Raw genomic sequence first — 72,089 nt, 5'->3', positions numbered from 1 at the left:
TGCAGGGCTCCAATGCTTTAAACCATCCTGTATGGTTTTTTCATGGCATAAGGAGGAAGTTGGATGTAAAGTGGAGAAGCCAGAACGTCAACCAGTGCCCATGTGGAATCCCGGTGCTTAGCCAACTGAGCCATTGCGCTAGGTCCACAGAATAACATCTGTAAAGAATCCCCAGTGGTTATTCCCAATAGATTATCAATGATAGTTATAGATGCCATCCTAAAAATGGGCTCCCTGGTTTCACTTCCAGATGAAGAAAAGACCAGGTGTCTATGTTTAATCATTGGTGACAAGATGTAGGTAATTACAATAATAAACCAATGGAGTAGAGAAGTAAGTATTTTAAACTAAAGGGATCTCTGGTGGTGACCAATTGAGTATGAAAATCTCTAGAAATAAATTACATAGGCAGCTATTAAAATACTGCTTGACACACAGAACTGAACCAAGACTAGGGCTAGTGACAACAACTTCATGTGAGTCATTAGAGTGTAGATGAAACCTTATATCTACAGTTACTAAACTTAAGCTGGTCCTCAGATCCTTGCACATGCCACACACAGATTAGTAAAAGTCTTACTTTAAGAAGGGAAATGTGGCTAGATATCAGGTTGACCATGCACTGAGGAAACAGAGATATTTGGACATCTGAGGGTTGAAAGATGCTACTCTAAAAAGATGCTCAACTACCAGGGATAGAAAATGCCATTGTGATCATATGATCAGAGAGGAGCTTGTGTTATTCAAGTGAAGGTGGAGTCTAAGCACTAGCCCAGCTCACAGTAGATTCTTAGGGATTTAAAGGGGGGGGGGGTCCACTTTGCAGTTATTTCCCTCAGAAAAGGGTGTCAGCACATCGGTTATGTAATTCCTGAAGCTGTAGGAATTAACATTTACCTGTTTCTCCCATTGAAACCAATATTGCATCTCTGAACATTACAGAGATTAGCACCACTATCAAAGACATGAAGGATGCAAACATGATTATTTCCCTCATATCCGATTTGTACCTCCCTACTTAGCTGGTGCAACCACAAGATGCATGTTCAGAGCTACATATTCATTGTCATAAACCTGATTAGGTTGTGACACCAATTGCAGTTGCCCTTCTGAATATGTTGTCATCACTGAAGCAAATCTCCACAGCACTTGGCACCTTTCAACCCTTCATTGACCCAGCAAACATTTTATTTTCTATAGTAGGTAATCGAGAAAATTAAAAGTAATTCACCTTCACTCTTCCATGTCACTCTTCTATCTCACTCTTCACTCAGACCTATGTCAACTTTCTGACTTTCAATCTTAATATAGCTAGAAAGCACTTGATTGCGTTAATATTCCACAGAGTATCAGACAGATTCATTACATTAGGCAATATGCTAAGTGGCTCTGGTGATTTGGAAGTAGCTAAAGTAGACAATTTTGAAAGACACATGCATGCCAAAGGGAGGGAAAAAAATCCATGAAAATTAAAAAAAAACCTCCAAGTGGATGAAGTTTCCAGGAGAGTAGAGGTCAGTGGCAGGGTTGTATAACCCTTTTGAAGTGAGAAAAAGATTGAATGCACTTGACCCCCCCCAAAAAAAACATGGCACATATTTTTGGGTTCTAGAAAGAATATATACCATATTTTGTGTACTGTACCAATGCATTAATAAGTCAATGTGTAGTGCTACAAATTGTAAGCGAGAAAGTTTGTATTTGGTGACAAGTTATGATTTGAGGGACCCTATCATTTGGGCCATATGGCTAAACACATTAGATTATATTTGAAGTGTACTTGTTACATAAAAAGCTTAACAAAAGAACAGACTCTTAGATTTGACAATAAGAACAACTATCCAATAATCATCCTTCATCTAAAATGCAGGTGTCAAATCAGAACTGTGTTGAGATTCTGACATATACAACCAGAGGCTGTCTATCACTAGAAAGAGCTTGTTTGATGAGCTAGTCTATGAAGTTGAAGATGTCAGCAGCAATCCATGCTTAAGTTGAAGTGGAACACAAAAGTCATGTTCAAGTGCATTATACACATGAGTGATCCTGCTTACTTGAAGCAAGTCCTTCAAGTTGACACAATAAAAAAAAGCACAGGCATTATTTAGGGATGACCCTAAAAGGTATTCTGTCACTAGGCAAGAGTAGAATACTAACCTCAGTCCCACTTAATGTGTTTCTTTTTAAAGATTTACTCCTTTTTTATAGGAGAGGTAGATTTATAGAGAGAAGCAGAGACAGAAAAATCTTCCTGGGCCCGGCGGCATGGCCTAGTGGCTCAAGTCCTCGCCTTGAAAGCCCTGGGATCCCATATGGGCACCAGTTCTAATCCCGGCAGCTCCACTTCCCATCCAGCTCCCTGCTTGTGGCCTGGGAAGGCAGTTGAGGACGGCCAAATGCATTGGGACTCTGCACCCGGCGTGGGAGACCTGGAAGAGGTTCCAGGTTCCTGGCTTCGGATCGGCGCGTACCGGCCCGTTGCGGCTCACTTGGGGAGTGAATCAGTAAATGGAAGATCTTCCTCTGTGTCTCTCCTCCTCTGTGTATATCTGACTGTAATAAAATGAATAAATCTTTAAAAAAAAAAAAGAAAAGAAAAATCTTCCCTCTGCTCATTCACTTCCCAAGTGGCTGCAATAGCCAAAACAGAAAATCTAAAGCCACACGCATCTTCCAGGTATCCCACCAGATTGGCCCAACTCTGACTGTTGCCACCAATTATGGAGTGAACCAGTGATGGAAAATCTTTATTTTTCCTTCTCTATAAATCTGTCTTTCCAATAAAAATAAATAAATTTAAAAATGCTGAGATGTGAAGGAATGTTAACTGTTACAAAGAACACCGCCAAGCCTCTAGAGGGTGTGCTATCCACACTTTGATTTCAGCCAGTAAAAATGGTTTGAGAACTTGTGTCCTCTAAAACTGGGAGAAAACAAATGTAACTTGTTCAATACTAAAATAGTGTGGCAATGTTAAGTCAGCCCTTGAAAATGACAACGTATGCTTTGGTGAATCCTTCTCAAGGCACTGGTGGTCAAAGAAGCAATAAGGTGGGATTTGGAGGTTAATTCATCCTCTGCCTAGTTCAGAATCGTGGGGCCAGCACAATGGCTCAATAGCTACTCCTCCAATCCCAAATGCCAACATCCCATATGGATGCCAGTAGGTTGTGCCACATCCCATCCAGCTCCCTGTTTATGGCTTAGGAAAAACGGCCCAAATGTTTGGGACCCTGCACCTGTGTGGGAGACCCAGAAGAAGCCCCTCATGCCTGGCTTCAGATCAGCTCAGCTCCAGCCATTGTGCACTTTGGGGAATGAACTAGCAGATGAAAGATTTTGCCCTCTATGTCTTCCTATCTATAAATCAATGAAAATAAATAAATCTTACAAAAAAAGAAAGGAAAAAGAAAAACATTTTTTGTTTTGTTTGTTTTTTGGTTTTTTTGTTTGCTTGTTTTTTGGTTTTTTTGTTTTTGTTTTTGTTTTGTTTTTGTTTTTGTTTTTGTTTTGTCAAGCACCAGAATCCCACATGGGCACAGGTTCATGTCCTGTCTGCTCCACTTCCCATCCAGCTCCCTGCTTATGGCCCAGGATAGCAGTGCAAGATGGTTCAAGGAGGTCCTTGGCTCCTGGCTCAAGATCAGCTCAGCTCTGTCCATTGCAGCCATTTGAAGAGTAAGCCAGTAGATGGAAGCTCTTTCTTTCTGTCTTTCCATCTCTATGTAAATATGCCTTTTCAATTTTTAAAAAAGATTCACAGTTAAAAATCTGGCAGTTTCCATAAGTCTGGTGTCTGGCAGTGACTGGAATAATGGAACACGTGCTGAAGAACAACTGTATTTGTCCGCCATGAGAAAGGCAGAGGCATAGGGAGCACATTCAGCTTACATAAACAAACCTCATGAAAAGTACAGTCCAAATGCCAGCCCTCAATGACCTAAAAGCCTCCCAACAGGCAAACCTCTCAGATATCATAGTTAGATCAAATGTTCACCCTTAAACAACCATTGACATAAGACTTTGGGTTTAAATGTCTGCATGTGTTCAGGGAGTCAAGTCCTGATTAATCCATAACAGTAGTTCATAGTTAAAGGTTAAAAAATTTAACTTGAAGATTTGAGAAAAAAATAAGTTAAAGGTCATACATGGTGATTTGGCAAGACATTCAAAAGCTTAAGGGAAGAATTCCCACAAAGAAAGCAGAGTGGGTCACAAATGGCTAAAATTGTATTGGTCACTACAAAACTAACAAACAAAAGAAAAAAAAAGAAAAAGAAAAATCAACCTAGGGTTAATGAGCAGTTCAAATGTAAATGTGAAAGTTAAAGGCCTACTTGATAGCTTACAAAGTAGAAGAGAAGACACTGGTGAGCAATAAATGGAAGATCTGAAAGTTACGCACACAAAACTCTACAGATTAATATATTCTAAGTTATGGAAGGTCTGTTGCCTTTAGTCAGGACAACAGATGATGCAACAACTATGCATCCCGATGATGGATATGGTATGGAAGATCTACCTTGAAATTCAGCAGATATTTCCCTAGGAAACACTTCACATTGTCCCTCCTGGCTAGCAACCTGATAACAGTGATTATATCTCAGTGTTACCTGTATAAAGATATGTTAACACTAAGCCTGATACAACATAGAGCCATATCAAAGGAGCTATAGTAGTCATCTGTCATACACCAGCAAGATTCAGTAGAACTTTTCTGGCATTGGATTTAGAGAGGGTACAATCAATAAAGCTAGAACATAGACTTAATAAACAAGGACATATTGACCTAGGACACTCTCTTTGTATAAGACTTAATACTTGGCAGAAACATTGCTGAATACCAGAGTGGCTCATGAGGAAAGTAATATTCTATACCGAGTATTCCACTAAAGTGGAAATGTCTGAGTTGCCTGACAGGTGATCAAGAAAAGTATAAAGTGGGTGAGAAGCAGACATGATGCAATGAATGTATACTAATGGTTGGATTAGAATATCAACCAGAGGATTACGTTCTGTTCAAGATATTGAGACATCAATGGACACACATTTTGTTAAATCTGCCACAAACACACTAGTGACATGGTGCTAGCAGTATGAAGAACTTACATGGCGGTTCTTTACAGACCAGGGCTGATTGTGGAAGAGTGATCATAGATCTGGGTTCATTAGTATACAGTGATAAGGAAATTCTGAAATACGAAATGAGTGTCCACATGCCTAATCAACAGAATCTTACCTTAACAACTGGCTAAGTCAGAAGAGTAATCCAGAGGCACACTGTTAGTAGATCTTACCACCAGGGAACAAATAAGCATGCAGAAGATAACTGTGTATCTTCACATCTACCATTAAATAAAAATATAGCAATGGAAGAGCAGGAGCTGACAGCGGTGGCTTCAATAGAAAAATAACAATCCCAACCAGTTCCCAACCCTAAGTGAATTTTCAGATCCAGGACATATTATCTCAAGACATGGACTTTATCAATTAGCCCTGCTAATTAATTAAAGGTAACGAGGCAAAGAATGATAAAGATCTTACCCAATATCATACATACATTGCATAAAGAACAAACTAAGGTGGGCCTACTGTGATGAGGCTAAATCCTCACCTTGCATGCACCAGGATTCCATATGGATGCCAGCTCATGTCCCAACTGCACCACTTCCCAATTATCTCCATGCTTGCTGCTTGGGATTGCAGTAGAGGGTGGAACAAGTCAATGGGTACCTGCACCCATGTGGGAGAATCAGAATAAGCCCCTCGCTCCCTGTTTTGGATTGACTCAGCTCTGGCCATTATAGCTACTTGGGAAGTGAACCCGTGGATGGAAAGTTTTTTGCTCTGTCTCTTCTTCTCTTTTCATACCTGCTTTTCCAAGGAAAATAAAATTTAAAAAAGAACTAAGGAAAATACATTTTTAATATTTATGACCTCTTAGCTATATAAACATGCTCCTCAAGATAAAAGGGAGTCTCAGTAAAGTCACTGCAATGTGAATATATCTTACATCAAAAATGCCTTTAACATAGCTAATCTAATGAATATCATTAGTTATCCTAGTGTATCTATACATGTTCAAACACAGACACCTAGAGCAGACAAAAAGCCTACTTTATAATAAAGTGTCAAATAGCTCATGCATTTATTGTATGCACAAAACAAAAATAGTACGCTGGCAACACCAACACAGTACCCTGTTGAGTAGCAGTTGTCTTTCTGTGTGATCAAATTGCTGATTGACAGCTGTGGCTTCCCATCACAGCCGAATACTTCAAAAGAGTATCATACAACAACACATTGCTATCTGAGGAATAGGTCAAAAGTGGAAGATGTAGTTGCCACTGAATGGTATAATTTTCTTTTTTTTTAAGATTTATTTATTTTTATTACAAAGTCAGATATACAGAGAGGAGAGACAGAAAGATCTTCTATCCGATGATTCACTCCCCAAGCGAGCCACAACGGCTGATGCTGCGCCTATCCAAGGCCAGGAGCCAGGAACCTCTTCCGGGCCTCCTACACGGATGCAGGATCCCAAAGCATTGGGCCGTCCTCAACCACCCTTCCAGGCCACAAGCAGGGAGCTGGATGGGAAGTGGAGCAGCTGGGATTAGAACCAGGGCCCATATGGGATCCCGGCACGTTCAAGGCGAGGACTTTAGCTGCTAGGCCACCATACTGGGTCCAAGAATGGTATAATTTTCACATCATAGGAAACTAGAAAACAAAACATAACAAAACTCTTGGAGAAATCTCATAAATTGGATCCATCTGTTCATAATTGTTATTTACTACTCAATTAATAAACCTATGAAAATTAACTTATGGTTAGTATTTTTATAGCCAAACTAAAGCTTGGACTTCCCCTCTTTGTGTTGTACCTATTATTATTAGATTTCAAGATTTCCACAATAGTTACTTTTTTATTTCTCTTTGCCATCATCATAATTATAACCACCCTCATGTTGATACTGACATGTTAGAAAAACCATGATCTGTAGTTCCTATGCCATATCTCACAATTGTCATTATTTTTGTTTGTTTCCCATCAAAGCAGGTCTAGCACAATGATGTTAGGTATCTTAACAGAGCTAATTGGTAGCTGTGCCATCTCTGACAAAACTAGAAATCTTAATTAACAGAGGACTTTAAGGTCTTAGAAACTTTGGAGAATGTGACTATAACTTATCAGACCTTGTAACTACATGAAGGGTTTTGGGGCAGGCAGTTGAATGAAGAAGAATGGCTACATATTTCTGACACTTGAGATTCTAAGAACTAAGAGATCAGAAAATAAACTTGCTTTAAAGAACATGAGAGACAGAACTTAGCCCAGGAATCTTTGTTACTTCCAATGCAGACTTCTCAGCATTCTACAAGACTAGAGCAATTTTACCCTTCAGGTCAGTCTCACACCCATTATAATTCAAGAGTGAAACAGACACCTGCCAGAAAACATATTTCTAACCATTAGTGCCTAAAATTATTTCAGTGTGTCCAGAAAAAGCCTTTATTCCCCCAATGAAAGAAACAAAATAAAATACTAGTGCCATTGAGAGTATGTAAAAGAATAAGTGGAAATTGTATACAGATTAATAGAATTCTAGGCATAGACCTGAGAGATCAATTATAACAACAACTTCGTTTACTGATGAGCCCACTGGAACACAGAGAAATTCTATTATCTGAAGCCTAAGTATATTACAGAATAATTTAGCAAATCCCAAAACACTGGAGCCAGAAGTAAGCTTGAAGTTTTGAAAATGTTGTTCTAGGAATTAATGAATGCAAATTCTGTGTTAGTTAATTTAATTGAACATAAAACCCTGTGAATGTCCCTGAAAAGCAAAATTTAGGTAACTATAAAATGATGAATACTCAGTGAGTTATCAGAGAACCTTGCTCCTAGTTGAGACTGATATTGTGACATAGTTAGAGACCTCTGGACATGGTTTAGAGAATGTAGGCACTCTTCCTCTTTCATTCACTCCTCTGTATAGCCCTGAATAGATAGTGGAATTCTTACAAGCTTCTTCAGTCCCTAAGAATCAGAAAGAACTGATTACATGATTTCTAAATCCCAAACTTCCTTAACATCTCATGCAAATCACATATTATGCAAATCTTTGAAGGATCCCTATGAGAATCTCCCACTAAGTATCTCTTATAATTCACATATAAAGGAGCAAAACAAAAAGACCTTGAATCATTTCTACATGTTTTAGTAAAATTACTTTAGATCTCAAATATTATTCTCTAAAATTATGCATAAAGTGCACCTGTAATGTCAATTTAACATATGCTAACATATTCTAATAAAAATAATGAAAGAATTCCACAAAACACTTGGTACACAAGTACAAAAAGAAAGACAATAATAATATAGTAATCATTTACTCTTACCAACGACAAGCCTTGAAATTATAGGATTAGCCTATTTAAATTTATGAAATCTTTAGTTTATGACTAAAGATTAAAAGTCAAAATTTTTAAAAATTCCCTTCCCACTTACAAATGGCATGAAAAGCTTCTAATAAACACTGATTTCAAGCTAGATTCTGTTTACTAACTTTTCATATACCTGGTTAATTAAACCATCTTTTTAAGATAAATCACATCTTCTACCAGTTTCATAGAATTGTATCAGAACTTTGAAGAAATTTTAATTTATTAAACTTTAGTTACTCCCTTAAAATCTTCATGACAAAATACTTCAAAACTGGATTTTAGGCAGTTGATAAAGCCAAGTATTCCCCATTTCCTGACAAGTAGACTCTGTGAAGCAGCAGGTGCAGGACTGCCTCAACCAAAACCTCGTATTGAGAAACAATAAAGCATAGAGTTCCCTTTCTGGTCCATGGTCTAGTTTACTTAGACTTGAAATAAACCATTTTTTCACACTACTATTGGGAAGAAAAAAATCTAATTTCCTACTATTTCTTTGAAGGCTGAATATAATTCATTAAAATACTCCACCACCTGAAAAAAATTTGAAAAGGTGCTAAAAGATTTTTTAATGGTAAATTATCTTGATTAAAGACACATGATGATCCAGATTCTCCCCTTCTCATTAACTTATCCAAAAATATTTGAGATTCAAGCACATTCGTTTCCATCAAACATCTGACTTCCCAAGAGGCTGCTGCAGTCCCAGCCATTTATCGAGAAATAGTTCAGATTCTTCAGCTTTTCTCATTTACGGTTTCAGGGCAAGATCCTAGAATTGATTTTTGCGTATCACTCTGATTGACTCCAGTGGGAGTCCTGCACACAATTCACTTGTACAAAATGATTCCTAGCCTGGTGCTCTAGGCCTGTCCCACAGAGCTGTTTTACAGTTTCCAATTGCCAATGTTTTATTTCTGAAATCATCTACTCTGATCTTCAGAGTTTTCTTTCCAACAACTCTGATAGCTTATAACATAGATTTCAGAATTTAGCCAAAATATTTTTACTTATAATTTAATATTTCTTTAAAACATTTTATTTATCTTTACTGTTTTGAAAGGTGCAGACAGTAGAGGAAGGGACAAGAGAGAAAGCTCATCTATTCTTTCATTCATTCCACAAATGCCAGCATACATATTGCCAGGGACCCAACTATCTGAGCCATCACTTGGTTCCTCTTATGGTGCATCTTCATAGAAAGGTTGAGGCAGCTGCAGAACTAGAAACTGGAGCCAGGAACTCTAATCCAGAATGCTCACACCCCAAGTGTTGTCTTAACTACTGTGTCAAATACTCACACCTTTAAAATAAAATTCTTACAATCATATACCATCTGGATGTATAAAGAGGTGGTTCCCAGGAATCCAACAAGATTTTCTTAAACAAATTATCCCATTTTCAAATAAGGTACCAGAGCCAGAGATATCAAAATGACCTATGGATTATGCCATCAATTCCTGTTTTCAGCTTATTAACTCTAACATAAGCAGAGTAAATATTATTTAACTGTGTATTCATTCACGCAAATTCCAATAGTACATTCAAAAAATACCTATGTAAGGTATTCAAAAGTGATCCCAAAGATCAAATCAGAGCAATAGTTCCAAAGGGTAGAGAGTGTAGGAACAAAAAAGTAACCATTTTGCTTCTCAGCCTTTTGGCTAAGATCAAGTGTAGGAAATAACCATAACACAGAGACCAAAATGTGACTATCGATAAAAGGAAGCAACCAAAAGCAAGAAGAAATACAGAATATGCTAAAACAAGGCAGAGTTGAGTCAGCATTCACAAATGAAACACGAAAAATTGTGAAACCTATATAACAGTCAAAGGTGGGATCCAACTAGAAAGAAAATAACTACAAGGAACATGTGCAATGGCTTACATGAATGTTGATAGTAGCATTATTCATACAGGACAAAAACTGAAAAAAACATGTCCATCAACCAGTAAAGGTACAAAGTAAATGTGATAAATTTATGTAATGAACTATAATTCAACAATACAACACATCACTGAGAAAGTCAACAAAGATAATCCCAAAATGATCATGTACAATTAAACTGACTGTGCCAAGTTTAAAAAATTATATACAAAAGACTACATATTGTATGATCTCTGTGTATGAAAGTTCTCACAAAAGTAAAATTACAGATCTTACTAGTGGTCACCTTCATGGCATTTCCAAAAGGGAAGGGGTTGTGTACAAAAGTTTTTGAGTTCTCAGAATTATTCTAAATTCATGCTGGAGTGAAAATAAAATATTTTTACATTTACAGTGAGCCAATTTTATGTTATGTAAATTACACCTCAACAACACTGTTCCCCATCTCCTTTAGATCAAATATGACTTGTCCTCACCAGAACTCATGGAGAAATTTGATTCCTAAAGTAGCATTGTTGGCAGCTGGGGCCATTTGACAGTGATTAGGTAGCAGGTGTACCTTCTTCATGAATGGATTAATGTCCTTCTCAAGAGACTGAGGCCAGCATGGTGGCTCAAAAGGCTAATCCTCCACCTGCTAGTGCCAACATCCCATATAGGCACTGGTTTGTGTCCCAGTAGCTCCACTTCCAATCCAGCTCTCTGCTTATTGCCTGGGTGGAGAATGTCCCAGGTCTTTGGAATCCTGCACCCACATGTGAGATCCAGAGGAGGCTCCCAGCTCCTGACTTCAGATTAGTTCAGCTCTGGCTGTTGTAGCCATTTGGGGAGTGAACTAATGAATGAAAGATTTCTCTCTCTCTTTTTCTAGATCTGCTTTTCAAATTTTTTTTTTTTTAAATACTGGGTGAGATCTTTTGAGTTGGATTCAATCTTCACAGAGGTAAGTCTCATAAGTCTAGATTACTTTCTACTAGAGTAGGCTGTAAAAAAAAATTGACTAAAATGTTCCTTCCGTCTCACTTGCATAAGTCCCTGATGTCTATATCTCTTTTCTGTTCTTCCATCATTATATAATGCAACAAAAGACTCTCACAAAGTTGATCCCATGCACCCCCTCATTTTCTACTTTCTAACATGCAGTCCCATAGCAAACATAAGCTTCAGTATATAAATTTTCTATCTTCAATCACTTGGATAGTAACAATGAACTTAGCCATCTCTGTAACCCCCAGGAAAATGTAACCATTTCTGTATCAGTGCTCTTGGTCTCTCAGGTAACTGCCCCTGTGAATAGCTTTCATGTGGGACCTGATGTGGTAGCCTAGTGGCTAAAGTCCTCGCCTTGCACCCACCAGAATCCCATATGGGCGCAGGTTCATTTTCCGACAGCCCTGCTTCCCATCCAGCTCCCTATATGTGGCCTGAGAAAGCAGGAGAGGAAAACCCAAAGTCTTGGAACCCTGCACCCTCGGGGAGACCTGGAAGAAGCTCCTGGCTCCTGGCTTTGGATTTTCGCAGCAGAAGAACATTGTGGCCTCATGAGGATTGACTCAATGGACAGAAGATCTTCCTCTCCGTCTCTCCTCTTCTCTGTATAACTCACTATCCAATGAAAATAAAATAAATCTTAAAAAAAAGAGTAGCTTTCATGTGAGAAACCCCAGGAATGAAGGTGAAACTACATACATGTGCGCCTGGCACAATGGCCTAGCAGCTAAAGTCCTCACCTTGAACACGCTGGGATCCCATTTGGGCACTGGTTCTAGACCCGGCATCTCCACTTCCCATCCAGTTACCTGCTTGTAGCCTGGGAAAGCAGTCGAGGACAGCCCAAAGCCTTGGGACCCTGAACCTGCGTGGGAGACCTGGAGGAAGTTCCTGGCTCCTGGCTTTGGATCGGCTCAGCAACGGCCATTGCAGTCATTTGGAGAGTGAATCATTGGACAGAAGATCTCCCTCTCTTCCTCTCTTCCTCTCTGTATATCTGACTTTGCAATAAAAATAAATAAATCTTTTTTAAAAAGCTACATACATGTGTTCCAACCAAGACTCCTGTCACACTAAGCTGATAGCCAGCATCAACTGCCAGACACGGGGGTGAGAAAGCCTCCAGATGATTTCAGCTTCAGCTGAAGATTCAAACATCTTGGAAGTAAGGCATCGCTGATATATCCTGACTCCCAGAAATCACAAATGTGAATATCTGAGTACTCATGCTTTAAATCTCAAAGTTTTACAGTCATTGCCACATAGATAGATAACTAGTGCTGACATTAATGAAATTGCCACACAGATGAATTTGAAATGATGACTATTATAAGCTGTAAAATGAAGGGTAACTGAACACTATATCACTAGGATACAAATTCATGTCCCACAATAAATCCATAAAAACTCAGGGAGGCTTATATATTTCCAGTAGAACACAGCTATAAGCAGTTAATGAGTAAATTTAAAATAACTTATAGTTAGAAGAACCTCTCAGACTGGAGACTGTATCCTGTCAAAACCAGGTATGTGATCACAGGTAGTTTGCCTCTTTGAGTTTCATGTTTCTTTTTGGTAAAATGGTTGTTTGGGAAGAATTAAATGATGTGACACATATAAAACACTTAGTATAGGACCTGATTCAATCACTAATCTAATTAGTATGTGTTACTGTCACAAAATACTTGAGTTGCCACAAATAATTTCTACCAAGGTTGCCACTTGACTACAGATACTAGAGACAAGAAAACAATCTTTTGAGGTCTATCTTGTGAACCAATTTTTGGAGAAGTTCAGTCATCCTCTCTTTACATTTTGTAATTTCTGGTCCCTCCTAGCTATTTCTACAAACTTACTTATGGAAATTAGCCATATAATTGAGTGTTGTTGTTCCTACCTAACAGAGAATAAGACTTCCATTTATTTATTTTATATAATTCATGGGACAATAGTGCATAAAATTTCAGATGATACCCCACTTCTAGGGAGGCAGTTTTGCCAAGTCATCTTATGTATGATTATTTGTCAGAAGTCATATTTTTTTACATGATATTTGCTATTTTAAGGAACAATGAGCCAAAAATACCCTAAGATACAGGTATCAATGAAGAAAGTTGACTCATTTAAGCTATCGTATGTCTACGGTCTGAAAAACTCATCAGTAAGCCAGTGGGGTAATAAGTAGTCTCTTATTGCCAAGGCAAACAAGGACAATACAAAGCTAATCTATGTGGTATCTTCTGTCGTACTTCACTGAAAAATGAACAGTGAATGAAAAAGGGTCACTGACCTCTTGTAAGGAGTAAGCAAGCATTTGGAGTTTTGCATTTTCACTGTAACATTCAGCCTCTTCAAGGACATCAGCAAAGAGCCATCATTTGAGGACATTTATAAAAGAAAGGTTATCACCTAAGATTTAGCATATTATTCTCTATATCTTTTCTGACTTTCTGTCCCCAATACCTGGTGTGATTCCTGGACCACAAGTGACTCTTGTCTGCTGATGTGAATTTAAATGCCAGGCTAGAATTTAGATTTAAAATCTTCAGAATAATACTGTGTAGATACCTGAGCTTAAGATGCAGCTCTCAGGCCTGGTGCAATGGCGTAGTGGTTAAAGTCATCGCCTTGCACGTACCAGGATCCCATGTGGTCATCAGCTGTAGTCCCGGGGGCTCGGCTTCCCATCCAGCTCCCTGCTTGTGGCCTGGGAGTGCGGTTGAGGATGGCCCAGGGCCTTGGGACTCTGCACCCACGTGGGAGACCCGGAGGAGGTTCTGGCTCTTGGCTTCGGATTGGCTTAGCACCAGCCGTTGCGGTCACTTGGGGAGTGAACCATCAGACAGAGGATCTTCCTCTCTGTCTCTCCTCCTCTCTGTACATCTGCCTTTCCAATAAAAATAAGTAAATCTTAAAAAAAAAATGCAGCTCTCTAAGCCCAAGAAAAGACATGCTCCAATATTTCAGATACTGTTGTACTTATATTTCTATAAATCTAACCGTTTACCCTGGGTAGAAGTATGCAGTATAGCATAATAGATAAGAAAAAATAATTCTGCATCAAGACTGGCCAATATCAGTTCCCAGTTCTGGTACCTACTAGCTATGTTACCTTAAAGAATATCATTATGCTTCAGAACTTAATCTTCAGAATGGAGAACTGGAGTGCCTATATCTTAGTACCACTGTGAGGAATAAATCCCCAAGTTTCTATAAAACCAGGTAGATTAAAGCCAGCATTTAACAAGCGTCAATAAATGCTGTCAAGAAATGACGACAGGGATCAACTCTGATATTGTTTGTGGGATGCAGCAGAGGCCATGGCCCTCTGTTGGACTGCTTAGGGAGCCTCATAGATCACTACAGCAATGAATACTCCACACTGATGCACTTTGAGGATTCCTGAGTTGACATTATTTCCACCAGAGTTCTAGAGAGTGTAGTGTATGAAGAATCTCAATAATGGTCTTAGGAAAGCCCAGCAACAAACAAAACCACAGTCCTATTTCCTTCTGTAGGAAGAAAATTATTTTCTGGCAATTTGATTTCTACTATTAACAAATATGGCCTGAAAATCCAACAAGTGCTTTCTATTTCTCAACAAATTAGGTAGTTTTCCAAGCTTCCTCCAAAACATCACTTCACATATTTTAGAGTATGTATTTTAAAGGTTTGAAATGCTGCCACCTAGAGACTACAGTTTCATAACAATAACCATAGCACTGATCATTAAGATAGCAAAGATAGAAGTAGATATGCCTTCTTGATATAACATTAGAACTTTTATATAAAATGGCTATATGATCAAGCAAAAATGAAATTCAGAATAGAAATATGTAGTTTCATTATACACCGTACTTGTAAAAAGTTGGCTGTCAGAATCAATGTACTGCTTTTGTTTTTATGTGGAATAATCCCCAACTTAGAACAGAATGGGAATTTATGGGCAGTGACAACATTTTGATTTCTGTCCACCCACCAAGACTGGCTAAGATCTGACTCACTGAGCCCTGATAATATACTTCTTCAGCATACTTCTTTGGAGAAGAGGAACCAGATGGTGTGTGTGAAAGTAGGGATACTTCCTAGAGACCAATCCACAGGCCTTCTTTATCTCTATGCAAGTCTCGCTCTATGCACATTCTCTGGGTAATTTTTTGGTGTGTGTTCACAGTTTAAAATTAAATAGCGAAGGATTAAGCACAAGTAGATTGTTCAGTTCTTTGACTGCCAATAGGAACTTTATGAGAATTGAATTGTGAAGTTTAATACTTTTATTTCACAAGAAAGAACACTTTGGTAACGAAGCACAAGCCAACTGTATGTATTTTGAGATTTCTCATTTTTCATTAATGTCCATTGGGTGTTTTCTTTAAGTCCTCTTACTGTCATGTGGTTTGAATATTATTAATAATTTTAATTCTTACTGAGCAATCTTTATCTTCAAATGATTTTATCATCCAGACCCTCTGTTTACTCTGGTCCAATTTTTATTCACCTACTGACTCAGCTTGAAAAATCATTCTGCAACTAGCTGCAGCTATTTCATCTACACTGAGAACAGAATCAAATAGTTCTAGAGATGTTAATGATAATTTCAGGCTGCTTCATAGGAAATATAACATCTATAAAAAATTCTGAATACTTCTATTCAAAGCAACATTTTTGCTATAATATAACAAATATGCAGAAGCCTACAAGGCTTCCAGGGATTAAAACCCAGCATGTCTTCTATTATATAGTAGCCAAGTGGCAACCCAATTATCAATTACCGTCTAAAAGTGGCATGAATACTACCACCCACCTACTCAGTGACTACACGTACAGAACATAATAGTTTTAGAAGCAAGATATAAACTTCAATCTCACCATTCACAATAGGACAGAATTTAATCAAATGTATTTAAATGTATGCAAAATACAAGTACAGATTTAAATAAAGAATTGGCATCACAATAAGACAATTTGTATCATGCTTACTCTAGATGACTGGATCAGGGATAAGAAAAATGTAAGTGACTACATCTTTCTCCTTATCAAAGTTGTGTTCTGCATGGCCATATTCAGAACTATTCATTCCCTTGAAGAGGCTACAAATCAGGTTCTAGTTCCCCTGAAAATTCTATTCTCAACCAAAGACTTGAAGCTATTATAATGCATTTATTAGTAGCTCTTTTGATTGTTATGTTTAATATTCTACTTCAAATAGGGGAACAAAATATCCAAGTATAAGATTTATAAGCCATAAGATAGTACACTAAATGTACACTGCCATACTGGAAGAAAATAAGCGTTAGCAAAGGACTTCTGACATCAGAATCCCAGACTCCTTACTGTCTCCCTACTTGTCTTCCATCCTCTCACTCTCTCCTATGCTTTCATAAATGCACGCGCACACAAGTGCACACACACATTAAGATTTAAAAATATATATATTTCCAAACCACTAAACAGTACTGAAAAAATCAACTTGTAAATAATTTTACAATTTGCAATTATATTTTTTGAGGAAGATTATATTTCATGGAAAAAATTGATTCATGTCTAAATGTCAAACCTCAGAACAAGAAGAGAAAACAGCATTAAATAGAACCTTTTCCATCTCTGAATGGCTACCCTCTCTGCACTGCTGAAGTAAGCCTTGGATACTTATTTACTCACATGAGAATATCTTGAACAAATACTTGTTCAGGGTTTAATAAGCAGATTACATTTTGCAAAGGACTTCTTTCTCATTGTTGTTAGTAGTTATTCCAAATCTATGCTCTACAAATGAGCAGGAAAATAATACAGAAGTTATGATTTAAACATTGTTAAATTCTGTTTTGTGGATAAAATTACTTTGTAGCAGATATTTATCTGTCAGCAACTCTGATCATCTACAGCTTGTAAGATTCTGGAAATAATAAAGTGATATATTTTTATCCACATCTTTGTTACAAATAGCTACAAAAGTTATTAATAAATTCAAAACTGCATACGTCAAAATTAAATAAATCCAAATTCAATGAATTCCAATCACTTTCATCAATGATGGTGCAATAAACCATACATCATTTAAATATTAACAAGTTCTCTCCTCAGGGAGGCCTGAAATACAGGGTAATTTTATCATAAGGTTTCAATGTTCTGCTTCATACCACATCCAGTACCTCCTAGGATAGAAGCAAAGTAGGCCTCATAGGAATTTCAATTGTGTTCTCTTGCATAATGGGAGCATATTACTAACAAAAGAAAAGCTTAAAAGAATACATTTCTCACATTAAATACATATCTTTATATTAAAATATGTTGTATAATTCCCTCCATGTTCAACCTCAACTCAATTTTTAAGCATTTTATTAAAAAAAATAAAGCTGTCATCACAAAAATGGAAGAAGGGATCTTTTGGTACTTTTTAAGTGTTCCATCTGATGTATTTCTTCGGTTGTGTACCATATTGCCAATTAGCACTATGAAGTTTCCAGATTCATGCAGGTGCAAAAGATATTTCTGTACATGAATTACATAAATCTTCTGTAGCAAAGAAGTAAAGATAGACCTCCACTACATCACAAAGGAAGTTGTAATAAGCCCAAAGCCAAAATAAAATGCCTAGTGGAAACCTCTATGGAAGCATTATCAGTTAATTTTTTAATAAAGAAATTGAGGGGTTTTTTTTAAATAGGGAGTTCCTGTCATATATGAAAAAAGAAGAGTTAATGCAAGCCAACAATAGATGTAAATTGTGCATGCTTTCCCTCGAGACCCAAAACAACTCATTCAAATTGAGTTCTGGGCTATTAGATTTAATCATATGAGCACAACAAATAAAATATCATAGCTTGAAGTCACTTGAATTTCCTTGAGAAAATATTCACAGACACATTGTAACACTAATTTTCTCATTGAAACAGCTCTGTAGTTAAAATTAGGATTCACTTTTTATGCTCTATCAAAGTAGACAATAGTAAATGTACCTATTCGTCTACTTACATATAATTGCTTTTATTTACATACTTTTATGACTATAGTGAAAGCAAAAATCAATCTCTCCTCTTTTTAAGTGGTATTTCACAATCAGATTAAACTTTGTAAAATATTTCCACCACATCACTTTTCTGCTTAAACACATCTAAAGAGCTTCCTAGTAATAGTCAAAACAATCTAAACTGCTTGCTTTACTTCTGTAGGTTGTTGCCAACCTGCCTCTCCTGGCAGGTCCTAGTACCAGCCCAGCTCTAATCTTTTGTATTTGTTGGTCTTGTCCATTCTCAGTTTTCATATACAATATGTTGATTCACTACAACACAACATTGTTCCCAATTTTCTTCACTCAGAAGGCATTCTCACCATTTTCCCTATCATTCCAAATCCAATTCATTATTTTATATTCAATTTAAATCATGTTATTAAGCTTTCCTTAATCTTTTTCATGCTGGTTTATGCTTTCTAGAGGCTCATATTGCATTTGTTCTCTTTGCAAGTCAATTAATATTGATCATTTTTACTTAATTAACTATTTAAATATTTATTAATGACCCCCACATATATTTGAATTTAATAAGGACTGAGACACTTTTAAATATGTCAACTTTAATGACCTCCTCCCCATTGTACTGCACATGGCAGGTGTTCAAAAATTCTGAATTTATTCACACAAACTCAAAGAGCAACGAAAGGAATTCATAGATACAAATAAAATGCTCTCTTTCAGAGAAACCTGGTAAGCATTGCTCTGAATTCCCAAGAGAAACGTTCTTCACTGAATGTTATTAAAAACAGATATACACTATTCTATGCCAAATTGAATAAAGGAAAGTAACAATACAGAAAAGAAATAGCCATGAGTATATTGGTCCCAATTTTCCTATTTCATTATTCTTTAGATAGTTTGATGACTTCCATACTGTAAAGATCCAAACAAAAGACACAATTCAAGACCCTGGAAAGTTGCTTTATTCTCCAGTGAATGTAGCAAATAAAGCAAACCAATAATACTTCTGAGCACTATTTGTGGTTGCAAATTAGGCCTGATGTATCTATGAAAGCTTTAACAAACAATATAGCAATACTACATTGCATCAGGCCATTATAACAAATTAACATCAGTCAAATTTTATGGTCAGTTCATCCTCTACTTCATTTCATTCATCTCTATAGTGATCAACTTTTTAAAAACTGTTCTTCTCAGCCATTTATATTTAATGCTATAATTCATATGGTTGATTTAAGTGCACCAGTTTATTACTTGTTTTTATTTTTCCTGTCCATATATATAATATATATTTTCACATTTATGTAGATAATGTTTATTATATATATATATATATATATATATATATATATATATATATATATATATTCATTCTACTTTAAAGGGAGAGAGACAGAGACACAGGCAGATCTTCCTTCCATTGATTCACTCTCCAAACATGCAGGAGCTAGAAACTCAGTCCAGGTCTCCACATGGGAGGCAGAAACCCAACTACCTGAATCACTATTGGTGCTTCCCATGTATGCATTAGCAGAATGTTGGGATCAAGAGAAGAGTTGGAATTTCAACTGTGACATTTCAACATAGGATGCAGGCAGACCAGTGTCTTAACAACCAAGCCAAACATGTACCTCCTCTATGTTGTGGTTTGTTTCCCTCTTTTCTCTCCCTTCTTTCCAGGAGGATGTGGGGTAAATAAAGTAACTTTCACCATTGCATTATAATTTGTACATCAGCTTTTTTAGCTATCAGTATTTGTATTTGGGGCAGCTACCCTAATTGTTAACTTATCACTTATTAGTATACCAATCAATTCATTATCAAGCAGGAATTATACAAAAGTAAAAATCTACTTGTCTACACCCCGCTCACTGGGAAAAGGTTTTCATACATTTCAACTGTGTTTTAAATACATTAACCTCAAAACCATTTTAAGTATATATATTATATTTATCTGCATATTTATCATTTCTTCTAGTGGAGCCAGTTGACATAAAGCTACTGCTTTTTTTTTTTTTTCAGCCTGAATAGCATCCCTTAGCACTCTTGAAGGCGCAAACCTAATGATAACTAATTCTCTCTTGCCTCTTTATCTGAAAATATCTTCATTTTGTTTTCAGCTTTAAAAAAATCTTTCCCCTGGATATAAAACCTTAGGTTGATACCTTTTTTTTTTCTTTTCAGCACTTTAAAGATTCCAATTTATTTGCTCCAATAAGAAGACAGCTGCTATAAAAATCATTATCTCGGCATTAGTAATATTTTGTTTTCTGATCATTTTCAAAACTTTAACCTCACCTTTTCATTCTTATACTTGGTGACATGCCTCGGATGAGAGGGCCTTCTCTTTACCTGGAATTCAACTCTGAAATGTATTAGATCACATGATAGCTCATAAACCAAGGGAACAGTGTTAATTCTTTATAACCTTGGCTTTTCCCTGCTTCTTTAACTGACTTTCTTAAAGATTTATTTATTTTTATTAGAAAGGCTGTGAAGCCATGAGCTAAGAGCATATTCCTATTCTCCCAAGTGAGTGCAGCATGATAGACTTGAGCTGTCCTGCACCACCTTCCCAGACCACAAGGAGGGAGCTGGATGGGAAGTGGAGCTGCCAGGACACGAACAAGTGCCCATATGAGATCTCTGGGGTGTAAGACAAAGACTTAACCACCAGGCGATCACACCAGGCCCATGTTTTTTTTTTTTTTATTGTTGTTGTGTTGTGTGTGTGTGTTTTAAGGTTTATTTATTTTTATTGGAAAGATTAGATTTACAGAGGAAAGGAGAGACAAAGATTCTTAGCTGTCAGTCTGATTGGGGTTTCTCTATAGGTCAGTTGATGTTCTTCACGTGCACATTTAAGGATCTTTCCCTTAGATTCAATTAAAGAGAACTTGATTATCATGTGTTGTGGTGAAGATAACTTTTGGTCAACTCTGTTGGCAGTTCTGTGCCCCTCCTGGATGCTGTTTCCCAATAATTTCTCCGGATTAGGGAAGTTTTCACTTATTATTTCATTGAATACAGCTGTACACCTAGCTACTCTTTCTGTACTTTCTGGAACTCCCATAACTCTTATATTTGGCCTTGTAATAGTGACTTGACTTCAATGTTTTTAGCTTGACCCAGCTCTGCTTACACAGCAGAACTTCATTTATGTGTTTGTTTCCCCATTGTGGCAAGAAATGTGTTCAAATTCTGAGCTTCTTTCCTCTGTCTCATCCATGCTATTATTAAGACTTTCCACTGAACTTTTAATTTGCTGTAATTGTGTCCTTCATTTCTTATAATTCTGCTTGATTTTGTTGTAGTGTTGCTATTTCCTGTGTGACATATCCTTTAAATTCCATGACCTCCTCCTATATGTACTTCTCATTGTTGATAAGCTTTATAATGAGTTCTGAATTTTGTAACCACATTTTCTCGATGTCTTCCTCAGTTAACTGTGAGGTTGACAATGGCTTATGCTCCTTTGCAGAGGAGTCTTTGGTAATATTCATTGTGCCTCTGTCCCTTCTTTTGCTCTTGGTCATTGTACTTCTGGTTAGCAGATTCTTCTCTTTAGGGCAGGTTTCTAAGCTGTATTAATCAGAGGTCTACAGGTCAATTTTATTGGTTAACTTTGGTACCCAGTTCCTCATTGCAGTCACGTGTGCCATTCCCTCCAGTGAGTTTCAGGCCTGGGCCTTTGTGCTAGGCTTCCACCACAGACTCCCTCCACAGCCCCAGCATCTGGCTCACCACTCTCCACCTCCTGTGTTCCCACGTTGTCCACACCATTGTCTCTACAGTCTTTTTCCCACTTTCAGTTCAAGCAGTTTCCAGGAATAGGAAGACACCAGGTATCCTAAATAAATGGGTTGTTGGTGGTTTTGATCTTCTGAATCCTGCTGGTTGTTAGATCTGGGGACCATCTGGACCAATTTTGGGTGGAACCTACTGGGTACTACATCGGTACTGTCTTCTCTAGGGCACCAGTGTGATGCACTGAGCTGGAAGCGATTTTGCTCCTAGTCTATCACTTGTGCAGCTCACTTTTACCTTTCCAATTCCACAGCCTTTGGCCTCATGCACAAAATGATGCCTGATTGCTACTGATTTAGTGCATGTGCAGCTTACTCTTGTTCTTCCAGTTCTACAGCCTTTGCCCTACCTGACAAAATGGCACCTGATGTACCACTGGTGGACTTCTGGGTCTGCTGGCTGTTTGGTCTGGGGGCCAAAGAGACCCACTGCGAGTGTAACCTGCATGATGTAAACATGCCACTGCTTTCCCTGTGGAATCACTGCAATGCGCTGAGCCTGAAAGGAGCTTGCTCCTCATCACCCCTCCTGCCTCGCAGCCTTTGCCACACTACACAAAATGACACCTGATTGCTTCTGGTTTTGCACATGTGCGGCATACTTGACCTTTTCCAGTTCCACAGCCTTTGCCACTCTACACAAAATAGCACCTGATGTGACTCTGGTGGAGTTCTGGTTCTGTTAGCCATTAGTTCAGGAGGCCACACAAACCCACTTTGTGTTGAATCTGCAGGATGCAAAGTTGACACTGCTTTTCTTATGGGATCAGTGCAATGTGCTAAGCCAGAAATGACCCTGCTCCCAGACATCCCTCCAAATCAAAGCCTTTGTCCCACTACAAAAAAACGACACCTGATGCAGCACTGGTGGGTTCTCGGTTGTGAGGTGCACCCTGCTCTTGCACTGCCCCTTGTTATGGTGGTCAAACAAATCAGCAAAACAGGTAGATCATTGCCTGTGCTCACCTCCTGAGCTCCTGGTGAACTCCCTTTCCCACTTGGCTGCCAGTTTAGCTCTGGCTGCTGGTGGAGCTCAAATCATTACTCAGTGACTGCTGCTGGGTTATCTGGTCATTGCAACACAACTCTGCTGCTTCCCCATGTCCAAGATACCCCTCAGCTATCAACCTGTCCTCTGTCATTTCCTGGAATACACCTTCTATGTTTCATCCTGGATAATGATTCTCTGTCAGTTTAAACCTGTCTGTATCCTACACCACCATCTTACGTCTTCAGGTTCTTATTTCACCATTTTCCAATTGTCCCAACAGCTTTGTTGAAGAGACGAGGCTTTTTCCCTGAATTATTTTCAGTTATCTTGTTGAAAATTAGTTGTCTATACATGTGTAGGCTCACTTCAATGGTTTTGATTGTGTTCCATTGTTCTTATTCTGTTTCTGTACCAGTATCAGACTGTTCGATTACCATACCATGTAGTATGTCCTGAGGTCTGGAAATGTGATTCCTCCAGCTGTATTATTTTCTTCATAATAGCTTTGATTTACAGATTAATTTTTGTATCACCTTTTCTATTTTTTAGAAGAATGCTATTGGGATTTTAATTTCGGATCACATTGAATTTCTGTATTACTTTCTGTAATATGTATGTTGGATGATACTGATTCTATATATCCAGGAAGATGGTTTCTCCTTTTTTAAGTACCTTCTTTTTTTAATGTTTTGTAATTTTCATCATACAGGTATTCCATGTCTTTGGTTATGTTTGTTCTAAGGTGAGTCTTCTCTGTTATTATAAAGGTGACCATGCTTATAAGTTCTTTCTCAGCCATGCAGTTATTTCTGTATACTAGGGTCATCAATTTATGTTCACTGATTTTCTATCCTACTACTCTGCCAAATGCTCTTATGAGTTCCAATAGTCCCCCTATTGAGGTTTTTTTGGGGGTGTTGAGGGGAAAGTCTATGTATAGAATCATGTCTGCTGTGAAAAGGGATAATTTTAATTCTCATTTCCAATTTTACTCAATTAGGTATAAGGTCTCTGAAACTTTCTCTGCTTTTCAAACACAGCAAAAATGATGAATAAAATTTAATAAACATAAATATGGCACTTTCACTTTCTTTTAAGAAAAGTTACCTGATGAATCACTGAAGAGAACCTAAATTGGCAAAATTTTTATGAAGTTATACATTCGAAAGAAAATTGTAAAACTTTGGCACACGGAAATCTTAAGGATAGGTACGAGATAAATTATAAGACTTGAAAAATGGGAAACTGGAAAATTTGCCTAGCAAGCAAAAGATTGCAGGATTCCTTTTTGGGATAACCAGCCCCAAGGGCAAGGCCTAACAACCTCTTTTTTTCTAACATTCCACAAAGTGGGTTTGTTGGATCACATATCTAGAAACCTACCAGTGGGTAATACAACCTGCACATGTACAAAGGGCTTCCAGTAAGCTTTGATTGCTACACTATGAATTGTGGTGGACATTCAAGGACCATTGTGCTGTTGAGTAAAGAGTGCAGAATGAAGGCTGAGAGTGGTACACACTGCACAGAGAAATTTGTGGAAAACAGAAACACTGCACAAAAACTTTCTAAAATATCTATCACTGATATTTTTACAGAACGAAGCTGTTGCTTCTACAATAGATATGTAATGGGAAAATATATCTTAGGCACCAAGATAAATAATATTAAAATGAGCTGAAGGATAATACTCAGTAGTACTCAAATATATTCAATATAAGTCAGAATGAGTCACACACAATTTTAAAATCCACATAGAAGTATTAATGGATTAACAGTGAGACTGTAAAAAAGATTTGGGAAGAAAATTTTGGGGGGAGAATTTCTGGGATGCTGTGAATCATGGGAGAGAGTTCAGTGAACAGCAGTCTGACTACTTCCCAGGAGCTTTCAAGGGCAACAGCCATCTGGCAGGGTTGCTTGGTAGTACCAACAGTGGGAGAAGTCATTCATGTTAGGCAAAATGAGCCAGAAGAAAAAAATGTAAATATGTGGAAGGTAAACAAACAAAAAATAGTAGATTTGTACTTAGAATAGTAAGTACTAGAGACTAGGAAGGGTAGGGTGAGAAAATAGGATAGTGTTATCAAAACACATTTAGATAGAAGTAATACGTTCTAGAGTTCCACAGCACATTAGGGTGACTGTAGTTCACAATACTGTATTATAAACTGCATAGAGAATAGGAAGAGAGGAGCTGGCAGGTTTCAAACAAAACAAAGATGAAGACGCTAATTGTCTGATTCAAAACTCTGTAAAAGTATCACCTCTACTGCAAATTCAAATACACTACAGAAATACACTGAATGCTCACAGAAGAATGGATTAAAAATAAAGAATCTAAACCATAAAGGTTAGAGATATGGGAATAACATCTCACTAGAGAAGAGAGGTAATGTATACACTTCAAAGAGGAGCATAAGCAAGTCTACTCTGTGAACAGTGAAACCTTAGCATCATTCTTTACACTGTATACATGCATTGAATTATTGCATTAAAACTACATATTCAGTAAGCTTAAAAATTACAAGCTAAAAATGACAAATTCAATAGTAATCTGCTGGCTATGGAGGTGGGACTAGTCTAATAAAATACATTAATCTAAACCAAGCTATCCTCACAAAAGGGTTCAGTTGCTAAAGGATTCAGTAAATTCCTGACACAAAAGGGAAGATCAGTTCCAAACCCCTTCCAAGTCCACCAAAGTGAAGTCATTTGAAACAAGATCAGTAGTAAAACACTCCTCAGTTGCACAGAGAATACAGCTAAGATGTTGAGGCAATTAATTTTTATATAATTACATGCTTCTCCTCCTTTTCACACTAGTTTCTCCAGCCAACGATTAAAGCTTTGTGCTACTTATCAGAAAAGTTGGAAAGCTAGACACTTACTGAGCACTTATTATATTTCAAGTACTTTCTAAGAACATAATATTAATTTTTTATCTTTACAACCCTATTAAATAGGTAACATTATAATCACAGTTTTACAGTTGAGTAATCTGAGGTTCAAAATGGTAACATATTCTAGTTACTACAAGCTCTATGACCTTCGAAGTACTATTTAGTGGAGAGCTCTCACATTTCAGATGAATATATTATTTCCTGACTAATGCCTAATTTCAACACATCTGAGAGTGATTAAAATGCTTATGAAAAAAAAACGAAAATATAAGTCTATTGAGGAAGGTGTTGTGGCACATCAGGTTCAGCCACAGCTTCGGATATCCACATGCCTTATTAAGTCCTGGATACTAAGAGTCTCCTATTCAGCTTCCTGCTACTGTGCCTGTGAGGAAGCAAATGCAGGCTCAAATACCTGAGTCTGTTCCACCCACCTGGGAGTACTGGACAGAATTCTTGACTCCTGGATTGTCTAGTTCAACCCAGGCTGTTTTAGCCATTAACGAGTGAAGCAGCACAAGGAAGAGCTCTCATTTCTCTCTGGAAACTGTGTGTATATTTAGAAGTTTCTTTTGCTGCAAACATTTTGAAATCCATGCATTGTTTCTTCATAAAATGTATTTTCCATGAATTTAAAAAATACTTCTATATGTATTGACTTCAGAAATTTCATGAACCAAAAGATACATTTTAATTCCATTTTCTACACATCTTTTAAAGTGTTCTTATATGACTGACAATAATATGAGCTGCTTTCAACCTACTTTAAAGCATTTTTAAAGAGTGAATCTATTGTTTTAATCACCTTTATATTCACTACCATACTTTAGAAACAGATGCAAAAGGAATCTATGCTACTCAAGAACTATTGCCATCAACGATTAAGTATCAGGGGTTCAGAAACATCATCTCTTTCATGTTAAACCCAATTGATAAGTAATTTGTTCCTTCCATCAAAAGTTCCTTGAATAGACTGGCATCATGGCATAGCATGTCAAGCCACTGTCAGCCATGCTGTCATTCCATATGATTGACTGCTTGAGTTCTGGTTGCTCTACTTCCAACCTAGTTCTTCCTTAATGTGCCTGGGGAACTAGCAGAAGACGGCTAAAGAGCTTGGGTTTCTGTCAGCCACATGAGAGACCAGATAGTTGTTGTCTTTGGTCTTGCCCAACCTAATGTCCTTTGTGGCCATTTGGGGAAGTGGATGGAAGATCTCTTTGTCTCTCCTTCTGTCTATGTAGCTCTTCATTTCAAATAAATAAAATAAAACTTTAAAACAGTTTATTGGTTAAGATAATAGGTCAAATGCTTATTAATTTCCAGGTATGTTTAATAAGAAATGTATTTTAAGTGTGTAGTACATGAAAATTAGCTCTGATTTAAGAGGCAATTAGAAGTTTACCACTCTTTCATGGAAATACAATTATTCATATTTTGAACATGGCTAGTTTTGCTCTAAATAGTGGCCAATATTCCCAGTTACAAAATTTAAAGGGTAGACCACTCAGGAGAGATCTGAGATCTCAGAAAAATGAAATAGTTTCTAATAATCCCTAAAAGTTATGCTGTTAGCATAATGGTGTAGAGTTCCTAGGCTTCACAGGATTTCCTGACCATCCTGTCAATTTTCATTCATTCTTTTATTCAACAAATACTTGTTGTACTACATAATAGGCTTACACTGGGCACTAGAAATCCAAAACTGAGAAAAGCGGTTATTGATCTGTGCCCTCAAGGAACTGACAGTCAAGTAATTCCTCAGGACCCACTAGACCCACCCATTCCATATATCATGTGTAATGAACAGGTTAGAGTGCAAAAGACAGCAAGGAGCTTGTGGATCAGGACCTAGAAGGCTTTCCTTCAAAACAAATCACACAGGACTTAGAATATGAAGTTTAAACACTATGAAGCTAGTTTTCCTTTCTCTGTGGAGTCTCTATTTTTATTTCATGTGACTATAATTTTTTTGCAACCCTGTAATGTTTCGTCTCAATCATAAATAAAAATTTACTTCTTCTAAGCATATTTTCAGCAAGCGTGTTTCTAATTACACAGTATCCTAGTAAAAGCAATAGATAGATGAATACCAAGGATGTGTCATCTTTAGGGATAAGCATTAACTGGATACTAACTTTCTTGAGCTTCCTAGAATTCAATTAAGCCAATGATTCTAAGAGATTTTTGATGGCCCTTAAAACATTCTAGCCAAGCCTAAAATACATCTCAATCTAATTTTCCCTTATTCTTCAAAACAATACCCAAATGATAAACAACAAAAATAAAGTTTTGGCAGCCTATGAAATCCTCAGGATCAAACCTAATCACAGACACTAAGTTACACAAGGCTCTGTATAGTTTACTGTTCTTCCTCAACCCCTCAGAGGGCTACTAAGCAGTTAGCAGCTTCCAGGGGGAGTATTGCTTGCCAAAGAGCTCTGTAAGGTGGCAGTAGCTCTGGAATCAGATCAATTCTTGCCTCCTTTGACTATGGCAATTCTCAAATCTAACTCCCTCAGCAAATTTCTTATGGAGATTTTCTTCTTATAGTCTCTAAATTTTAAAATTCTTAAATATTTTTATTTTGTTTACTTTTTTCAACACAATTTGATTTCTGCTGTTTCAGATTCTCATCATTTCTCTTTAGTTTCTCTCTTACGTCAAAATCTCTTGAATCAAAGCACCTTTTTGCTTTTCATGTGGAACCTGCTGGGAGTGAAATCAACAAGGATCGCTCATCCATACTTAATTTTCTGCACAGCAGGTGCTGTGGTACAGCAGCAATTTTCAACAGAAACATAATAGGGCTTTTGTTTCAGCTGTCATGCTAGTTACCAGAAGATCAATAAGTGATTAGAACAACGAACAGAATGATTGATTCCAATGGCATTGAAATGATGTTGTAGAATATTGCTTAAAAGTCATACATGCATTTGTTCTATTGATATCAGGATATCAAAAATAACATGCACAGTATCCAAATAGTTTCCAAATATTTGTGTAAAAAAATTTTAAGGTTTACTATTCTTATTGCTCCTCAATTTATAAAAATATTTATGGAAAGAAAAAGCAGCTTTTTTTGACAATGTAATCAAATAAATAGTAAATAAATCCATTAATAATTCACTCACTCAGTACATATCCATATTAAATGATGTAGGTGTAATTTGAGGGTGTTCCCTTATGGTTTGCAAGGTATCAGTATGACAATGTTAGGAGATGGAAGAACCTTTTAAGACATGGGTTCTACGAAGAAAAACTTGAGCCATTGGGAACACGGCTTTAAAAAAGTATTAGAGTGGTTTTCTTCTGATGTCTGGGTTATAACAGAGCCAAGTCTGACCTTTGAATCTCTCTTTGGTTTCCTGTCTTGTCATAAGATCTCTCTCTCAAGCAAACACCACTCTTTGTGGTGCCATCCATCATAAAATTCTGGTCAAAACCTGCGTATCAGGGCCCGGCAGCGTGGCCTAGTGGCTAAAGTCCTAGCCTTGAAAGCCCCGGGACCCATATGGTCGCCGGTTCTAATCCCAGCAGCTCCACTTCCCATCCAGCTCCCTGCTTGTGGCCTGGGAAAGCAGTGGAGGACACCCTAAGACTTTGGGACCCTGCACCCGCATGGGAGACCTGGAAGAGGTTCCAGGTTCCCAGCTTCGGATCGGCACAGCACCAGCCGTTGCGGTCACTTAGGGAGTGAATCATCGGACGGAAGATCTTCCTCTCTGTCTCTCCTCCTCTCTGTATATCTGACTTGGTAATAAAAATAAATAAATCTTTAAGAAAAAAAAAAAAAACCTGTGTATCATTCTTGAACTGCATAACAGTGAAGTAAACAAAAATCTTTTCTTTGTTTATTGTCCAAGCCTGGGTATCTCACTATAGTAAGAGAAAGTAGAATATTACTCCAAGTAAACAGGTTTTCTGCGCAATTAGTGTTTGCTCTTTCTGGTACAAAATTTTGTCTTTTCTAATAAACATCAATTAAAGCTTTTAACCTTTCAGACACAATTCAATTCTTTCTTAAATTCTAAATATTTAAAAGATATTCATCTTTTTTGTTGATGTAAGGATTTCAATTACTTCTTTGTCTTATCTCCAAATATAAATAGAGTTAGGATTATGAACACTTTTCATTGAACTTTAATTAGCTGTAATTGTATCCTTCATTTCCTATAATTCTACTTGATTCTGTTTCAGTGTTGCTATTTCCAGTGTGACATGATCAATGAGTCATGGAAGAATTTAATATGAGAAAAAAACTATTTTTTTTGGTTGTTGTTGCAGACCTAACAGTTTATTTGCGAAGGGACCAGGTAAGCAAGAGAGAGGGAAGGGAAAAGCACCTCAGAGAGAAAGCTGGGAGATGTAGTGCCTCTCAAAAGGGGAGGGAAAGAGACACCAAAATAGACTATTTTGAAGAAATGAAAACAAAAACAAAAATATCAAAATCCATGTAATATAGTTTCTGCTGATCTTTGTTGGTGAGATGTGTCTCCTTGAAGGCAACAAATAGATGGGTTTTATTTTTATCCAGTCTGCTAATAAATAACATTTGATTGATGCACTTAAGCCATTTACATTTAGGGTTAATATGAATAGGTGGTAATTTGGTCCTGTCATTTTAGCAAATGGGATGCTCAATGTTTGATTTAGTCCTCTGTTGTTATTTTGCTCGGATGTTCTTTGCATTTGTCTTTGATTTTGATGGGTGCTATTACTTTTCTCTGTTGAGAGAATATATTTATCATTTGTAGGGTAGGTCTAGAAGAGGCGTTTTCTTGGAGCTTTCTTTTATTGTGGAAAAATTTTATCTCATTTTCAAAGACAAAAGAAAGCTTTTCAGGCCTGAAAATTTTTATTCTTTATAGAATCTGGAATATGTTATTCTGTTCTCTTCTGGCCTGTAGAGTTTCCTCTGAGAGGTCAGCTGTCAGTCTGATTGGGGTTTCTCTATAGGTCAGTTGATGTTCTTCACGTGCACATTTAAGGATCTTTCCCTTAGATTCAATTAAAGAGAACTTGATTATCATGTGTTGTGGTGAAGATAACTTTTGGTCAACTCTGTTGGCAGCTCTGTGCCCCTCCTGGATGCTGTTTCCCAATAATTTCTCCGGATTAGGGAAGTTTTCACTTATTATTTCATTGAATACAGCTGTACACCTAGCTACTCTTTCTGTACTTTCTGGAACTCCCATAACTCTTATATTTGGCCTTGTAATAGTGACTTGACTTCAATGTTTTTAGCTTGACCCAGCTCTGCTTACACAGCAGAACTTCATTTATGTGTTTGTTTCCCCATTGTGGCAAGAAATGTGTTCAAATTCTGAGCTTCTTTCCTCTGTCTCATCCATGCTATTATTAAGACTTTCCACTGAACTTTTAATTTGCTGTAATTGTGTCCTTCATTTCTTATAATTCTGCTTGATTTTGTTGTAGTGTTGCTATTTCCTGTGTGACATATCCTTTAAATTCCATGACCTCCTCCTATATGTACTTCTCATTGTTGATAAGCTTTATAATGAGTTCTGAATTTTGTAACCACATTTTCTCGATGTCTTCCTCAGTTAACTGTGAGGTTGACAATGGCTTATGCTCCTTTGCAGAGGAGTCTTTGGTAATATTCATTGTGCCTCTGTCCCTTCTTTTGCTCTTGGTCATTGTACTTCTGGTTAGCAGATTCTTCTCTTTAGGGCAGGTTTCTAAGCTGTATTAATCAGAGGTCTACAGGTCAATTTTATTGGTTAACTTTGGTACCCAGTTCCTCATTGCAGTCACGTGTGCCATTCCCTCCAGTGAGTTTCAGGCCTGGGTCTTTGTCCTAGGCTTCCACCACAGACTCCCTCCACAGCCCCAGCATCTGGCTCACCACTCTCCACCTTATATATCATCCTGTGCTGTGGTTGCATCATTGTCTCTACAGTCTTTTTCCCACTTCCAGTTCAAGCAGTTTCCAGGTTTAGGGAGACACAAGGTGTACAGGGTTTTTGGTGGTTTTGATCTTGTCAGAATCTGCTGGCCATTAGGTCTGTGGGCCACTTAGACCTATTTTGACTGACAGGATGCAAAGTCAGTATTATTTTCCCTGTGGATCCAGTGAAATGTACTGAGTTGAAAGTGAATTTGCTCCCAACTAAGCACATATGCATAACTTTTGCCACAATATACAAATGTCACCTGATATGGCTCTGGTGGATATTTGGATCTGCTGCCCGTTAGGTCTCGGGACTACCTGGACCTATTTTGGGTGGAACCTGTAGTTTGCCACATCTGTGCAATATACTGAGCCACAAATGAGTTCATTCCAAGATCAGGGCATGTGCAGTCTTGTCCTCCTGTCCCACAACCTTTGCCTCCCTACACAAAATGTGGCTCTGGTGAGGGTCTCGGCTATAAAATCCACCTTGTTCCCATACAGCATCTTGGGATCTACTGCTCTGTCTCTGCTTATGTTAGAATAAAACAAATCAGCAGGATTGGCAGTTCTTTGCCTGGGTTCACCTGTTCAGCTCCTGGTGAATTCCCCTTCCCACCTGGCTGCGGGTGGGGCTTAGCTCCAGTGGAGTTTTTTTGCTTCTTGCTGACTGCCACTGGGTTATCTAGTCACTGCAACACCACACTGTTACCTCTACTGCATTCCCATGTCTGTCAGTCTGCAGGAGTACCTCTGCTTTTGGTCTGTTCTCTCCTATTTCCTGGAATGTGCACTCTCTGCTTCACCCTGCCTAGTGATTCTCCATTTGTTTAAATGTATCCTTACATCTTGATCATCCTCATTCTTGAGTCACACACTAGTCAGCCATTCTCCTACTATTTTTCATCTTTGTTACATTTTCTTTGCAAGAATCTTATTTTTTTAACCTTTTCTTTCTAATCCAGTTATTTAATTTTACCTCTTTCATATTCCCTACTCCATTGAGAAATCTGAGTCACAAGTCTTTCAAGTTCTTCTTCATTCCTAGCTTAACACTTCAAGGAGTTGAAAAGGTTCATCCCCCTTCAACCTCTGATTCTAATATCACTTCTGATCTACAAAAAGATTCCTAAAAAAAATTATTTAGCAATTCTTATTTTGGAAGTCTTTTTCTTCTTGATTTATAAACACATACATTTATTTTTAAAAATAAAATAACAACTCTGATATTTTATAGATAACTTGTTTTTCATGTTAATTCTTTTTACTGATAGTCTGTTTAAGGAGCATTTATTAACTTTTAATTTTGAGCTCAGTAAATCTGAATTATAGAAATAATAAGGAGGCAGTAATTCAAGGTAGATTTTTCTATATCAAAAAAAGTATAAATGACAGTTTTTCTTTTTCTCTGCTGTTCTGCTTTTCAAATGAATAAATAAGCACTTTTTTTTAAAGAAACAGCACTATAGTCGCCCTAAGTAGCATTGTCAGGTAAGTAAACACTACAGAAAAAGTCTAGATAGAAAAATATTATAACTGAAGTCAAATATTTAGTAAGGATTTAATGTAAATTAGAGATAAAAAAGAATAAGTCACTTAGAATATACATAAGATAAAAATGTTCAAAATGAAGTTCAGAGAGAAGGAAAGGAAATTAGAGAAAACTGTATAGGGAACACATAAGGAATGTTGGAAAATTTCTAATAATTGTGTTTATAATTGGACTCCCAAGACAGGGAAAAATGAGGAGGAAAAGTATTTGACAGGTGAGAGTTTTCCAAAATCAGCAAAAGCAATAAAGTCTCTGATACCAATAGCATTAGGAATCCCAAAACAGATCCATAACAGATCCCAAAAGAGATCCCTGAGCTTTTCATTTGGGACACAAAGAACTACACCCTAGGAAAGCAACTCATTGGCACATCAATGCAAAAATAAATAACAACATTGTGAAACCACATGCAGAATGGAAAAGATATAAGCAAAATGGAGACGAATAAGCATCACTGATTTTCAATAAGTACAATGAAGTTAGAAGTCACTGTGTTTTCAAAGTACCAAAAGAAGATAACTGGCAGCCTAAAATTTTTATGATCAATGAAAACGTCTTTGAGGAATGAATTTAATTAGAATATTTGCAGATCAAAACAAGAGTTTCTATTGTCTGACACTGATATTAGACTTGAGTAACAGAAATACTAAAAACAAATGGTTAGCTTTAGGTAGGAAGAAATGCATCAACTTGGGTAGAGGACACAATGAGTTGCTTGGTGCTAATAACATTCTCTTTACTGACCTAGCTGGTGGTTCAAGATGTGCTTCCTTTGTTAAAATTCGATTTGTACAGTGTTTGTAGATCCATTAAACAGTGAATTAATGACTACCTGTTGACAAATAAAGAAACCAAGATGCATGCCTCCAAGGAGAAATTTAGGGACACAAGGCGAGGCATACCAGAATCTGTTGTACAGGAGAAAACAGAATGAATGCAAGAAGCACAGTGTTCGGGCCCGGCGGCGTGGCCTAGAGGCTAAAGAAGCACAGTGTTCAAAGACATGAAGGATGAGAAAACACTGATAAAACAGAAGCTGCAACCTCTTTAAAGTTCTGAAGGAAAACTGTCAAACTAGAATTCTATATTATGTCAATTTACTCATCAAAATAAGGTAAAGACATTTTTATTCCTTCACTCTGCTGTTCAACAATTGTTGCCGAGTACATACACTCATTGCAGACAAAGTGAATGGCATTAACAGCACAGAGTCCTCACTCTCACAATGAAAAGGTCACAGTTTGAGATGAAGCTCTTGGAGCTAAAGTAAGGGTGTCCGTGCAGCTACTTTTCCTGGAGTCCCCAGGAGGAATCTGTTCCTGACCTTTACAGCTTTTAAAGGCTGTTAGCAACATAAGTCTGCAGCCTTACCACTCTCTGTTTGCTTCAGTCATTATATTGATTTTTCTGATTCTGACTCTCCTGTTATGTGTAATTTTTTTATAACAACTCTTGTGGATCACATTGCCACTACTCAGATGATCTAAGATGAAATCTCTAACTCAATATTACTAATGTACTCAGCCCTGAAAAATTCCCTTTTTAGGGAAGGTAACATTCATAGATTCTGAGGATTAGAACATGGTCATTTGGGGAGGCCACTTTTCACCCTCCCACAATATGTATGCTTGGATTTTATCTTCGAGTCAAATTGCAGGGGTCCAGGGGAGTTGTGGTGCAAATGGTTAAGCCACCATGTGGGATTACCATGTCTTATATTGGAATGCCCATTTGAGTCCTGGCTACTCACTTCTAATCCTGCTCCTTCCTAACACATCTGAAAAGCAGCAGATTGTTCAAGTATTTGAGCTCCTGTAATCTACGTGGGAGATCCAGACGGAGCTCTGGGATCCTGGCTTCAAATTGGTCCTTCTCTGTCTGTTGTGGGCACTTCAAAGTGAACCAATAAATCATCAGATAGATGATCTCTCTGTCTCCTTCTCTCTCTGTCACTCTGCCTTTGAAATAAACAAGTGACAATCTTAAAGTATTGGGGTACAGTATATTTATTTTATTCAGCACTTGAACATATGTTCTTTTAACACTGTTTCATCTGTCCACTTACACTAGCACCAGCAGTATCTCACATACTTATCCATACTTATCAGCACATAACAGTTGAACTTCATAATCATTGGCAGTCTGATAGGTTTGATGATGCGCAAACAATGGTGTCACTACTAATTATCCTCGGCAGAAAGAACTTTTTTCATTTTGAGTTCACTTTATATTAAAGGAAAGAGAACTAAGAAAGAAAGAATAGATGAAAGATGAATCTCAGGGAAAAAATGTTAAGCCTTAAATTTATGATTGATTTATGGAATAAAGTTTAAGGATAATTCAACTGAAAAACTTAAAATTTTCTAATATAATATTAAGATGAGAGCAGATAAATTATCAGAGGGAAAAAGAAGTTTATCAGAGATGAAAAAATAAAAAGAGTATTTCATAAAGGTAGACAATGTTGTGCATATAGGCAGAGACCTAAATAAATTTCTAATAGAGAAACGGCTTGGCAAATGCTGAAACCCAGCCTTCCTGAAAGATGCAGATTAGGCTGCATCTGAATCAGTAACTGGGGGACAAATCTGCAGCACTATTTCAAATGCACTCCATCTCTTTGACCAATAAAGAGTTATTAATCTTTTAAAACATGAAATATATTAAATATTTTAAAAGTTCAAGTAATATTTTTTATTTTATTCCCTAAGCAAAACTATTCTTTAATATAAATATCATGTGTAAATATCAGCTAGAATCAGAAAAACAACTACTTGACTCTTACAATCAATGATCAGTATTAAGGTATAAAAGAACTGGGCTGTATAAACCCGTCCGTACAAGTTCAGGACACTATCCCTACACTGGTTACCTATGAAGTCAGTTGCTGGCATTTGTAGAAGAAAAGAAAAATAAATAAATGATGTGATACTACAAAGAAGCTTTGGGGTTCAAGAAGTGCTAGCAGATGCCCCTGGTGGCTGATTTTTTGCTTTACATAGCCCATTCCCCCCCAAAAATGTTCCTGTCTTTTTAGCTTGTGCCCTATGTCCGAATGTAAGAAATTTCCACGTGGCCAAAGTTAATGCAGTTGTATTAAACTTCTATGGTTAGTATAAACATTTATCATAAACTTGGTGGCTTACGGCAACAGAAATATATTTTCTTCCTATCTCTTCAGCTTTGCTAGTACTAAGTATTCCTTGGCTCGAAGCCACCACATCATCTTATCTTCTATGCATCTTTCCCTTATGTCTGCCTCTCTCTTATAATATGTAATTGTGTTTAGAATTCACCTAGACCATACTGAATAAGCTTTTCATTTCAAGAGCCTTAACTTTATTTTTTTTATTTTACTCTATAAGGTAAATGCATAGACTGTAGAAATTTGACTTGGAGTCTCTCCATGTCTCTTTGGATTTGTCACATGTATCAGTATTTTGTTTAGTGGTTGTTCGTCAGCTCAGACATTTCTCCCTTTTGATTCTCACATCTCCCTTCTCTACCTTCTGCCTTTCTCCTTTATGTGTCATTCTCTTGTATGACTCTTGAAGAGTGATGTTCTTCATTAGTGAGTCTATCTCCTCATCCCAGAATCATGCAGGATTAATTCATTTGAGTTGGGGTTACATTACAAAATGCAGACTGCACGGCTTAAAACAACATAAATCTCTTATACTTCTGGAAGCTAGAAGCCTGAGTCTCAGGAGTGGTCAGGCTTTGTTCATTTTGAGGCTTCTCTCCTGGGCTTGTAGATGGGCATCTTCTTCCTCTCTTCACAAGGTTTTCCCTGTTGTATGTATGTGCTCTAAACACCCTAGGCATAGGTCACGTCCTAACAACCTCATTTTAACTTGATTTCAAGACCCTATCTATGAATTCAGAAACATTCAGGGAAATTGGAAATTGGGGCTTCAGCATATAAATTTTAGGATACAATCTAGCCCATATTATAACATTCTTTCCCATCCTGGACAAAACAAAACCACAAACTAACAAGCAAAAACCCTCCCATCTTAAGAGCTATTCTTGCAAATCACCAGCTGTGCCAGACATTTACTTCTCATTGAATGTGCTATGATCCTCCACATTGTTCTGTCATCTCAGCATAGATGAAGTCTTGTGACTAACTTTAGGCAGATGGGGCTATTTCTAATGAACCAGAAGGGAATTTTTTCTCATCAACATTTAGACACAAAAGAAAGTTAATTTTATTTTAGAACCACAGTCTCATAGCATTGGCAATGTATTTCACTTTTCACAAAAAGTTTATATAATATTCTTAACTGCCCTTTGTCCTCATGTTCTTAACTTTGACCAGTGGCGCTAATAACAATTCTATAAATTCAATTATAACTTTTACTGTGAGAAAATTATTTCATATATTTCCAAAAATCTTTGCTCCTCTTAGGCTCTTTTAATCATTTTGGCCAATAATAATCATCTCATTTGTCTTTTGTTTTACATTTGTTTTATCTAAAGCTATATTTTGGGTACAAGTTTTATAACTACAACACAGTCCCAATGAGGGTAACACAAGGCTATCTTAGTCATTCATTCATCTCCTATGCCAAGAATAAGTGCTCAGAAATAAATCCCTAAATCGATGAGTGAACTTTATAGGGTTATGTAACTTGAATATCTGAATTGTTACTTTTCCCCCAATTGTAGTTTCTTTCTTGTAATTTCCAAGTTGTCTTTGGTAGAATAACTGGTTCAATATCACTAATACAGCATGCATTTTTGTCTATATTTGAATATATGTGCTGAAAAACATTATGAAATTCTCATGAATCACACTATATAGCTTCCAATACTGTCTGAACATTGAAATCTCAGGAACAGCCCCAGCAAGAAATTGTATTTATCTTATTTTAACTCACCAAATATTATCATAGAACATTAAAGCAACAGTTCTCAAGGTAAGTGTTGTAATGCAGCAGGTTAGCATAGCTTGAGATGCCCTAATCCCACATCACAGTGTCTGGGGTAGAGGGAAGTGCCTGCAATCTAGTCCTGCCTTTGCTTCCAATCAATCCTCCTGCTGATCTTTGGGAGGCAGCAGATGACGGCTCAAATATTGGGTGCCTGCCACTCACGTGGAAGATTCAGATGTTCTGGGCTCCTGACTTCAGTCCAACCTAGTCTTGATTGTTATGGACATTTTATTTATTTAAATGGGAAGTGATAAAGAGGGAAGAGAGATTAAAAAAAGAGGAGAGATAAAGCTTCCTTCCACTGGTTTGCTCCCCAGATGGTCATAAAACTACTCCCACTCTTACCACGAAATTTTTTATTCTACACAATCTTCACAAAATAACGTATTTAGATTAATAGGCATGTGTTATAATTTTCCATAGCCATTTTAAGTTGTTTTTTGAATATAATATTGTTGTATATAGCCCATATAATCAAAACTTCTTCAAGTCCACAAAACATGTAAGATTATATTTTTTCTGAAGACAAAAAAATTAGAAACCCTAGGTAAAAAGGAGGGGTTCTTCTTCAATTTTCTAGTAAAAAAAACCTTTCACTTCTCCATTAGATCATTAACCATAGGTAATATTCATTACGTCACAATTAGATACCACCTTGAAACATAAAAAAAGTGAGTGAATTTTATCTGCATAAATAATCTATAAATAAATAATCTTTGGGACACAGTCCCAAAGTATGTCCTTTTTTGACTTCTCTTTTGTATTTATCTCAAATCTAAACCAGAATTGTTTTTCAGTTTCTCTTACCAGAGAAACTAAAATCTCTCCATCCAATTTTACTGCAGGTTTCCCCATTCAGAGAGACATGCTGGACAAGCCCCATCAGTGACTCTTCTATTTTGGATGCCAGTGCCCAGCGGTCTGTTTACGGGAGATTCTTTCTCGGAGTTATGGCCTCTCACTGGAATGGCAACTATATTTCACAGCAAGTGCCAAATCTGATATATTGTCAGCAGCTGTCTGAAACATTTTTTGAGAAGGATTCTGATGCTGTTTTCTGGCTTAGCAAGACAAATATCATAATTCAGAGACTATTCATGACATGCATTCCAGAAAAGACAAGGCTTCCTGAGAGGGGTTAGTGTGTCTAGGACATGGCAAACCACTCCATCCATGGGTGAGGATACCACTGAAACTCAGGCCGTGGGGTGATCGTTGAGTTTTACATGGTAAGCAACAAGTGTAGGTTCCAAATGGCCACAGAGTACTTTATACTCCCCCTAGAGGCTACAATGCTTGCTTACTTTACTGCATTTTTAATCTACTTCATTAGATTCATTATTTATTATGGTGAGGATATGAATGCTTTATCCCATACTGCACTCTATGACATCTTCAGAGAACACTGTGATGCTGTTGGAATTACAGTACCTACTATTGATGTGTAGTGTTCTGCCTCTTGGTTCACAATCAGACATTGTTCTGCTGCACTATTTATTTAAGCCCTACTCATTTTTCATGCGAAAGGCAAACAGCGATCTTCCAAATACTGGTTTACTCCCCAAAGAGTTGCAATAGACACAGCTGGGTCAGGCTGAAGCTATGATTCAGGAACCCCATCCTGGCCATTTCTGCTGCCTTCCCGGGTGCACTAACAGGAAGCTGGATGGGAATCAACTAACACTGGCATGCAATAGATGCCCACACGGCAGGAAGCAATGGCTTAACCCGCTGCACCCTAATATGGTCCCGTGGTGGCTGTATTTACTGACAATTTGCATTGACTGGGTCCTCTGTATTATAAGTAAAACTGGAAAATTTAATAATAAATTTATTCATGGCACTAGCTTTCGTTCCTGAGAATCCCCTACTTACATGGGAAAGGACTGGAAATAACTTCCCTTTTCCAACCTACAATAAGGACTTACAATTTAAAAGTGATTAAAAAGACACAGGGAAGTTGCACAATCCCTGTCGCTCCCCCTATTTTGTTGGTTGCCATGCTCCCTTCTTATCTTAAAGTTGTATTACTTCACTATTGGATAGAGCAAATCCTTCCTGAAAGAGAAAAGTGACAGGGCTTCAGAACAGACAGGAAACTACTGCACAGGTCCGTGTAACGCACATCTACTTGGGCGCAAAAGCCACAAGTTACCTTCAGCAGTGTACCTGACACAAGCCCGCGAAGGCACATCGCTCAGTGAGCCAGGTAAGAAGGGGCAGTGTGGAGGACATGCTCACCACAGACGTGGGCACAGCTTCTTCCCGTCCCAGCTCCACAAAACATGTGGCGGACGCTAACTTATCAATTCGCTGAAACATCAGAAATCACCCAAACACGGGAGAGGTGAAACACTGGGGCAACTCAGAGCCCTGGGGCCCGCTGCCTGCCGCGCGGTGTCCGCCTCCTCTGAGGCAACCTGCGCTCGCCCTCCTGCCCGGCCGCCTCAGGTCCCCTCACGCGTCCCCGCCGCCTCAGGCTGCGGGATTCGCCGCACGGGCGCGCCTGAGGTGCGGTGGGCGGGGCCGCCGCGCGCCCTCCCGCGCAGCGCGCACGCGTTTGCTTTGTGGCCTCGGGGGCGGAGTCTCTTGTCCCTCCGCGCGGCCCGTCCCGCCTCGTCCGCCGCGGCCGCCGCTGGGCTGACGTGTCCGTTCCCCGTCAGCGTCTCGACGAGTCCGGCTGTGATGGCGGACGCCTGGGAGGAGATCCGGCGGTTGGCGGCTGACTTCCAGCGCGCGCAGTTCGCCGAGGCCACACAGAGGTGCCCGACCCTTCCTCGTACTAGGCACTTGACGGACACGCGTGGGCCGGGGACCTCGGATCCTGGCCCGGGCCGCGGTCTCTGCTGCCGCCTCCGTCGCCCAGCAGCCTGGACCGCAGTTCCGCGTCCCGGTCTCGGCGGGAAGCCTCGGTTCGCGAAGGCGCCCAACGGGGACCGCAAGGTGTCAGAGGCCCGGCGGCCCGCGCGGTCCACCCGCCACCGCGTCACCCTGGCTTCCTTACCCATGACACGCTTAACCCAGAATGAGTTTTACACACACGAACCCCCAAATACATTACTTTGCAAATAGTGTATCGACCCTTTCAGTTTGGGGCTGCGGTAGGTTGGGAAGGGGTTCAGGCAGCAAATAACAGGACAGACCCCTGGCTTTACAGGATCTGTCGCTTTACAGGATTCTGAGGCAGACATTCCTGACAAGCCCATTGCTGTGGGATGTGCCCTGAGGACCAGGCCTCTGCTGCTTGAGATTACAGAACCTAGAGATTCTTATTATTTGTTGATTGTTGTGCTTTTTTTTTTTTTTTTTTAACCTGTGGTGTTTGTTGCTTCTGGGCCTGAATGCTGTATTACTGAAATCCATCTAAAAATTAAAAACCAAGTCACAGTAAATGCATGAATAAAAGTGGCACTTAGAACTTAGTGAGCCAGATCGCCATCCTACCTGTAGACCATGTGAGGCCATTACATGCTTGAAGAGAATGCTGGTTAAGTTGAGAATTAAATTAGGGTAGAATTGGTTTTTTTCTACCTAAGTTATAATTTCCAAATTTTTAATTCAGATTTGAAGATCGGAAGCAGGCCTAGAAGAGCACAGACTTGAAGTCTAGTAGAATGATAAATACTATTCAAGTAAATGCTTTACGTGTATGTCATCCTGCATATTGGAGGAATTTTAAATTATGAAGTCAGAATCATTATTCTAATGAAGGCACAGATCTTACAATTCACAAGACAGAGCCACTTTTCCCAGATTTTTGTAAAACCAGTTATTATACATTATGCTAATTTTAATAGGCACCAGTGTATCAAAGGCAATGTTAAAATGTAACTTTTCTTTCCCTCAGGTTGTCAGAGCGAAATTGCATTGAGATTGTGAATAAATTGATTGCTCAGAAACAGTTAGAAGTAGTTCACACACTTGATGGAAAGGAATATATTACTCCAGCCCAAATTAGCAAGGAAATGAAAGATGAGCTCCATGTTCGGGGTGGTACGTATTCCGCAGTGTTTTCTTCTGGATGCTAGGAAGGGAAAGATACGTTGAAAGTATGATTAAATAATAAATTGTTTCTAAAACTCCTGTGTCAGTTATTAACATTTCCTAGGATCATGCAAGTACACTCATATGATTAAAATTAATTAATATGTTACCATTTTACAGAATAGTACCTTTTATGATTTTGAGTTATTTGTACTGTATGTAAATTAAATGACCATTTTTCAACAACTTTTTAATTTATTTCATAACTTTCAGTGGGTACAAATCGCCTGTTATCAGGCGATGATTGCAAGAATGATAGAGATTTGGAAAGCTGATATAGTCGCTAAAAATCAAGGCTATATTACCTATCATGCTTTCTTTAAAAAGAAAAGACATTTTCTGTATTTATCTACAAGCTAAGCAACTCAGTGTAACATGGTTTAGTATCTGTCATACAAAATGCTATTTTGAGCACACAAAAATTGTCTTTAAAAACTTTGAACAAGCTTTGAACACAGATTTTTAATTAGATATGTGAATATAGTTTTGGTGGGTTTTAATCTTTACATAGTACTAATAAAATATGAGCTTTGATTTGGAAAACTTAATAGATTGCTTCTTGTTGACGGGTAGAAACCTACCTCTCAGTTTCAAATAAGTGAAAAAATACTATCTTTAGTTGAATCTCTTTGGTCATGGTCAGTACATTTGGAATTATGAAAAGAATTAGATACCTTTTGTAGATCTAGCTAGATTATGCATCAGTTGTACATAATTGGACTGAGATGATAAAAATAACTTTGAAAATAAGTTATTGCACCTGATTAAGCCATACAGACTTACTTATTTTTCATATGTGAGCATGTTAATCCTTGGGCTCCGTGGCTATTGTAGATGGATTTCAGTTATCCATATCTGAATTTATGGTTTTTGTTTGATGTATGGGTACTCAGAATTAAAAACAAATCATTTTTGTTTCTTTAAAGGCCGAGTAAACATTGTTGACCTACAACAGGTAAATATTACATTTATAAAAGTTTTGCTTTGTTTTCTCAATTTTTGATATTGTGAATTTGATAGCCAAAAAGTATCCACTGATACCAGCAGCATATTTTGTATACTGTTAGTGAAGAAATAATTATGTAACCCTTGCTGGTATATGGGATCAAGTAAATAAACTTTAATGTGTTGAATTGATTTAATACTTCTTTCTCAGATTACTTCCTTAATTATTTACCTTACCAAATAGACTTATAGTTAGCATTTTATTTAACTTAAAGAGAAAAATCACTAGTGTTTCATATTTACGTGTTTTTAGTATGTAGAAGTAATAAAAAAATTAAAAGGTAAAGGATGTATGTATAAAAAATGCATTACATACACATATCATCACCAAAGTACACTAAAATATAAGAACCTGGCAAATCTTGTGTGACATGATGTCTGTTAGATGAAAAAAATATTTCATGGCTTAATAAACATTTTCTTAAATTAAAATAATTTCTACAAAATTAAAATAACTAAGCCTTATTTTTTTATTTGAGGCTTTTTACACTATTTCATATCAGTTCAGAAGTTCATCTAAGAACAAATAATCTTTTACAAAACTGTAGTTGTATATGTGTAATGTGGGATATAAGAAAAATACAACCTTACCAATAATGTAATTTGTGTCATTTTTCAGGTAATTAATGTGGACCTTACTCATATTGAAAATAGAATTGGTGATATTATTAAATCAGAAAAGCATGTTCAGCTAGTATTGGGACAACTAATAGATGAGTAAGTAAAAAACAATAATAAGAGATCTTCTATCTTCTGGTTCAATCCCCAGATCTCTGTAACCACAGGTGTTTGGCCACAGCAGCTGTAACCAGGTATCCCATGTGGATAGCAGGGGACTAACTGCTTGGGCCATTCTCTACTGCGTTTCCCAGGCATATTAGCAGGAAGTTGGATTGGAAGAGAAGCTGAACATGAACCATATCCCTATGGGATTCTGACCTGGCAAGCTGTGGTTTTAAAATATTTACAGCACCTCCTTGCTGCCTTTTTCCTCCTTCCATAGTATTTAAAATTAGGCCTTGTAGCTAGTTAGTCATTTCATTTCCTGTAGAATTCTTGTAATGATGGCATTTATAAGGATCATTTTAGATAATTTTCTGTTTTTTTAAGGCAGTACAAAACAAACTTTTAAAAGGTTTATTCATTATTTGTTTGAAAGGCAGAGTGACAGACTGGGGTGGGGAGAGAGAGAGAGAGACAAGGACCAAGAGAGCAACACCGATTTGCCATCCTCTGGCTTACTCCTCAAAAGGTCCCAAACATCCAGAGTGGAAGCCAGAAGCAGGAACTCTGATGGTCAATGAAAGTATCCAAGATAGTGACATGACCTGCTATACCACACATCTGTCCCAGCTTTTATAGTCTTTCTTATGTGATCTTAACTCTGAAAACAAGCTTATTGGGGAAAATATTAATGAAAATGACTACAAAGTTTCTACTCATTAAAAAATTATAATGTGACTAACTTTCCATTTAATTACTTTGACCAAAAAAGTTTTTAGAATATTGGTGTTTGCATGCATGTTTCACATTTGCTACTTTTGAGGCGTATTTTCTTAAAAATTAAATGTAAAAAATAGAGGAATAGAGGAAAAAATCAGTATTCCTAATTCGATTTTTCTATTTTTTTTTTCCACTATTAGGAACTATTTGGATCATTTAGCAGAGGAGGTAAATGATAAGTTGCAAGAAAGCGGTCAAGTAACGATATCAGAATTGTGTAAGACTTATGATCTTCCAGGAAATTTTCTAACACAGGTAATTTTAAAAATACTGTAACATGTCTTTTTAAAAAAGGAATGTTAAAACAAATTAGGGGGAACTGGGAACAGATGTTCTAAGTCATCAGTGAATTTCCTACTGTTGAGATTTGACTTAATATAAATTGTAACACTACATTTTGGGGACTTTCTATGTTTATGACTCTGGGGAGTTTATTTAAGAATGATCATAATATAGTGATCCCAAACTAAGGAATACTCTGAAAATAGTAAATAGATTAATGCCATAAGTGCATGGGGCATTTAATGTTTCTGATATTAACTGTACAGAAATTTTAAAGGAGAATGCTAGATTCTAGTTATGGCTTCAGAAATAAATAATGAAGGTTATAATCTAGAAAGGGGTATGACTTTCTAGTAAAAATCAAGGATGATGTTAGCCATCTTTAATAAAATCTCTTTCTCAAAAGGATTTTCTTCTCAGAATATCAACACCACCATCTTTTGTTCCTCTGAACTGTCAGTATTACAGAAATCTCACTCTTTACATATTTGTGTTAATACTCAAATGCTTTGATTTGAAGTAACCATGTCACATGAAAATAAGAAGCTTTTGCTTTTAAGGATTTTGACATTTTAGAATCATAGAAATGCATTTGGAACAGTGGGAAGTATTTAGGCTTTGGTATAAATGTTTGAATCTTATCTATGGCCATTCTTATTTGATGTTAGGAAAATTATCTCATCTTTTTGTGGTTTAACTTATATATCTGTAAAATGATAATGTTTGCAATAGCCCTCCTCTTATCTATGATTTCACTTTTTAATGGTTTCAATTATTCTGGTCAACGATGGCCTGTACATATGGCAAGATATTTTGAGGAAGAAAGAGGAGCCCACATTTATACAACTTATTACACTGTATTACAGTTTATTTTGTTATTGATAATCTGAGATTTATAAATTGAATTTCTTTATAGGTATAAATTTTTAACAAAAATCTATGTTAGCTTTAGCTCTAATTTTTGTGAATATCTTACGCATTCTTCTAAAGTTCATTAAGTTGTTTGGAAACTATTATGTCATTAAAGTGTTGGTCAAGCTGTGCTGAGCAAACTTAATTTAGCTTGAGATGTGAAACCTCCACCCGTGATTTCTCATTTACCAATCCTGGTATACACATACAGAGTGTTGACTTTGAAAGCAGATTGTCATGTGATTTTAGATCATCTGAAGAGAAATAACTTGTTAACATTTGCATCAAAGAGGAGAGATTTCAGGCCTTCCAGTTTAATAGATTTCAGAATCTTGGAATAACATATTTCCGTGTCAATACTAGAAGCTCCTGGTGGAGTGTTCTCTGAAGCTCGCGTATATTTCTTAGCTGTCTATAAGATGGAAGATATATCTAGGAAACTAGTTAATAATTTTATTTACATTAGCTATGGACTTAATTAACAATGGCTAATATAATGATTGGTCATTGCCTTTGCCATGAGATAATGAAGTGTCTCCATTTTCATTTAGATTTTATAATTTGTGCTTGTTGAAATTTCCCAGTCACATAATTGATACATCAGCATACGACATGAATTGAAAATGAGTATAAAAAGGCATGTAGGTAATTTTACTCTTTCAGACTAATAGATATTTATATTTTTATCCTAAGGCACTCACTCAGAGATTTGGTAGAATTATCAATGGACATCTTGATCTTGACAACAGAGGAGTAATTTTTACTGAAGCTTTTGTAGCTCGACATAAAGCTCGCATCCGTGGACTTTTCAGTGCTGTTACCCGGTAAACACATTTTAAAGTATACACCTTTGTACATTTGTTTTTTCTTTTTGAAAGATTTATTTAGTTGAGAGGGCATCAAGAGAGAAAGAGATAGATGAAAAGAGGTACTCAAAGAGCTATCTGCCATCTCCTGGTTCACTCCCCAAATCGCTGCCAACAGCCAGATCTGGACCCAACTAAAGTCAGGATCCAGAAACTCCATCCTGTTCTCCCACTTGGGTGGCAGGTGCCCAAGTGCATGGGGTCATCTTCCATTGCCTTCCCTGATACATTAACAAGAAGCTAAAGTAAAAACAAAGCAGCTGAGACTCATCAGACTGGCAGTTTGATATGGGAAATTAGCATCAGAAAATGCTGGCCGTGTGTGTGTGTGTGTGTGTGTGTGTGTGTTTATTATGATTGGCTTTTTTTCCCTCCAGCAGATAAATCATTTAACAAACAAAAGCTGATTCAGGACTATGGTTTGTTAAGTGGAAGTGGAGTTTCTGTGAAATTGAAGTGGGATTACAAAGTCCTAGAAAGTGACCAGTGCTCTTGTAACCTGTCTCCTCTTACCCTCACTGTATTTACCGCCCTCATACACAGATGCACTTCTGCAAATCACGGTTACTTCTGCTGCATTAGTGTATTGAACTCACCCAGGAATCATGGAAATAAAATCTAATTGAAAGTCCAAAGAGTTGAATTGTAGTTCTGTTACATATTTTACTATATACTACAGAAGTGTGTGTATGTGTGTGTGTATATATATATATTTTTCTAAGAATTACTTTATTGTAAAGGCATATGTATAGAGAAGGAGTTGCAGAGAGAGAGAGATCTTCCATCTGCTGGTTCATACACCAGGCAGCCACACTGGCCAGAGCTGAGCTGCTCCAAAGCCAGGAGCTTCTTCATGGTCTCCCAAATAGGTGCAGGGTCCCAAAGAATTGAGCCATCCTCTACTGTATTCCCAGGCCACAAACAGGGAGCTGGATGACAAGTGGAACAGCTGGGACAAACAGTCGCAATATGGGATCCTAGGTACATGCAAGACAAGGATTTTAGCCACTAGGCAACTATGCTGGGCCCAGAAGTATATATTTTATGATACACAAATAATACCATATCACAGCATATAAAAAAATGTACAGGGCCCAGCACAATAACCTAGTGGATAAAGTCCTTGCCTTACATGCACCAGGATTCCATATGGGCACCAGTTCTAACCCCAGCAGCCCCGGTTCCCATCAAACTCTAGTTTGTGGCCTAGAAAGCAGTTGAAGATGGCCCAAAGCCTTAGGACCCTACACCCGCCTGGGAGACCCAGAGGAAGCTCCTGGATTCTGGCTTTGGATCCGCTCAGCTCTGTCCATTGCAGCCATTTAGGGAGTGATTCATTGGACGGAAGATCTTCCTCTCTGTATATCTGACTTTCCATTAAAAATAAGTAATTATTTTTGAAATGTACGGTTATAACAAAAAATTTTTGATAAATAATAAAGAGCATTTTAAATTGATCTCTCCCATTCACCCTAATCTAGAAGTATATTCTGAGCTCTTTTCAGTACATTTATCATCTGATTTTTCTTTAAAAATGGAATCATAAATAACATTCACTTGAATATCCCAGTGAGAAGAGCTTCATAGAGTGAAGAAAGATGTACACTGAAAGCCAAAGCAGGTAGCCAAGCATCAGAGAAACCTGAAATGAAAATTTGATGGAGTAGGAATATAATTGACTATTGGATTGGAAGGAGATTTCTTTGATATTTCAATAGGATAATTCTGATAAGGATTGAAAAGTTGGTATATGTTTTGACTCCAATTTAAAAAAATAATTGTATTTTTTTATAAATTCTTATACCAATTATTGTGTAATTAATAAAACTGCCTTGAGTTAATGAAAGTATTTTTTTCTTCTTCCAATGAAGACCTACAGCAGTGAATTCTTTGATTTCAAAATATGGATTTCAAGAGCAACTTCTTTACTGTGAGTTTAGCTAAGATATATATACTTTAATTACTTTCTAAATACTGTGAATGTAAAACTCATTTATTTCAATGTGGTTTCTTCCTGATTTTAAAATTTATTCTGACATATTTCCAGTTTTCATATGTGCACCATTATACCTGTTTTATTATTATTTACTTTCAGAAATGAACATGTGCTTAAATATGTGTGTGTAAATGAAAATGTATAGTTATTGATATATTAGATATATATAGAAATATATATTAATATAGATAGAGATTTTAAATTGTTGGAGTAATTTTTATTTATAAATTGTTTCTTATACTTTTATGCTGCATTTTCTAAAATGAAACTAGTCTAACAAAGTGTTGTTTATAGCAATATAAATTTATTGTTAATATTCAAATAATGAAATATCATCTATTAAAGAACTCTCTTTGTTCTGTTTGTGTCTATGTGTGTATGTTTGGAATTTTGCAACTTTCATTTAATGCTTTACTAAAATAATTTTTTAAAGCAGTAATTTAATATTTTGATTGACATTAGTGCAAAAATAGATCTAAAATGAATGGGAAATAAATTTAAATGTGGAAAGAAAAATTAATTGTTACTACCTTTCCAAATATGAACTTTAAATTTTAAGACATTTAAAATTAAACTTATTGCAATCTATGTAAAAATTATGTATAATCTACTTTTCCAATAAAAATAATAGATCTTCAACAGATTCTTCACTTCTGGTTTCTCTGAATTTGTAACCTAAAAATTCTGATGAATGCCAGAGTTTTGTATAAAACTAAAATCCCTTCAATTATACTTTTTAAATATTACATTGGCTTTTAAGAGATTAGGAAGAAATAAACTGTTAAGTGATAAGCTACTCTTTAAGGTTTTCACCTACTGTGATTTACTTGCATTTGCCTGTTTTTGTTCTTTTTAAAGCTGTGCTTGAGGAGCTTGTCAATAGTGGACGCTTGCGAGGCACTGTGGTTGGTGGAAGGCAAGATAAAGCTGTGTTTGTCCCTGACATCTACTCCAAGACACAGAGTGCTTGGGTGGATTCCTTTTTCAGACAGAATGGCTATCTAGGTAACTACTTTTTTTTTTCTTTTTTTTACTAAAATATATTTCTGGAACACATTCTGAAAAAATGTTGTCTAACCTTGGAATCCATGTGTATTTCACTGTCGTTGAACAGATGATTATTTTGATTTCCTTTTAGTGTAAAAATAATCACATTGGTTTCCATGGCTCTTAGACCTGATTTTAATGCCATGGTTACTGAACAGCTATAACATCAGAAAGTCGAAAACAAATGTTGATACCAACCGTTAACTATCTTACAAATCAAGATGATGCTTTTAAAATCCAAATATTTTTAATTCAAAAAGGAAAATGTATTGTATAACATTGCCTGATTTTTCAGACTTACAATCTTAGGAACATTTTACTGGCTGTTAAACATTACTGTGTTCATTTTTATTAGTTTCTTGTACTTCAACACCAAGTTATACTGTTTCTAAGGTTCTGTTACCTGGATAAAATGGTTGCTTGTTTAAGGAATTAAAACAATTGCTTCAGAAACTTTTTGGTAAATGCCCATGATCTTTATAACAACATTTATTATTTATTCAAAGAATTCGAGAGACGGAGTTCACACCTTAGATGACTGACTGTAGTAACCAGAGTTCTGCTAGCCCAACCCAGGAGACAGGATCTTTTTTTTGCAATTTCTAAAAGGTGTGAATGGCTAACAATTCTAATTCATCTGTGGTATATTTATAGAATTTGATGCCTTGTCCAGACTTGGCATCCCAGATGCTGTTAACTACATAAAGAAAAGATATAAGACTACACAGCTCTTGTTTTTGAAAGCGGCTTGTGTCGGCCAAGGACTTGTGGACCAGGTGGAAGCGTCAGTAGAGGAAGCTATCAGCTCTGGAACATGGGTTGATATTGCAGTAAGTTTTTTTTTTTTTCCTTAAATTTTCTTTAAACCAGTGACAACTTATATTTTACTAGTATATTGCAGTTTAAGTAGTTAAGGTACACCAAGATCATCCTTATTTTAGATAGAAATTCTAGAAATAATTATTTCAATAAACAATTTATTTTATGTTTTATGTCATGACAGTTTCTCAAATACAGAGTAACCTTCCACATGTGGGTAGTCAACATCTTTTGTTCTGTAACTCTCCAACAAATAAATAGAGAACTTTGTTAATCCTAACAGTGAAATTGGTAAGACTTCCCCCTATCTTACCCATACTGTTTCAGCTGCACTGGTATTAGGTATTGTGTGTCATTTCTTTATCCCTTATCCACTGATCTCTGCTAATGTGTTAGTACAAGCTGCTTTGACACTGATACTGTTTTACTTCAGTGTTCATTGTTGACCTCTATTATATCACACAGGTAAGTGTAGTAAAGTAAAATCAACACCAATCCATTACATCATAGTCATGATTCAGACCTATTTTTGTTTGTTTGTTTGTTTTGTTTGTTTGTTTTTTAGCAGAAAATGCTGTTCTGGGTACCCATGTTTCTAAATCTCCAGATTTAAGTATTTTTTTTAGCTATTCAATAACTTTTATTGAGAGCATCCTATGTACCATTCTATTTTGTGGTGATTTGGTGGCCAGACTTTCTGCCCACAGGAGGAGCACCTTTGGGAAGAGAACATTAATCAAAATGGTAATTTTGGTAGAAGAAGGAGCAAAGAAGAAATACATTTTGTAGATAAAGTTATTAGGATAATTCTTTGTTAATGCATTATTAGTAAGTTGGAGAAATTGAATGACTTACAGGTTCTTTGACATGCCTATTGTGTGTACACTTGATGATGAGTGGTAGTCAATGGGATCTGTGATTCCAGAGTTCAGTATTGGTGATGAAATCAGAAAGGAAATTGGGAAATTTGAGGCATAGATGTGGATCCAAAAGCCGTTGTACTAAAGAGATCACCTAAGAACAGTACATATAACATACTTATCTCTATAACTGTGTATAAAATAAATGATTTATATTTTATTTAAAACTTGTATTGACTTTATTTTATTTGTTTTTCTAGCCTCTGCTGCCCAGTTCTTTATCAGTTGAAGATGCTGCCATGTTGCTTCAACAGGTGATGAGAGCATTCACCAAACAGGCACCAGCTGTTGTCTTTAGTGACACTATTGTAGTTAGTGAAAAGTTTATAAATGACTGTGCAGAGCTGTTCAATGAACTGATGCACCAAAAAGCGGAAAAGGTATGCCAGATTTCCTTCCACCTGCTAATCTTGAGATTATTTTCATATTAGAATCTTCTGATGTCTTTTGAAATATGAAGTGAGCAGTTTGATCCAAAATGAACACCTTGTGTCATACATCATTTTCTTTATCATTTATTTTTTATTTCCTCTCCTGGAATTGTTTTTTCATTTCTGTTAGAACATGGAAACTGATTTTATATATTAAAATCACAGTTACTAAGGGCATTGGTTCAGTTTTAAAACACTAAGATAGGCAAACGTGTCATCTTGATCTGTATAAATATACAGTGTGTTTATATGAATCGGTGCACATTTGTATTTACTAAATCTAGTTGAGTTTCATTAAATTTATTTCAGGGACACAGAATAACTTACTGAGGATATAAATTTTGTAGCTGTCGAAATTGTTTAGTTCCTAAGAGCAGCTGCTGTCAGAATATTCTGAAATAGAGGTCATTTTGGCTCTACTTTAATAATCATCAATTACACAGCGCCATTTCCATATAAAAGCTGCTTTCAAATGCATAAGATAAACCCATGTGTCTTATTAAACTGTTAATATATCTATAAGGGCTTATTAAAGATGTTTTAGCTTTATTAACTATTCTGCTTTGAAGAATGAAAAGAATACATGTTGGATATCAGTAAATCCAAGTTTTAGTATATTCACTTTCTGTATGATTTTGGATAAATAGACTTCCAGAAATAGAATGATGTCTACTCTGGAAAGGATACATATAAATAAATGAGGAATATAAAGCCTGGTACATATCAGCAATAAGTTATTAAATGACTTTTTTATTTTTATTTTTGATCTTTTGGTCTTAATAGCGGCGTCACTAGCCTTCTTCCTTGGACTCTTCCTTCTAACCACAAAAGTAGTTCATAGTGAGGAGGTTGTATCACCTTGAAATGCTAACTTTCAATGTATTTCTCTTTACAAAATGAAAAAGGGAAATAATTGCATTTTTACCAGCAAAATGCATTTTTGTCAATAAACAAAATGTAAAATTTGGCAAATGTACTTTTGTCAAATAGAACCTTTCCATGAGATAGACTGTCTATGAACTTGGAAATAATTCATTGTTACCAAAATGAACTTTTAAAAAACAAAGATTATCAAGAATGAATTCAGAGAAAATTTCATTTATTTGACTTAGGGTATAATTCATATACGGTCATTTGTGTGGGGTAGGAGGTGAGGATGTTTTATTATCTTTCTGATGATCTCAGGTACCCAGATGACACTACTTGGTACTCCCTTTCGAAAGGTAATGGGAAGGATGACATTCTAAGACCAGCCAATAACAGCTAAGGAGAATTTCATCTAATTTTGAGCAATCAATTGCTTGGGTACCAGATAAGACTTCCTCATTAGCTAGTAATAGACACTTTATTAACTGGGTTTTTAGTACTCCAAAGAAATGAAACAACTGACTTTATGAAGAGAAGTTATCACCGTTGGAGAGGATTAAGTTCAGGATCAGGTGGCCTCTTGGCTAGGTGGTAAATGACAGTAGTAGTGTACTAAGGAAGGAAGCACATGGTGAGAAGAGAGACAGAAAAAGAGGCTGTTCCCAACTCAGTCTCTTTCAACAACTCTTGTGACAATTATATTCAAGCACATATATCCCAGTGACCTGAAGACCTCCCACTAGTCCACTTCTTAAACACCATATTTGATCAAGTTTCCATTCCTTAAATATCAGTTTGGCGTTTAAATACCTGCATCAGGGACTGATGTTTTGGTGTTACAAATATAGCTGCCATATGTGATGCCAGCATCTCATGTAGGTGCTGATTTATATCCCTGCTGCTCTATTTTCAATCCAGCTTCCTGCTTGTGTGCCTGGCAAAGCAGTAGAGGGTGGCCCAAATCTTTAGATTCTTGTAACCATATCCCTCTTGTCTCCTGGCTTCAGACTAGCCCAACTCTAGTGATAATATCCACCTGGGGATTGAAGCAGTGGATGTTAAGATGTCCTCCTCTCTGTAGCTCCACCTTTCAAATATATAAACGTATGCCTGTATGACTTTGAGGGACAAGTCATGTTCAGACCATGACAGGTGTAAAAGACAAAGAATCACTGATTTTTTTTTTCTTTTCTTTTTAAAGATAATTTATTGGTAAGGCAGATATGCAGAGAGGAGAAACAAAAAAGGTGTCCCATCCAGTGGTTCATTTCCCAAGTGACCACGACAGTTAGAGATGAGCTGATCCAAAGCCAGAAGCCAGTAATCTCCTTCAGGTCTCCCATATGAGTTCAGGGTTCCAAGGCTTTGGGCCATCCTCTTACTGCTTTCCCAGACCACAAGCAGGTTGCTAGAAGGGAAATGGAGAAGCCGGAATATGATCTGGTGCCCATATGAGATCCCACGTGTGCAAAGTGAGGATTTAGCCCCTAGGCTGTCACGTCGGGCCCATAATTACTAGTTCTTAGAAAAGAGAAATAGCCTTAAAATAGTAACTGGGGCACAATGCAGTAACCTAGTGGCTAAAGTCCTCACCTTGCATGCCAGGATCCTATATGGGCACCCGTTCATATCCAGGCTTCTCCACTTCCTTTCCATCTCTGTTTTTGGCCTGGGAATCTAATAGAGAATGGCTCAAAACCTTGGGACCCTGGACCCACATGGGAGACCCAGAAGAAGCTCCAGCCTGGCTCCTGGCTTCAGATCGTCTCAACTCCAGCTATTGCGGACACTTTGTGGGTGGATGTGAACTAGTGGATGGAAAATCTTTATCTCTGCTTCTCTTTCTCTAATTCTAACTTCCAATAAAAATAAATCTCTTTAAAAAATAGTAGCTATGACAATGATTTACAGTTCCTATTAAAATTAAGCAGGAATATTTAAGAGAAGTTAGTATATGAGTATAAACAATGAAATGCAGTATGTATTTAACAATAGCAACAAAAAAGCATGTTTTATTTCAGGAAATGAAAAACAATCCTGTACATTTAATCACTGAAGAAGATCTGAAACAAGTCTCCGTGTTAGAAAGTGTTAATACAAGTAAAAAAGATAAAAAAGACGAGAGGAGGAGGAAAGCAACAGGTAATAAATTATGAATTAGATTCAAATATGAATTTGTTCCAGTAAAGTTAGCATTAGGTTCTTTGAAAGACTATTTATTTTATTATCACCCTTTAATTTGACTGATATTACCAACCAAATCTGTTGCTAATGAGTTAAATTTTAATTACAAAATTGGAAATATTGGGTGATTATATATAGTTTGTGTTCTTTGGAATAAATATTTGTAATATTTTCAGGATTATGGCTCATCTCCTGTTTCCCTGTCACCCTCAATGTTTTGCCCCAGCAGCTCTTTGATTCTTCAACTTGCCAAGTGTAGGTTCATTTTAAACCTTTAATACTGCTTCCTGAACTTCATATAATTGGTTCTTTCTTTTCATTTAGAGACAACTTAAAATGTCACTTCCTAATCCCTCACAATAGTTTCCACAGTCATTCTGTCAAATCATGACATTAGCTTTTTGTAATACTCTGTCACTGCAATGTGTCCTGTTGTTTAAGAGCCTTGTTAACCTTCTTGTTTTTGAATCTGTAGTACCCAGAGCACCACTTGGTATATTTTTTAATTTTTTTAAAAGGTGCATTTAAAGCTAGCATGTTTTTCCATAATTTTTGTAATAGGAACAAGTTAGTAGTATAATGTAAGTATTTTAAAAATTTTCATGTCATCCTCTCCCAGGAACCGTGCTAATAATCTCTGTATTATTCCAATTTGAATATATGTACTGTCAAAGAAAGCAGTAAATACAAATTAAAGAGATCTAGGGCCGGTGCAATTGTTCCATGGCTGTAATTCTCACCTTGCAAGCGCCTGGCTCCCATATGGTGCCTGTTCATGTCCTGGCTGCTCCACTTCCCATCCAGCTTCCTACTAATGGCCTGGGAAAGCAGTAGAATATGGCCCAAAGCCATGGGACTCTGCACCTGAATGGGAGACCCCAAAGAAGTTCCCAACTCAGGCTTTGGACCGGCTCAGCTCTGTCTGTTGCAACCACCTGGGACCAGTAAATGGAAAATCTTTCTGTCGATGTCATCTTCTCTGTAAAATCTGACTTCCCAAAAAAATAAATATATTTTTAAAAATCTGATATTCAGCTTTTTAAATAACAGTACAGCTACATTAAGCGAATATTATGAAAACCACATTTATAATGAAAGCATTATTATTGTTATGAGAATTCACTCATTTATGTGAGATTTTATTTCCTGTCTTAAAATTTATAAAATCACACAATGATATTCTGATGTTTTTATCTGTTTTAACAGGACACTTATAGTAGATTGATAATAAAATTGATAGTTACACATATTTTGTCATTTGAAGTTATCAATTTGCTTATATCAGATGAGGATTTACATCAGTGTAACTAGTCATTTTATTTCTCACTAAAGCTTAAAGGGCTATATGATGTTTTGCTTTGAATTCTAGTACTACTTCACTGTAGACATGTAGTTACATTACATTGAATTGTCTCAAAAATGAATGTTCTGTTATAAACTTACTATGAAATGTTACAGGCATGTTCGTTTCAATCAGTAATTTTGAAAATAGTATTCTTTTGAAAACTAATGGATATAAGTCAAGGATATGATAAAGTCTAAGTGAATTTGATTTAGAATCTAGAAAAACCTGTAATCTTTATGAAAAAAAGCACAGTTTCAGTATTTTAATATTTAAAACAAATTATAGGGACAGGCATTGTGATGCAGGGATTTTTAAGCTATTGCTTGAGATGCCAGAATCCCATGCCAGAATACCGGTTCACGTCCTGACTACTCTATTCCCACTTCTGCCCTCCTAATAATGCACCTGGGAAACAGCAGACAGTAGCTCAAGAACCTGAGTCCTAACAAATAAATAGAGGATTCAAGTGGAAAATCTGGCTTTCAGCTTCAGACAGGTGTAGCACTGCCTATTGTAGCCATTTCAGAAAAGTCTCTATCTCTGTTTGTGGATGTCATTCTGCAATGCAAATAAATATTTTAAAAACAATTATAAATATATATACACATATATAATTTCTATTAAATAATGAAAATATAAGATAAATACATAATAGCAGGGAAGTACTTCAGTGACATTGTTTCATTTTTATTTATAATATTCAAATTGCTTTCCTAATTTGTGCTTTTTTAAGTCTTAAGTTAGCCTGTATTGACTGATAGTTTTTTCTAATTAAGCAGCTTAATATTCATGGTAGTTAGTTATTGAACATGTTGTATTTCAAGCACTGTTATGACCTCAAGATTGCAAAAGTTCATGAGCTATGCTCCTTCTTCTCAAGAAATTTGTGATCAGCTTGGGTGGTAGAAGAGTCAGGTTAGCGCCCCTAAATATTCATTATTATCTTTTACCCAATAGGGCAAAATCATGTGGAATTAATTTGGTGAAGAGTCTCAGTAGGGGAGAGTGATATGTCTTTTGTAAAAGAATGAATGAATGAATGAAGCATATTTGGTTCAGAGATAGTAGGGGAGAAGAGATAAAGGAATGAGTTTAGCTGACACCAGACAGAACTACAAAAGACTATTTTTTGAGCACAGGGATGCCTGCCTAAATTCTAAAGGTTTCATATTTTATCTTTATTGATCTCTTATTAAATTTGCTTTTATTTTAATGAAGAGTGTTCACATTTGAAGAACCCCAAATTTCTTTTTTTTTTTCTGTTATTTGCTGTAAAATCAAATGCAATGAGTTAGTACCATTTTCTGAAATTGTTTAGATTCAGTTAGGTAATGCTAACAAATGTCCTTTTTTTAACAGAGGGTAGTGGAAGTGTGAGAGGAGGAGGTGGGGGCAATGCCAGAGAATACAAAATTAAGAAAGTAAAGAAGAAAGGAAGAAAAGATGATGATAGTGATGATGAGTCTCAGTCATCTCACACTGGTATGTACCTTGATCTTACTTTTTCTTTCTGTGTATGATTTTTTTTACATTTGATTATTATTATTATCATTTTATGATACAGTTCCATAGGCTCCTGGTATTTCCCTTATCCCAGCCCCAACCCCCACACACACTTAGTTCCTCTATATCATTACTGAAGTATAGTTCTTCATACACAGTCATATGTCCAGCATTGCGGGCATGGATAATGGCAGAGGGTCCAGCATTCTATTATCAAGATACAGTAAACAGTTTCATTGGAATTCCATCTTTGTCTGGAAGTAGACAATACTACATTGTATCCTCACAACTGGATGTTAGTCTCCATTTCACAGCTACTGTACATGCCCTCAAATGAAAAGTCATAATACAAAATCAATAATAGAAAAATAGAAATTTACAATGCCATGAAGTTAAATGACATGTTACTAGATATGACAGTCTCCATTACACAGCTACTATACATCCCCTTAAATGAAAAGCCACAAAACTAAATCAATATCAGGAAGAAAAAAGAAATTAACAACACCTTAAGGTTAAATAATATGCTTCTAAATGACTAATGTGTAGCTGAAGAAATGAAAATCAAGAACCTTCTTGCAGAAAATGATGCCACTGCATGATCTATGAGTCTTTGAATGATTTAATCAGAACAAAGTGTTTTGAAGAGGTGAAACTAACAGAAAACATAAAAACTAATGTGTTATAGTTTCCGCTGATTTTTGTTGGTGAAGTGTGTCTCTTCTAGACAAAAAATAGATGGGTTTTGTTTTTTAATCCAGTCAACTAGTCTATGACATTTGATTGAGCTTAAGCCATTTACATTCAGGGTTAATATGTATGGATGGTACTTTGGTCCTATCATTTTAGGAATGGGTTGTTCATTGGTTTAGTCTTCTGTTGTTATTTTTACTAGGATGTTCATCCCATTTGCCTTTGGTTTTGGTAGGTGCCATTCCTCTTCTCTGTCAAGAGAACATCTTGAAGTATCATTTGTAGGGCAGGTTTGGAAGAGAAGTATTCTTTTAACTTTTCTTTACTGTGGAAGGATTTTATTTCATCTTCAAAGACAAAAGAAAGCTTTGCTGGATATGTTATCCTGGACCAACAATTTTGTTCTTTTAGAATCTGGAATATGTCACTCCATTCTCTTCTTGCCTGTAGAGTTTCCTGTGAGAGATCTCCCATGAGTTTAATTGGCATTCCTTTATATGTCAACTGATTTTTTTCATGTGCACATTTAAGGATCTTTTCCTTATGTTCAATTGAAGAGAGCTTGATGATCATGTGCCATGGTGAAGATTGTTTTTTGTTTTTTTTTTTTTTTTTTGAAGATCACTTTTGATCATGCCTGTTAGGAGTTCTGTGCCCCTCCTGGATCTTGTTTCCCAATTCTTTCTCTAGATTAGGGAAATTTTCCTTTATTATTTCATTAAATATATATATATATATTTTTTTTTTTAATTTTATTTTAAATTCATTAATTACATTGTATTATGTGACACAGTTTCATAGGTACTGGGATTCTCCCCACCCCTCCCCAAACCCTCCCACCATGGTGGATTCCTCCACCTTGTTGCATAACCACAGTAAATATATTTTTAAAACCAATTTTTCTTCCTGCACCTTCTAGGACTCCCATAACTCTTATATTTGGCCTCTTAATAGTGTCTTTCAATTCTTGAATACTTTTTTTGGCCTGATCCAGCTCTTCTTCCAGCTTTTTATTTGCTTCCCCCTGGTGACAGGAAATATCTTCCAATTCTGAGATTCTTTGTTCTTTGCTTGCAGCCAATTGTGCCACTCCCTCCAGCAAGTTCCAGGTCTCGGTTCTTATGTTAGATTTCCACAAAGAACTCCATAGCCCCAATTCCTGGCTCACTAGTCTCCGCCTCCTGTGATACCATGCTGAGGCTGCACCATTGTCTGTACAAGCTTTCTCCCACTTCCGGTTGGAGTAGGTCCCAGGATTAGGGAGACACCAGGTGTACTATATAGCTAGGTTGTTGGTGGCGCTGATCTTGCCAGAACCTGTTGGCCATTAGGTCTGGGTGCCACACAGACCTATTTTGACCCGTACGATGCCACAGTTGGTATTATTTTCCTGTGGGACCAGTGCAAACCACAGAACTCAGTGAGTTCTCACAAGCTCAGCACATGCGCAGTTCACTGTTGTCCACTGCAGTCCTAAAGCTTTTGCCACAGTGTGCAAAATGGCACGTAATGTACCACTCTTAGAGTTCTTGATGCTGGCCGTCAGGTCTGAAGGCTACCCAGACCTGTCTTGGGTGGAACCTGTAGAATGCCACGTTGCTGCAGTTTGCTGAGTCAGAATTGTGTTCACTTTCAGCTCAGCATATGCTCAGTCCTTTCCCTTGCCTTTGCCTCCTTAAGCAAAATGGTGCCCAGTTCGGCTCAAGGGGGCTAACTGGGCTATGAAATCCACCCTGTTCTTGCACCACCCATCTGGGATCTGCTGCTCTGTCTCTGCTCCTGATCAAATCAAACAGACCAGCAAGACGAGCAGTTCTTTGTCTGGGTTCACCTCCCAAGCTCCCAGTGAAAATGCCTTCCACCTGGTTGCTGGTGGAGTTCAGATTGCTGTTAGCTGAATGCCGCTGGAGTATCAGTCACTGCAACACCACATGGTTGTGTCCGCTGCTTTCCTGTGTCTGTCAGTCTCCAAGGACCCCTCTGCTGTTGTTCTGTCCTCTCCTATTTCCTGGAATGTGTCCTCTCTGCTTCATCCTGATTAAGTGTTTCTCTGTCCGTTTAAATGTGTCCTTACCCTATTCTACCATCTTGATTTTCCCTTTCTGTGTATGATTTTGTTCAGCATATTTTCATGGTGCATATGTATATATAACTAGCTTTATTAATATATCTTTATACTTACACAGGATGATTTTGTTTTACATGATTTCACTGGGTACAAATTTGAGTTACCATTGTATAAGTGACTTCAGTCCACCAAAACAGTTCAAATTTCAGTTACCCTGATATTTTACTTGTTAATAATTGTGTGAAAATCAAACTTCACTGGTAGTGCCTCAATTCATAAATCAGTACATACTCATAATTGGTTGTATATCATGAAACTATGACAGTTCTGTTGCCTATTTTATGTTTTCATAGCTTATCAATTACTGATAGTTACACATTTATTCATTATGCACAGGTAGAGTATGTGGTTGTGATACTTTTTTGTCTCCCAGTGACTTACCATCATACCACTTTATGAAAATGGATCATCAGAACAGGGAATTGGCAAACAAAGAGAAACAAAGAAATGAAAAGCAGGAATACTGGAAACAAGATTGTAATCATTCACAAGTAATCTTACAGGGAAAATGTTACCTCTGAGAATGTTAATGCTTACAGTGTTCAAGATATAGCAGTTGGGGTCAGCTTTTATGGCATAACTAATTCAGTCACCACCTGCAAGGCTGACATCCCATATGGGCACAAGTTTCAGTCCTGGCTGCTGCACTTGTGATTCAGCTACCAGGTAATCTGCCTAGGAGATGGAGATGAAGATGGTGAAGCCTGCACACATGTAAGAGACCAGATGAAGCTCTTGGCTCCTGGCAGGTTGATCCAGCCCTGCCTTTTGCAGCCATTTGGAGAATGCACTACCAGATAGAAGATCTCTGTTTCTCTCTGTAGCCCCCTTCCTCTCTAACACTGCTTTTCAAATAAGTAAAATCTTAAAAAAAAAGAAGAAGAAACTAGCTATAGAATAAGATCAAGTTAGTAAATGTACACTTACTGATATCTGTGAGGTAACTGGCTGTGATCAGAAAGAAGTAAGTAGAAAGCTTCACATTAAAGGAATTCTTAGAGATACTAAAAGACGTTAAATGGGAAAAGGTAACATGTAAGGTGCATGCTTACTTCCTATAGTAATACCTAACTGATTGGTTACTTATATCTCAGAGGGAGAATTAATTGTATTCTTCCTTATTTCCTGCACTGTGTTTGACCAAGTCAAGTATACACAAGACATCTGAGTTTGTTCTTCTGAGTAAAATTAATGTATTTTCACTTTTCTGTTTTAAAAAGTTAGCAATAAAACCATAATGCTCCCCATTAAATACTTAAAAAACAAATTTCAGATGATTATAATAGAAGGTTTTTATTTTTTTTTCTTTCACAGATTTCATGACATATGGAACATAGCTAGGAGTTGTACATATCAGCGGTGTGGCTGCAGCTATTAATGTGCTCTTATTTGTAATAGCACAGTCACTTAAGATCTGTCTTTGAATTAAAGAAGTAGAAATTGTTGCTCTTTTTAGTATGTGTAAAACTTAATTATGTGAAAGTGTGTCTATATGGGCTATCAGCTGTGCCCATGTTTTCAGTAACATTAAGACTATTCAGTGTGTGGGTTTTCAATTTACATTGATAAATGTACTATCCTTTTCCCTAGATAAAGAAGGATGGAGGTGAAGAAGCATTTAAAAAATATTTCTTTGATATTTGTAGCCTTGTTAATTCAGGCATGTGTTCATTTTTCTGTATAGATTGAGAAGAGCTACACAAGTTGTAAAATTATTCTACCAAAAAAATTGTAATTTCAATGTGTTTGGAAAATGATTGTGTTACAGTAACTGAAGACCTAATTATGTCTTGGGTAAAATATTATCAATTCAGTATGACAGATTATTGTGTAAAATATACTGTAAAATGCATGCAAGAATCAGACAGGAAATTATAAGAATAGTTAGAATATCAGGAATGGATAGATCTCAGAAAAGAAGGATACTGTTTGTCTATTCAGAAGCAGTGATCTCAGCTCTTTAAATCTTCATATTAAAAACTGATTTTTAAGCCATTTTACTTTTATTCCTTTTCTTTTGCGATTTATTTATTTTTTATTGGAAAGGCAGATTTATAGATAGAAAGATCTCCCGTGCATTGGTTCACCTTCCAAATGGCTGTACCAACCCAAGCTGAGCCGATCTGAAGCCAGGAGCTTTTTCTGGGTCTCCCATGTGGATGCAGGGTTCCAAGGCTTTGAGCCATCCTCTTTTGCTTTCCTAGGCCATAAGCAGGTAGCTGGATGGAAAGTGGAGCAGTCAGGACACAAACCAGCACCCGTGTGGGATCCTGGGTGTGCAAAGCAAGGATTTGGCCACTGAGCCAACGCTATGATGCTGAGCCCTATTTTATTTTTGCTTCTAAGGTTTCTCCTGTAGAAGCAGCAAGTTAATTTAGCCAGAAATACTCATCTTTATGTGGGGAGTGGGGTGTTAAAGCTGCTCCTGGCACTGGGAGGGGCCGTTGCAAGATGGCGGCTGGCCCAGGGCCAGGAGGCGGAGCTAGTCTCGCCAGCAGGTAAACAGGATAGGCTAGTTCCCCCATGGTGGTTACTGGCCTATCACGTAGTGCCAAGTGGACCCACAGAGAGAAGTGATTGGTGGAGAACTATATAAAAGTAGCGGGTAAAAGCTAGTGGGAGGACAGATGGACAGACAACAGACAATGAATGACGACAACAACGAAGAAAGACTGGGGGACGACGAGGAGAAAGACCATGGGGAGTGAAACAGAGAATACAGGAAGAAATGTGGGAGGAATGGTGGCGGAAGAGGCGGGTAGGAAAGCTTAGACCAATGGGTACAGGCACAGCAGAGAGAAGGTTTTAAACGCAGCCGCTTTTGGCAGTGAGAGGTCCGGTTGCCAGCTTTTCCTGGACACCCAAGAGTATGACTCGGCGTTTTTAGTGTTGGTGACACCTTTAAACCTTTGCAATTTCTGGGCCCGGCAGTGTGGCCTAGCAGCTAAAGTCCTCACCTTGAACGCACCGGGATCCCATATGAGTGCCGGTTCTAATCCTGGCAGCTCCACTTCCCTTCCAGCTCCCAGCTTGTGGCCTGAGAAAGCAGTCGAGGACGGCTCAGTGCCTTGGGATCCTGCACCCGCATGGGAGACCTGGAAGGAAGTTCCTGGCTCCTGGTTCCTGGCTCCTGGCTCCAGATTGGCGCAGCACCGGCCATTGCGGCTCACTTGGGGAGTGAACCATTGGACAGAAGATCTTCCTCTCTGTCTCTCCTCCTCTCTGTATATCTGACTTTGTAATGAAAATAAAATAAATCTTAAAAAAAAAAACTTTGCGATTTCTAGTGGAAATATTGCTAGTTTTTTTACATACAACTTTTACTTTTCCAAGTAACTTGATGGACACTACATTATTACAACACATATTTCCGTAGCACTAGTTGCGTACAAATTTTCCTGTGTGTGTTTCTATGTGTATGTATTTGTTTTTCTGAGAACAAAAATAAGTTATAAGTGTAGTATATGATGAATTGGATTGTTTCTGTTTTGTTCTTAGCTTAGTTTCTTTCCAAAAAGTCAAAATTTAGCTTACCAATTCTACTAGGATTGTAGGTAACATAATTTTTTATGAAGAAAATTCTACCACTGTTCATTTTTCACCTTTTCATAAAATATTTTTTCTGTGTATTTGCATCATCTAAATTAGATGAGGGAGAAAATTATCTTTATTATCTTTTGATGAAATTGTTGGGAGAAGATCATTTTAGGATGAAGTTGGAAAATTATATAAATTCCATCACATCTACTATATAGTTTTCTAAAGCAGTATTTTCATTAGGTATTATTTGTTAACATGGATGCTTTTATTGACATTAAATTAATATCAGTGTCTTGATTAATTATGTTAATAAAAATTATTTTTATTACATATTTGTTTTCTTCTCTCTCTTTTTTTTTTTTGTCTCTATTATAGGAAAGAAAAAGCCAGAGATGACTTTTATGTTCCAGGATGAAATTGAAGACATTTTAAGAAAACATGTACAAGATGCTCCTGAGGAATTTATTTCTGAACTTGCAGAACACTTGATAAGGCACGTATAAATTGCATTTTTCTATTTTATGATAGATGCTCTGTGAGTTATTAAAATTCTCCTGGAGAACAACAAAAATATATTTTAGGCATTTCCTTTTCCAAGCCTAGAATTTAATCTAGCTGCCAAATTGTAGATTTTACTTGACTGCAGCAGTTCAACAAATATGTATTAGGTGCTTTGGGCAAAGCAATATAGGAAAACAAAGGATAAAAACCTTTAAAAATGTCCTCGTTCACTGATTTAATCTTAGGTCTTAGTTGGAAAGAAAATACCAGCAGTAGTCACTGGTTTCCATAGCATGAGAAATTGTATACAAAAGAAAAAAAATAATTTGCTGTTTTAATTAATAAAATATTTGCTGTTAGGGTGAAAATTAAGTAATAGAGTATCCTCAAGAAAAATTAACGTTAGACAAGTTGCCTTATGAATGAATCAGATTGAATTTATTTTTATACAAAAGGAGATGAAATTGTTTAACTTGACCATTACTAAACTAACTTGTCATCCCTCAAATTAATAGGAGTATATAAGTTTCCATAAATATAATCCAGCATCCAAGTACATCCAGCTTTGAATTTAGAAATACAGCTTCTAGTGAGTTTTTTTAAATTTATGTAAACATATTTGTTCATAAACAGTTACAGAACTGTATTTTTCACTAGTTAAAAAAGGAAATTCTTTTTGTTAATAATAAACACCAAGAAAGTTTTAATGCAATATCCCTTAGTAATTTAGGCATTGGAAATTTAAGATGTAATTCCTGAGCACAAGAACATATTTATAGTTATACTCCAAATAGCATTAAAAATTTGTTTTGAACTGTGAAGTCTGTATTGTTAATTTTTTTTTAAGATTTATTTATTTTTACTGGAAAGGCAGATATGCAGAGAGAAGGAGAGACAGAGGAAAATCTTCCATCCATTGGTTCACTCTCCAAGCGGCTGCAATGCCTGAAGCTGAACCATGCTGGAGCCAGCAGCCTCTTCTGGGTCTCCCATATGGATGCAGGGTCCCAAGGCTTTGGGCTGTACTTAACTGCTTCTCCAGGCCACAAGCAGGGAGCTGGATGAGAAGCTGGGCTGCCTGGGTTAGAACCCATGCCCAAATGGGTTCCCAGGATGTTCAAAGCATGAACTTTGGCCTCTAGGTCACTACGTTGGGCCCAGTTAATGTTTTTATTGTCTTCAGTGCAGTAACATTGAGTACGCAGAGATAAGAAAATAGTCCATTTCATTCCTAGGGTTGTGAAACATTCTGGGTGAAATGTCATCTAAATTTATTTTATTTTGTTAAATCTTTTAAGGTTTGATTGAATCAAAATTTATTGCCTGCACAAATCCAGTACATTTTAATAGACTTAAATATACTTCTCTTTTGCACAGGCCTCTTAATAAAATTTATCTCGAGGTAGTACGTTCAGTATTTATGTCTTCAACTTCTGCATCTGGAACTGGCAGAAAACGCACCATCAAGGATTTGCAAGAAGAAGTTTCAAACTTGTACAATAATATTAGATTGTTTGAAAAAGGGATGAAATTTTTTGCAGGTATATTTAATACTGATTTTTCTTCATTGATTCTCATGTTTTTGGGGGGAGGAGTTTGTTTTAATTCAGTTCCTTTTTTTCCAGATGACACTCAGGCTTCCCTTACCAAGCACCTGCTGAAGACTGTGTGTACAGACATCACCAACCTCATTTTCAACTTCTTAGCTTCAGATTTGATGATGGCGGTAGATGATCCTTCAACCATTACAAGTGAAGTATGTTAGTGATTTGTTTACCACTCTTAATGTTTTTTGCTTTAAGTGTAAGCACATTTTCTCTCACTTGAAATAACACAGTAAAAAGTTTTTAGAAAAAAATCTAAACAGTCTTAGATTTCACATAATATATACACACTTGCTGACAGGATTGGTTATATAAACAGTCTGTTAAAAATAGCAGTGCTTAAATACTTTGAAATCAACAGGATTTCTTTTCCAAATTCATGTTATGTAGCTTGTCTTTTTTTCTATTCACAATCCTTAACAGCATTCTCACTAGTTTCAACAACTTTGTAGTCATTTTCATGTGATAACATCATCTCATTTCATTATTTACATAGTTGCAGAATATTTTTCAAAGTTCTCAACACAGGCTAAAGTTGAAAGCTCACCTTTGCCTTTCTTGGAATGGCAGGTGGAGCTTTGGTTCTCAGTTCTCCAAGTGGAAGAAGGTTGCTATCTGTCACTAAAATGACAATGACCTCTGCTCTTCTCCCTTAACCTTCTTGATCTACTCAAGATTGACATTCAGCAAAGCTGAGTTATTAAAAATGATTTCATATACCTATCCTGCCTTTGATGTAGGTCATACAGTCCTCTGTACACCACTCAGCCTAACATCCAGCCACAGGACATGATCAGTTTTCCATCTTACAGGCATCCTTCTTCTTTATGACAGAGTACCTTCTCAGCTGACACTGCGAAGGGATGAGTATTCTCTTTCCACCCCCGTGCACAAGAGATAACTCTTTTTCCAAATACTGTATTTCCCACTGTCTCTCCAGTGTTCCTCTTACATGGGAGATGAGGAAGCTCACGAATAATGAAATTGAAGTTTATTTTGGTGGAAAAAATTCTGAAATCCAAGCATAGGTTTTTCATAATGCACATTTTCTGTGAAGTTTTTTGAAGCACCCTCTTGTTGCTAGTACAGATTTGAGGACTAGAACTGTCTTTGACCAGCTGGCTGTTGGCTAGCTCTCTGATTCTAGAATGCTTGTGTGTGTGTTTGTGTATGTTTTGCTTTGTTTTTTTGGTGTGTTTTCATTCCTAGTTAGATCTAAAATTCAAGAGCAATATAAAATCGACTCACAATTATGTTTCAGCAATAAAAATGCTTTAATTTTTTTTTTCTTGATCATATAACAACTATGTGTCAGGAGCATAATGCCCCCAAAAAATCATAAACAATTTTTTTCCTTACAGGTAAGAAAAAAGATTTTAAGCAAATTGTCAGAAGAAACCAAAGTAACTCTCACAAAACTCCATAATTCTCTGAATGAAAAGGTAAATAACATTTGATTCTGGTTAGTTTTCCCAGTTGGAGGTTTGTATTATAAAGATCTTTAGTAGGTTTTTACCAGAATAATTGTGAACTCAATCTAAAATAAGTATATTGCACTCATGTACCTCTTTAGGAAATAAGGTGAAAGAATAATACTGGGGCATTTTTCTGTTAAGCTCTAAATCCCAATTTTTCTTATGGCTATGAACTTTTGAAAGAATTGTATGTGAAGATTTTATACACACACACATATTTATTCTATATTTCTTTAGCACCTGTTATAAGTTAAATTATTTAAAATATATTTTCAGAGCATAGAAGACTTTCTTTCTTGTCTGGATTCAGCAACAGAAACGTGTGATATTATGCTAAAGAAAGGAGACAAGAAAAGAGAAAGGTAAAATTGAGTCGTCTGTATTATTAACATACTTAAGTGTGGTACCTTTAATACCTGGAATTTGAATATGACCAAATTGTTCATAGAAAACCCTATCAAGATTCCTGATAAATGTTCAAGTATGCTCAAAGTCTTAAAATTAGTATTCCTTTCTAACACTTCAGATAAGGTAGTGGAGTTCCTTATTTCATAGTCTGTTAAGCTTGGAAATTTTTCTCAGCTTAGAGACTTTCTGTGCAAGAAACGTTTCTGTATCAGTGTAGTTCTGTTTCATGTCTAGACACTCAAAAGCTTACAGTTGAATATCTCTGACCTGTATCTTGTTCTATAGTCAACCTGACCATGCCACTTAAGGAAGGTTGTGTCTGTCCATATTATCCCCATGTATGGAATGTACCTTAAAATGCTTATAAAATTAGCTAGACAAGCTATGAACTGAATAGAGAAAAAAATTAATATCAGTGAGAACTTGGTAAGTGTTAATACATTTATTAGATTTTATATTTGTTTAGGCAGATAATGTTCCAGCATCGACAAGCACTCGCTGAACAGCTGAAAGTCACAGAAGACCCTGCACTCATTCTGCACCTCACATCAGTCTTACTGTTTCAGTTCTCAACCCACAGCATGCTCCATGCACCAGGAAGATGTGTCCCACAGATCATTGCTTTTCTTAATAATAAAATTCCAGAGGTATTACCTATTTAATATATTTTAAACTTCAATATATTTTAAACTTCAAGTTCTTAGATTCTGAATATTTTCAGGGAATAGAATGTGAACAGTGAATTAGGAGACTGATTTTTTTTAATTTTCTCCTCTGATGTCTTTTATTTTTTTTTTTTTATTAATTATTTTGCATTATGTGACAGTTTCATAGGCTCTGGGAATCCCCCATCCCTACCCACGCCCCTCCCCCCTGGTGGATTCCTCCACCTTGATGCAGTATTACAGTTCAAATTCAATCAAGATTCTTTCCCTGCAAACGTATACCAAGCATAGAGTCCAGCTACTTATTGTCCAGATGGGTTGAACAGTTTCTTGGGGAGACCATTTCTGGTCTGAAGTTAGAGCAGGTAGAATATCATCCCAGTCAATTAAGAGTCCCAATATAACATCAACAGCAATTTGCAACATTATGGAATTGACATGGTTTTGAGTAACCAGTATGTTAAAAAAAAAAAAAAAAAGCAAGTCCTAACCACAGCCTATGATTAGCTCATTGACATTTCAATTTTAGTTTATATACAGGACTGGCTGCTATATACCTTAAAATGGCTATAAGGTACCATTCAGCTGTCTCGTGTCTATTTCATTTTAGTATTTATCCATTTGTTGGCTGGCGTGGACTGGCTCATGCCTCGCTGGGTCGGACACAAAGATTAGTTATTCCTCACCATGGTGTTGAGGATTTTCCTACACACAACACCCCCCGCCAAAAAAAATGTTCTGCACCTTAATTGTCGACAAATGTCTTGTTAGAGTTACAAGCCAGTCTAGATTATCCTAAAATCTGCCAAGATCAGCAAAATTATACTTCAACACAACAAATGGCTAAATACTAAAAAGGAGACTGATTTTTAAAATACAACTGGCTCAAAATTCAGGATTCATAAGATCCATTGTAAAGAATGCTCCAAATTTATAAATTAAGCTTTTAGACAAGATAATTTTGCTTCTCTAGGTTTATTATCCTTCAGGTCCAGTTCAAAAATCTTATCCTACACAGATTCCTCTGAAAATCTTTTAGCTAAAAATAGTTTGACTTTAAACTACTCTATCATTTTGACCATATCTTTGTGTTAAGTCAACTGAAAGTGATCTGCATTCATGTTTTATTTCCCCTAAACTGTATACTCCTTAGATTAAGGATTTTGCTATATTTGCTTTTCTATTTTCATGTCCAATATTTTATAAAGATATGTTTTAGTCATACATATCCTGCTGTACCTGTTCCACTGAAAATTGAATTAAATTATCTTCATCTTTCTGTTTTTTTCAGGCTCAACATACTCTTTTGGTACAATATCAAGGTTTGGTTGTAAAGCAGTTGGTTAGTCAGAATAAGAAGACTGGACAGGGAGATGATTCTTTGAATGAGGAATTGGACAAAGAGCAGCAAGATATCATCAATACTACTCGTAAAGAACTGAAGGAACTTTCTTCATCCGTTAAAGACCTGGTTCTGAAATCCAGGAAGTCATCTGTGACAGAGGAGTAATTATCTTAATTTATTTTTGTTAAGTAGTAAATGTTTCTCCCCAGAATTAAAGGTGAGTGGTCACAAAAAAAAGTCACTTCATAACTCTCCATTCCCCTGTAACAATCCCACCCCAGTTACAATACAGTTAAAACAGCAATGATACATTAAATGGAAATTTTCTACAGATTTTAAATTTTATAAAATGGGGTCTCTGGAAAGGTTTTCTTTTACAATATTTTCTCATGATTTTTACGTGAAAGAAGTTATTTTCATGTAAAAATAACGTAAGGATATTTCACATAATCCTGAAAATTATACATTTTAGATTTTTTTTTGCAAATGGTAAGTGAAATGTAAATTTTTTGGTATTGTCCATGTCCAGGAAAGGACTGATTTGTTTGCACTAGTTTTCAAATGATATTACTGTATTTATACACATTCAAGCAGAAGCTTACAATGTGGTCATGATTATTTTTCAAAAGTATACATTGGGTATCTAAAAATGTATCATGTGGTTTTTCTTAATGAAGAATGATTCAAAATTAATACAAAAATTTGCATTGCATAAATATGCTTGTATATATTTAGATGTATTACTAAGCTCTTGCTCTAATTTCTGGCAGGGAGATGGCCTCCTATATCCTCTACTGGAGTGAACTTTCATGAGTTTGGGACATAACATATGCTTTATAGGGCACAAGAACAAAAGAGTGGCCAGTACATTATTATGCTTTGTTACATACAAGTTGCTACTAAAAATGAGAAAAAACATGAGATTTACAAGTAGTTGTATGTCCCATTTAATAATAGAGTAAGTGAAATTTAAATACTGGATTTTTCTTTTGCCCAGTATACATTGTTGGATTTCATTTTTCATTTTCTTAGCAGCCCTAGTACCTACTATTTCACAAATAGCTGTATGATAGATACTTAGACTGTTTTTTCTGGTGATAAGAAAATCAGTAAGCATATTCAGGTCACTGAAACTTTTTCTTCCAAAAGTAGAAACTCTTATTTCAAATAAAAGGTATTGCTTTCTGAAGCTTATTAGTTAAAAAGTAGAATAGCTCCTTGGAGTAATCATTCTAACCAAATGAATTTAAACAATTTGTTATATTTTGAATATAATAATAATAAATGCCAAATACCAGGGAAAATATTATTTCATGTAATTCCTTACTTTGCATTTTTTATTTTAAAATTTTTGATTACAAAGATCAGTCCACCTCTGCATGATTGCAGACAATCACTAATCCTGAGTGACAGTGACTAATACTAAGCACTATCAGTAAAACTGATAAGAGTTTAAGATTTAATTAAAACAGTTTTCCATGAGTATTTTCTAGTACATTTTCATACGAGCAAAGAAAGAACAATGACAAGGACCTGTTAACCACAAATTCCAATTTAGATTGATTTGGCGTTTAGCTTCCAAAATACTGAACACTCAA

At 36.7% G+C, this 72,089-nt stretch overlaps 1 protein-coding gene and 1 non-coding gene across 2 annotated transcripts; one reads left to right on the top strand and one right to left on the bottom strand.

Moving 5' to 3' along the window:
• The first annotated feature begins 41,025 nt into the window (after window positions 1–41,025).
• UFL1 (UFM1 specific ligase 1) lies at window positions 41,026–70,728 on the top strand. Its single transcript, XM_004580371.4, has 19 exons — window positions 41,026–41,170; window positions 42,256–42,401; window positions 43,379–43,407; window positions 44,077–44,174; window positions 45,101–45,215; window positions 46,848–46,978; window positions 48,892–48,950; window positions 49,875–50,021; window positions 50,718–50,893; window positions 52,003–52,182; window positions 55,122–55,242; window positions 57,989–58,111; window positions 64,869–64,986; window positions 66,372–66,535; window positions 66,620–66,750; window positions 67,960–68,040; window positions 68,350–68,435; window positions 68,948–69,128; window positions 70,438–70,728. The coding sequence occupies exons 1-19, from the start codon at window positions 41,094–41,096 to the stop codon at window positions 70,654–70,656; spliced, it is 2,382 nt and encodes a 793-aa protein (XP_004580428.2). The 5' UTR covers window positions 41,026–41,093; the 3' UTR covers window positions 70,657–70,728.
• On the bottom strand, window positions 55,859–55,963 carry LOC118758393 (U6 spliceosomal RNA). The gene has a single exon (XR_004995688.2). It is a non-coding gene; the product is annotated as a U6 spliceosomal RNA (small nuclear RNA).
• Window positions 70,729–72,089: the final 1,361 nt, after the last annotated feature.

Source organism: Ochotona princeps, chromosome 1 (assembly GCF_030435755.1).
Source record: "Ochotona princeps isolate mOchPri1 chromosome 1, mOchPri1.hap1, whole genome shotgun sequence".
In the NCBI taxonomy this organism is placed as follows: domain Eukaryota; kingdom Metazoa; phylum Chordata; class Mammalia; order Lagomorpha; family Ochotonidae; genus Ochotona; species Ochotona princeps.
Note: the sequence above shows the minus strand (reverse complement) of the source record. Positions and strands in the feature narration are given on the sequence as shown.

Excerpts from the sequence above, each read along its gene's own strand:
- UFL1 (XM_004580371.4), top strand. The coding sequence starts at position 41,094 with ATGGCGGACGCCTGGGAGGAGATCCGGCGGTTGGCGGCTGACTTCCAG. Across the intron at positions 42,402-43,378 it reads TGAGCTCCATGTTCGGGGTG|GCCGAGTAAACATTGTTGAC; the intron begins GTACGTATTCCG and ends GTTTCTTTAAAG. Across the intron at positions 69,129-70,437 it reads TTAATAATAAAATTCCAGAG|GCTCAACATACTCTTTTGGT; the intron begins GTATTACCTATT and ends TGTTTTTTTCAG.